General features: G+C 33.3%; 5 protein-coding genes, 1 long non-coding RNA gene and 1 pseudogene across 8 annotated transcripts; 4 read left to right on the top strand and 3 right to left on the bottom strand.

Annotated features, from left to right (window-relative positions):
• Positions 1-319: 319 nt before the first annotated feature.
• LOC110601207 lies at positions 320-13,663 on the bottom strand. Of its 3 annotated transcripts, none has more exons than XR_002485786.2 (15): positions 13,339-13,661; positions 12,215-12,620; positions 11,910-12,087; positions 11,673-11,812; positions 8,863-9,751; positions 8,570-8,670; positions 8,251-8,395; positions 8,102-8,170; positions 7,927-7,972; positions 6,526-6,995; positions 5,779-5,858; positions 3,042-3,164; positions 1,663-1,852; positions 912-994; positions 320-786 (listed from the first exon to the last, which is right to left on the bottom strand). XR_002485786.2 is itself a non-coding variant. In XM_021738261.2 (15 exons), exons 1-15 carry the CDS (start codon positions 13,436-13,438, stop codon positions 664-666), a joined length of 3,156 nt encoding a protein of 1,051 aa, XP_021593953.1. In that variant the 5' UTR covers positions 13,439-13,659; the 3' UTR covers positions 320-663. The 3 variants fall into 3 exon arrangements, 2 of the variants coding, with proteins under 2 accessions (XP_021593953.1, XP_043806915.1); XM_021738261.2 differs by having other exon boundaries at positions 3,029-3,164; positions 13,339-13,659; XM_043950980.1 differs by lacking the exons at positions 320-786; positions 912-994; positions 1,663-1,852; positions 3,042-3,164 and having other exon boundaries at positions 6,443-6,995; positions 13,339-13,663.
• Positions 13,664-23,823: 10,160 nt separating this feature from the next.
• LOC110602011 (CCG-binding protein 1) lies at positions 23,824-29,097 on the top strand. The gene is made up of 5 exons (XM_021739441.2): positions 23,824-23,990; positions 24,090-24,168; positions 27,469-27,733; positions 27,907-27,980; positions 28,517-29,097. The coding sequence occupies exons 1-5, from the start codon at positions 23,824-23,826 to the stop codon at positions 28,829-28,831; spliced, it is 900 nt and encodes a 299-aa protein (XP_021595133.1). The 3' UTR covers positions 28,832-29,097.
• Positions 29,098-29,354: 257 nt separating this feature from the next.
• On the bottom strand, positions 29,355-31,656 carry LOC110600700 (probable inactive receptor kinase At2g26730). The gene is made up of 2 exons (XM_021737535.2): positions 30,965-31,656; positions 29,355-30,379 (listed from the first exon to the last, which is right to left on the bottom strand). Exons 1-2 carry the CDS (start codon positions 31,461-31,463, stop codon positions 29,826-29,828), a joined length of 1,053 nt encoding a protein of 350 aa, XP_021593227.1. The 5' UTR covers positions 31,464-31,656; the 3' UTR covers positions 29,355-29,825.
• A 1,992-nt stretch (positions 31,657-33,648) lies between these two features.
• LOC110602751 lies at positions 33,649-40,114 on the top strand (annotated as a pseudogene).
• Positions 40,115-41,231: 1,117 nt separating this feature from the next.
• On the top strand, positions 41,232-43,069 carry LOC110601052 (40S ribosomal protein S12). Its single transcript, XM_021738046.2, has 4 exons — positions 41,232-41,386; positions 41,468-41,753; positions 42,607-42,672; positions 42,801-43,069. The coding sequence occupies exons 1-4, from the start codon at positions 41,379-41,381 to the stop codon at positions 42,858-42,860; spliced, it is 420 nt and encodes a 139-aa protein (XP_021593738.1). The 5' UTR covers positions 41,232-41,378; the 3' UTR covers positions 42,861-43,069.
• Positions 43,070-49,983: 6,914 nt separating this feature from the next.
• On the top strand, positions 49,984-52,262 carry LOC110602518 (protein DMR6-LIKE OXYGENASE 2). Its single transcript, XM_021740057.2, has 3 exons — positions 49,984-50,526; positions 50,593-50,920; positions 51,805-52,262. Exons 1-3 carry the CDS (start codon positions 50,075-50,077, stop codon positions 52,063-52,065), a joined length of 1,041 nt encoding a protein of 346 aa, XP_021595749.1. The 5' UTR covers positions 49,984-50,074; the 3' UTR covers positions 52,066-52,262.
• Positions 52,263-54,992: 2,730 nt separating this feature from the next.
• On the bottom strand, positions 54,993-55,837 carry LOC110602519. The gene is made up of 2 exons (XR_002485980.2): positions 55,381-55,837; positions 54,993-55,224 (listed from the first exon to the last, which is right to left on the bottom strand). It is a non-coding gene; the product is annotated as an uncharacterized LOC110602519 (long non-coding RNA).
• Positions 55,838-59,698: the final 3,861 nt, after the last annotated feature.

Raw genomic sequence — 59,698 nt, 5'->3', positions numbered from 1 at the left:
AACATAATTCTTTCTTTTCTTTTTCGTCTAAATTTTTTAATATTTTAAAACACTTAAAAAATTTAATTAATAAAAAATATTTTTTATCAAAGAAAAACAAAATAATTTTCATATTTTAAAAATCTTATTAAAACTACTATATAAATTTATTAATATATTTTATTTTTAAATTAAAATTAAATAAAAAAAATAAATTATTTTATTAAAAGTACTTTTCACCAAATTATTGTCATACTTTTGCATACACATCTCACTATGGCCTACGGAAGTAGAAGGTATGGAGATTGGAGAAAGGTGAGGACTGAGGAGGGGGAGAGCATGAATTAACTTAAGCTCAAATTGTAAACCACCTACTAATGAATGAACAAATGATATAACAATCTTTACAAAATCCCCAATCAAAGGGGGAATTTCTCGATAAGTAGCTATAAATGCACAAACGATTTCTTCTATACAAACCCTAAATGCCAAACTTTGTACAGTTAAGAATAAAATGAACTGGACTGCTACATCTCACAGCCCAAAAATGCCATATGTGTCACTTGTCAGCATCTTCACCAGCAAATGAAAATCCATATGGTGCGCAAAGCCATTGAAACCATTCATATTGTCCGACCATTCTTGGCTTTTGTGATAATTTCAGCTTCTGAATCCATGCGTTTGCTAGGCAGGCGGAAGACGCATCTTCTCATGAAGATCCCACACAAGATCTCGGAGCTCTGGGAAAACTGATACGAGTAACAGTTCGAGTATTGCATATGCAACTTGCTTCACACATATAGTAGACTGCAATTCCAAGGGATTGTAGCAGTATAAATATAAACCATAAACAAAGGAAAGAAGATAAACAATTTTATAATGCCACAACTCATCATGTAGAAGGAGCTAAAGGCTAGATAAAGAGCCTGAACCTGTGTGAAATAGAAAATGTCTCTTGCACAGCGTTTGTACTGCTTGTTCCCAATCAAGCTAACCAAGGCTGCCGGAGCTCCATCTGACAAAGTGGAAACCTTATTAGTTATGTCAAATACCTAAACACCCTAGACATGATGACGATGACAATGGTTCAAATTTTATAGTCATGCTTTTCATACTAAAATGAATCAAACTGTCAAGGTTTAAGGCCCATGGCATTGTAAGTGCCAATTTGCTTAGCTAGTAAAATTGACTGGATGCTTGGAATTGCGCCAGGAAACACAATCCAGCCATTGAATAAAAGATTATGAACGGAAAAAGAGAAAAGTTCTTGGCAAGTATACAACAAAGCTATTATCTGGCATGAGAATGGGTACCAATTTACCAAAACCCACTTCTGCAGTTTTTCATAAAGTTAATGCTGACTAATTTCTAGGAAGAGGGACAATGACCACATTCTCTGGCTTGCTTTTTATTATCCATTGAAGCAGAACACACTACATAATCCCAATCCACGCTGTCATATATGAAACTTTCATGGAATTAAAAATTTAAGCATTGCTAGACTATTTATTTTGAACAGGATGGGCAAAAGTGAAAGATATCACACCACATTAAGAAAATCAATGCCTCAACTAAAAGAACTCAAAGAGATGATGATGTTCATCCATCTGTCAAATGATAAGAGACTGGGTGAAAGGACATCAAATTTTATCAAATTATCAACGTTTAAGAAACTATACTCACCAAAGAGCATCTTTTTTATATCACTTGCTCTACGAGCAGCCTCAAGCTGCTCCTCAAAGGAACTTTGTTTGGAGACCTTACTGCCGCCCAATTGGCTAACCTGGAAAGGGATCGGATTGATTTGAGTATCATCAAAATTGCCTCGTGTGACCCCAATTCTTGTGAAGAATGTACCACCTGGCCAAAGAGCCTGAAAGTAACACATAATTAGAAAATTCAACAGACTATTTGATTCCCTCTCTAATTCCACTACCAGCAACATCAAATCATAATTTAGATTGTCTGAAATGGTTCACCTTAATTGCATATGATACCTAGAGGTATCAGCACACCACACAGCCCAATAAGAATAATGCATTAACATGCAATCAACTAAACAATAATAAGCATTGAGCTCAATCAACAAAACCTTCACAACAATGTTATGGGAACAACTACATCAGTAACTATGCTCCATCCAATGTTGTTTAACAGAGAGTAAACGGTCATAATTTCATAGCCAATTCTTTCCTCTTACATGTGATCCATTCAGGAAACTGAGAAGTCACTAATAGACATCTGGTGATCCCAAACTATCAACAGCTACCAGAATACATATAAGAAAATCGCCTTTGTTGCTCTTTCTGTGGCAGACTTTAAACCCATGGAAAAGGATTTGAACCTCTTAACTTATTAAACATTATGTAGAAACATCTCTTAAAAAAATGATAACAGTAAATTGATTTAAATGCTTATCCCACCTATTTCAAGCAAGATAAAAATAACATGAACCAATCAATTTCACATATCAAAATTACCCCTCATTAGCCTTGGACAAGAAAACCCTTCGGAACCACCATAAAAAACTATAATTTACAATTACTAAGGAAACTAGAAAATGGAAATTTTTGTATTGTACAAACATCCACACATGTGCCATAGACAAGAAGTATAAACTAAATGACACAAGGTAAATTGAGAATAGAAGAGAGAGCACACCCGCAGTCCTATGATTAACCTTGTTAGGCATTGAAGTATAAACTGATAGCACAAACTCAAATGTTGGTACAATATGAAGCAGAAAAACAGCATGATGTACATAGTTTATTGTTTTCTGATTGCACACAGGGTTTAGGTCTAAAGCCACCTTAGGAAAATTTATTTCATTAAGATTGCAAAATGCCAAATTCATTCTTAGGCTAGCAAAAGTTCTATAGCAAGGATTAATCTTCATTAAGGTTCAACTGAGCTCAATCCTGTCCAATTAGCATCTAGCTATAGATACTAACACCAAGTATTCCTAAAATACAGGAAGCACATAATTATTCTTATAATACACTTTCTGAAGTCATTACGCCATTACTTCAGATAATGTTTCAGTCCTTACATCTTGCACCCACCGAATCCCTTGAGCAACAATGTCCTCTCTACGAAGCCAATAAATCTGCCTCAAGAGCCAATCATCAATAGCGTCTTCCATTATCAACTGCAGTATTTGCTTTGATATCCAAAAGACCTGTCTTCTGCATCAATCAATACGAGTATAGTTACATAATAACTATGGTAATGCAAGCAGGATAAACCAAAAAGAGAAAAAGGAATCAAAAGGGTGCAGGTGGTTATACATAACATAAAGAAAAAATATATTGTCTTTTCACAAAACATAGAATATAAATATACTATATGAAAGTTTTACTTGAAGAATAGTTGTGGAGCTACAGGGAAAGACAATAAAACATGCAGACCAGCACTTGAGCCAGTATGTTTGCTCGAGAGAAAAACAAATGGTGATTTGACTACTAAGATCAAGGATGACGATAAGAAAATTATGTGGCCCTAATTTAATTCCAGTTGAAGTTGGAAGTATAAAGAGGCAGGGGTGATGTTGCTGACTGACAGAGACGACACCAGGGCGACAAAGTCTCCTATTTACTTAGGCGAGAGGTGAAAGGCGAGAGACGAGGCGATGCCTTTTTGAAAAAAGTGACAAAGCCAAATTTTTTTAATATATGTTTTAAATATACATGTATATATACACATAATTCGTCACCAAATACAGTTTATATATTTTAATCTAAATAAATATTGATTTCTTTAGTTAGATTAAAATATATCAAACATAATTGATGTATAGAAGATTAAAATTAATTTCTAAATATATATAAATAAAATTAATATATAAATAAAAATTATAATTATTATAATTTAATTATTCTTATTATAAATAATATATAATTAAATAATTAATTAATTAATATATCAATAATTATACAATAATAGAAGTAGTAATTAATTAAAGAATAATATTAACTAAGAATAAATATATAAATTTCTAAATTATATAAATTATATATGCTATATAATAGAATAATATAACAGAATAATCTATATAATAAATAATATTATTATTTGATAGAGAACATAAATGTAGAATATAATTCTAATATAGAATAATAATATAACATATAATCAAAGATAAAATAACAATAAAATATATAAACATAACTAAAGAAATTAATATTAATTTTCTAATAATAAAAATTATTTATGAATAAATAAATATTATTTATTATATATTACTAGTAACAATATTAATATTTTATTTCCATGTTACTAATAGCAAGAAATTTATTATATACTACAAATACCAAGGAAAAAGGAAAAAAGCAAAAAAGGTGAAGAAAAGTCCAAAAGATTCACATGCCTTTTCTTCTTTGAAGCAAAATGATGACTTTTAAATATTATTAAAACCACTTTCAGACCTCCTTCTTCCATGTTACTAATATCAAATGATGACTTCTAAATATTATTTCCATGTTACTAATATCAAGTTGAATAAAAAAAAAAGTTTAGGTGCCAGGCAAGCGAGTCTGAGGCGAGTGCCTCAGAGTGACGCAGGCAGGGGCCCCTCGCCTGGCGCCTTTAACAACACTGGTCGTTTCTGGATTGTTTACAAAAATATTGGAACAATAAAAGGTGTTGTCACTGAGCTACTTAGAGTTTATATGTCATTGTACAAGACTTCAAGTATTGCAACCTTAAACCCTCCCCCTCTCTCCCCACCCCCCTTTCTCCCATCCCTATATGAAAAAAGAGAAACATCCAAGGAGATGTTGAACGGATAAAGGAGGAACCCTCTTTTCTGATCTTCAAGAACATGGCAGGTACCCAATTTTAATGACAATATGAAGCTTTAAAAGATAATATTGGAGCTAAGACCTTAAGGTGTAATAAAACAATCAAAAGAACAATTTTAGTTTTGTGAGCGGAAAATAAAAGATAGACACAATATTTCTTATAAGGGATTAATGGCAAAATATCAAGAGAAGAGAAGTGGAGAGGACACTGCATGTATCAATACAGAAAATTAGGAGTCTAATCTAATCCTAAGAGATATTCTATAATGGATGTTAAAAATGGTAAAAAAAAAAAAAAAAATCAAATAGTAAATAAATGTGGAAGGACATTTGTGAAGAGTCACTCACTAGTGCACAGAGGATCCATGATAAGAGAAACGTTATTATTACAATTACAAAGATTAAAGATAGCAATACACAGAAGTTAAAATAACAAGACAAGCCACCTAATGCTGTTACTACTGCCCACAACTTTCAGAAACTTACTGAGAGCGAAAATTTTCCAATACTTCCATAGAACCAGTAAAACCTCTTCAGATTCCATATAGACATAACAAGCAAATTTCACCATTGAAATAAGTTGAATGAATAAACCAAAATCAGGTCAGGTACTAAATCAACAATTCTAATGGTATCATTGCCACATGGTATAGATCATGAAGATCTTACCCAAATTTAAGTTCATATGTCAATAATTAAGAATTTACATGCCCAATTTTCCCCCATGTAAGCAATTTGTACATTTCTTATTCTTGTTTCACACATTTATAGGACAAGAAGATACAAGGGCAAGGGCACAAAGCATACATACTCATTTATTTTTAGTCAAGGCTGAAAGGAAGAATCATGTAGTTAATTTTCATACATAGTTTGGGCCCAGGACTTCTCGATCAAGAAGTAAGCACTTTATCATTGGGTTGCTAGGGCAATCAAACACCGCATTATAAAAATAACCTAACAATAAAAGAATTCACTAAATTAATGAAATCAAAAAGCTCACCTTAGCCAACCTCTTCTGTTGAGCTGGAACACCTTATCGACAAGATTTAGAAGAGGTACACTTACTTTGGGAGGAGTCCACTGCAAGGCAAACAAAACGTGATGATCCATGAGAGAGAGAGAGAGAGAGAGAGAGAGAGAGAGAGAGCATGCTCTAAAATGACACACAAACCTAACATCATGCAATTCAATCATATAGAACAATAACAGTTGAGCCCCTTGCATGAATAAACAATTACTTCTCTACGATTTTTTTTAGACCATTGGATACAAGATAATAAAGGAAGAAAATTAAAAAACAATGAAGTGGTCAAAGAGATGCCAAGTTTGTAGTCTTCATAGCAACTCCTTCATGGGTATGAAGATTGATTTGTCGTATCTCAATGTTATTAACCAAATCATTTTCAAAATTTGTGCTGGCTAAAACATCAAGTATCCATCTGTAAAATGTAGATTCATCTGCAAGTTTAATTAAGGAATAATCTAGCTAAAATAAATCATAATTCTAAGCTGCTTGAGATAAGACATATAGACTGTTTCCTCAGAACAAATGCTCAATTTCATTATAAAAAATAAAAATAACTCTCGAGTATGCATGGACAAATTACTTTATGTTGAAGAAACTCCTACCAGTAACCAATTATATGCTAAATCAGTTCACATACATAACTAAGAATGCCCCAGGTATCTTTACTGCTGAACACTAAGCAGAAAGAGAAAGATAATAACTCCAGTAAGCAGCAAATACCTCAGGTGGCATTCCAACTGGATCCTCAATATAACTGGAAGTTGCTGCAGCAGAATTTGCTACAGCAAACCTACCCTGATTAACCCTATCAGATTTCAACTCTGGACTGAGTTTCCCTTTTGCACCCGAGGACTCCTCATCATGCTTGATCACTCGAGGTGGAAAACCCTTCGGATTTAATTCATTATCTGAATGCCAACCATTAGCTTGCTCACTGGATCCTTCCTCCTGCTTGTGGCTTTCTTGATTAGAACTTTCTTCATTATCAGAAAAGCTGTTCACAGTTTCTGATGTATCTTGCCTTGAAACAGGTTTATTGCTCTTATCTGAGTGCCATGATAGGTTCCTGCTGTAGATTGAAGAATTGGTCTCATCAAGGAGGGTTGGTGGACCAACAACTTTGCGCATTAAGCCATCTGAAACCCCTTTAAATTGGCGCACAATATCATCTACGGCATCATCCACATTGACTGTTGAGTTAACGGACAAAATTAAAGAGGGAAATTGTCCAAGTTGGAAATTTTGATAATAATAATAACAAGAATAAGCCATAGCATGAGCAACCACAGGATTATCATTCTCATAACTTGTGCTTATGTGGATTACTGGCTAACAACTAGAGCAGAACTACGCATGACTAAAGTGGCCCCAAATTCAACCCCTATTTGCAAGTACAAGGTCACCAAGATTTGCATGTACAAATAAATTCAATAGTGCGACTTTGGATATCACAATCATGTTCAAAATGGGAATCATTACACTAGCAATGGGAGATGATTGCTTAATTTGCAGCTATACTATATTTAGAGATTGTTCAACTCATGCATTTCCCCTTTGATGATAAAATAGCTTATAAAGTATAAAAGCACCCAAGAGAGAATTAAATTAATGAATAAAAGTTCACTTATTTTGCATAGTGTTTCTTCCTTTCCCCTACACTTAGTTTTTCCAGTTACCATTTCTTCTCCCAAACAACAATATCAAACTTCCAATACAACATAAAAGTAGCACAAGGAAATGCATGAAAGCATGTTTCGATGCATCTGCATGAGTGTATCAGAAAGAGAGATGGAGTCCAATCAACAAACTATGGATGACATTAAAAAATTAAGTAAGATAAACAGCTCAACCACATATAGAAATAAATATATTCCCATCTAGTCATTGTGAAACCTAATCTACAGGAGGATATAAATTTTTGGTTTGCATTTGTTATCAATACAAGGAGCATATTTATAACTTTGAAGCAACATGTTTTTTAGACATCGAGTGAGTGTTTAAGGATGTTGGATTGGATTAAACTTGGAATTTCAAGGTTAAGTTTGTCCTTGTATGGTTTTAGAAGAGCAGTCCAACAATTAACACTAAGATGACACAATAATTACAAATACATCCGCGTACCTGCTAGAGTTCTCATCACAGATGAAGATTTTCCAAAGGAGTAGTTCTTCAAAGACCAAAAGAAAAAAAAATATATAGAATCTCATAATCAAACTCAAATAAAGTAGAGAGAGATTGACAATTGTTTGAGCAAAATCTACAGTAACAGAAATCAAGATGTTAACAGAATTCACACCTTGGAGGAAACACTCAGGAAATCCCACACTTCATGCTGTTCAGCAACATTAGCTATAGATAAAAGATCCTGTGAAAATGCAGCATGGTTAGAGAAGCAGAGACATGAAGTAATCTAAAAATGAAATGAAAATAAGAATAGAACAATACTTGCAAATATTTATCAAGCTGAATGCAACGTTGATGAACAAAGGCATCCTCTGTGCTTGATGAAAATATCCTTTTGGGAGGCAAGTTTAATGTGTAATTAGGGATGTCCTTAAGATGCCGGTGCAACCTCTCAAAATTCCTGTATCTGCAGATGAAAAAGATGAAAATGAATATAAGCACAAGAAAAGCTTAATTATTAAAACACTAGAGGAACTTTCACATTAATGTAGTTAACATCCATATTTAAATGGGATGCATCAATAAAATACAAAGTATAAATTTTCATGAAGCAAACATCCAGTTTAATTGAGAACAGAACCTTCTTTTCACAAACCAAGTTCTGTTTTCTGCATCTGTCACAGCAATAGAATAAACTGCAAAAGATTTTGACCCAAGTTTCTCAAAGTATGCTCCCATAACCTGTAAAACCATAGGAGTCAAGGAATAAAGTAATTTAATTATATTCAAGCAAGTGCCTAGGTGGATTTACACAAAGCAATATTCAAGAAACCACTCCACTTTGAAGTCTATAATGCATAAGGCTTCTACACTTGATTACAATTTCATATTTTAAATCTTTTGGCCACCATAAATCAGAAAAATGATACCCACCCGGCACCTCAACTTAGGATTAGGAACATGAGGGCCTGCACTACACAGTACTACATCTGAGACCTCAACAGCATGATGTTCACTAGGCCTACCATAATCTGGGTTATAGAACTCTGAAATAATGGATCCACCGCCATCTCCTGTAAATGGCTTTTTTTCAATGGGCTGGGCTTTCAGAGAAGAAGTGCTATTGGATCTCTTAAGTCTACTTTCATTTTCATTCACCGAGGAATTACTATTGTGATCCAGTTCATCACCAGCAGGAGATATCTCAAAAGAATACTCCTCATCATGATCCTGACTAAATTGCTCATTTTTACTCTCATCACTTAATAGAGCATCATGACTTGATAGAGGTGTTAGCTTCACTATAGCTTTCTCCTCTGATCCTGCAGAAATTATGTTGCTATTTGTTAAAATTTCCTTCCCAGCATTTGCAGAAGGCTCTTTGTTATTTGCCACAGAACCCTTTGCCTTATGCTGTTGAATCCCTGCTTTGAGGTTTTTGGTCTCTTTCTTTTTATAATTTCTTCCTTTTGTCCACATGTTTTCAAGATTTTCAGGTGTAAGAACTTCAGTTCTTCTCTGGTTTGCAGCCTCTAGCATCCTTGCCCACTCTGCATGACGTGGCTGCAAAAGCTCTTGCTGGTTTGAGTCAAAGTCCAACAATTTTTCTTTATTCTCATCAATTTTAGCCAAAGTCATGTCCATCCCTTGTAAGTTCTTTTCCTTAGCAACAATATCAGTCTTCTGACTACCGATGGATGAATATTTTTCCAACGATGAATCACTGTTATGCACATCCCCAGTAGACTGATCACAACTTACCTCCATTAGGCCACCATCTTTAATAGCAAGCAAAATATGTTCAATGATCTCATTGATATACCTGGTTCAGGAGGGAAAAAAGGACATATAGTTAGATATTTAAATGAACTCAGAAACATTAACAATAATACATCGAAACACAGTTGCACATTCAGCTTTCCTTTATCTCTCACAGATACACTCAAGCCAGGATTATGTCCTCAAGATAAGGCTTAAACATTCTGATACCCAGAAATATTTTGGAAACAGATATTCAAGAAGAGTAAACAATTTGCTGCAGATTATAATTCATCTAATATTTTGGAAATGGATATGGTCAAGAATATGGAACAATTTGCAGCAGATTGTAACTCATCTAATAGATTAATATTGGCAAAGTATATCAAAAAACTTCTTTGGTTAGTTGGTCCAACCAGTGACAGCATTGGATAATGCAGCGAAGCAGGAGATAAAATTAAACTCGAGAGACTAAATATTTTCTGCAGCCTGATGACTAATGTCTAATATGGCTTTGTCTCCAATTATGGTATGCTGTGTTGTAACTTGTAAATGTGATGAATGGTAAGTCTCTCACAATATAAGGTGGCGTAAGCATTTTGGGATCACCTTTTCAGCGTATCTTTGAAAAGCATGGATATGTCTAGAATTATTAGTATTCTATTGGTTTAACATAGAGAGATTTTGAAGGCAGGCAAGAAATTTACTAAAGTTACTAGCAATTTTGCCTTTTTGTTGTATTATGGAGTTTTGCTTGGAGAGAAATGTATGGGACAGTGTGTTGCTTTTTTTCCTTCCATACGAGTTGATGCTTCCAGAGTTACTATATATTATAAGAAAAGTGTCTTTCCTAATTTTTCCTCTCTTCAGAAAAAAATGAAATAAGTTGCCCCATAATAAATACATTGACAATTTCATTTCTACAGCTGTCCACATGGTCAACCATATATCTTGCAAAAAGTGAAGGTAACTGTGTCCCAACCTTACCCCTCCCTCTCAAATTGTTTCAATAAATGTCTATACAATTGAATTTGATTATTGTCTCTCAATCACTTTTCTCTTTAGAGGAGCACAGACCAGAAGTTATTTTTCTAAGTGTTAAATTTGGACCAGGCCTAACTTACCCCAAAAGCTAGCTCATGGGGAAGAAGTGCTTATGGACCATATAAGGGGCATATTACCCCTTTCCACAACCGATGTTGGATTCAACACACACCCTCACGTCCAGAATTTAGTGATGCATGACATATTTATAGAAGGCCCAACATCGGATGAGGAGACTCTGATACCATGTTAAATTTGCGCCAAGCCTAACTCACCCCAAAAGCTAGCTCATGGGGAAGGAGTGCCTATGGCCCATATAAGGGGCACATTACCCCTTTCCACAACTGATGTGGGATTCAACACTAAGAAAGGTCCCAAGAATTTGTTATGACCTATGACTTTCAAAGGAAAGTAAGTGGCACAGATTTGAGGTCACTATAATCTCATGAAAAAGCAAACCTCAAAAGTTAACAAAAGAAATCCAGCTATCCATTTTTAATCTCGCAAGAATAAGAGATTGACAAACTACTAACTCCAAAAGTCTTATGCATTTTGATTTCTTAAATTGCAATTCTAATGAACATTTTCAGTTACCATGGTTAGATTCCTATATAAATATAGTTTATGTGGATTTATTCATTACATTACAAAATCATATCAGAAAGCATTAGACTCTCTTGTACTGTTAGGACTTGATATTTATATCTATTTGTTATTTGGTCCTAATATTCAAAAGGAAAATCATCTCATTCTTTGAAGGAGAGGGAAGCAGGATGACAAATCTGGCTAAAACAGAATATTCATATATTACAAACTGAATCTGTAAAACCAAATGCCTCTCAGATAATCCAAACCTTCTTCAAAAGAAATGTTAAAGAAGGCAAAAAAGGGAAGAGAAAAGAAAACTTGTAAATATTGTAGAAGGAAATTATAAATCTTACACAGGGCTTGCAAGACCCATGACAGGCTGCAAGATCAAGCAAGTCACAAGCTCTCGAGCAATAGTTCGAACCAGAGGGCATTGAGACTCTCGAGGTCTTAGCACTACAGCTAAAATTCCACCAACTAGGCGCTGCATAACCTTTACCAAATGAGGGGGGGGGGGAGGGAATTAGATAAACTAACAATGATAAAATCCAAAATCACAACATACATTCATCAGAACACACCACTCACACCTTGTACTCACTCTCAGGTGATATCAGTGCAGGATGAAGCTCCTTAGAAGCCATTAGATGGTGCTTCAATCTTTCATCTCTCTCATCAGTAGAAAGTGTTCCCATCACATCAACACCTATTGCTGCTTGATTTCGTCGAAAAAGGTCCAAGTGATCCCCTATTATATCAATTATATCCCTGCAACACTAGCCAGTCACTTTCAATATGATGTTTTCACTGTACCAAGTACTTTCAAACATAAAGCTTTTAAATGTATTACCCTACTATTTTCTTTTCAAGGAAGTTCTTAAAGGGAGAGATATACCTTGTTAGCAGGTCAACAAGGTTTATTTCCTTAATCCTTCCTGATATTTCACCAATAGCATCCATGATCACCGCACGCATTAACTCAGGTGCCTCCTTATCTGGCGTAATTTCTGAATACCACAAATCTACTACAAAATCCTTCAAAATTTTATCAATAAGATCTTTTATTGCAGCCTCCACAGTTGGAGAACCAATTTTTCTTTTCCACCTTTGGGGGAGATGTGCAGAAGAAAGTCGAGAATCATTTGCAGACAATTGTTTCTTCTCCAGATGAGACAAGTAAGATTGTGGACGGGTCAACCGGCAAGCCTTCCAGCTGAACTCCATCTCATTTGACAATATTCGTAATGCAGAAACCAAAAGAATCGATATAGGTAGATTCATCCACATTGAAGAACTAGTATCTATAATGAATAACAAGAAACATAGAAACATCAACAACAAACAAAATAATGGTTGGTGAAAAATGTAAAAGACGTGATGTAGGAATGCACATATGTGTCTGATAACCATTAGTCACAAGTCTCTCATTAATTAGGACTCAAACAAACAATAAAGTCCATACCATTTAACCTACTTTAAAACTAGGCTTATCTGATATTACCTTTACCTTTTAATTAAAGAAATACTGCAGCAAAATCCTCAACCTAACATTCTTTCAATTATTGGCAGTCAAAACAATGATTAAGAAAAATAATGTTAACCTCTGAAAAGAAACAAGCAAGCACAGCATAACGACCTAAGTACAGAGCTTAGAATAGGCCCACTGAAGCTAAAAATAAAATTACATGACCTAAACCATCTGATTTGAAATAAAATAAAAGTACCAGGTAGTTGAAGCAAATAACAAAAAGATAACGTTACATCATTGGAAACATAAACAGTGACAAGGCAGATAAGTTCAGACAAATGAATAGAACCAACATACAAAAAGGTAGAAAACCTTAATTCTATTGAAGTAGCACCAAAATGCAAATTAAATTTTTATAGTTTGATCCCAAAATATACCTCTACTTCGACTTAAAACAGATTCATAGCAAAAACTCCACTAATATTCAGAGCATGAATTACTGAATCAAAGAGCCACGAAAGCAAATTGAATTAAATTCCGAAAGAACTTACGAGATAAGAAGTAAGTGACAGAAAAAATACAGAGCGCCCAACAAACCGTCCGAACCTTAGCCTCCTCTATCAGATCCTGAATCCTCTCCATCGCCTTCATTTTTTGCTCCTCCCTAAACCCTAGAAATCCTACCTGAATCTCTGTTTTCTCGAGAAACAAAAACGAGGAGTTCGATGATGATTCCTTCGATCTTAATTGGAGTCAAAACATCGATTACTTTTCCAAATAGCTTAGAGAGAAACTCGGAAAGTGTCTGGAATATTTCTGCGTATTTCTTTTTCTTTTATTATTGTTATTATTATTATATTGTCTGGTTTATGAGTCCAGATAGAAAGTGCGAGGGATCGTGCGTCCAGGGCAAATAAATGCGACAAGACAACGTCGTTTCTCGGCGCGTAGCACATGTAGGGGTCGTATAAGGGTTCCGAACTCTACGGTGTCACGTGCCGATGTGTTTCTACACGACATCTTGCAATATCCTTTTTTTTAAATTAAAAAATTCAATTTAATGAATTTTATTTTAACAATTCTATTAACTGTAATAATAAAATTCATTTTCTTTAATTTAAAAAAAAATTGTTTTACCAACATAGATTAAGTATGATACAAAGAATTAAATGTTCATTAAGCAATGTCTCAAATTCGAACTTGTTCTGCTGTGCATAGCAAAAATCTCAAGAGCTTTTTCAAATTTAAATTTAATAGCGACTCAATCCGGATTAGTTTGGTAGTTAATTTTATTTCTGTTCATAAAAATCATTTTTATTGTTTAATTGACTGAATTTAATTTATAATATTTGTATTTATTCATTAAGAAAAAAAATCATATTTAAGCAATTAATTATTTTATATTTAAGTGAATATAATTAAAAATTTTAATCAGTATAATATGATTTTCAATAATTAATTTAAATAAAATTTTAATTGAAAATATAATTTTCAAAATATTTATAATCAATAAAAACTTAAATTTTTATTAATTTATATAAGTCGTAAATAGAATTATTTTATAAAATTTTTATATGATAATATAAAAATCTAGAATTTTAGTAAAACATAATTTTTTTTATTTTATTATTTCATAAATGGTGTTGCACACATTAAATTAATGATGTGGTCGAAGTGAAGATACATCGTCATGTGCTAGATTTGATGTGGTTAGAGTGAAGATACGCAGTCATGCACTATATTTGCAAGAAAGAGAAGGTGAGTTGGTGGTGGATACTCATGGCAGTCACTCCGATACTTTGGAACAATAAAGAGAAAATAACAGATTAATTTGAACTTTAATAATATAGGAGAATAGCGTCTCTTTGCCTTTATAATTTATTGCCTTTTATACCGTAAAAAAGTTGAAATAAATATGGCATTTTCTAATAATCTGGCGGTGATACGGCCGGTTGCTCGATAAGGCATATCGCCAATTAATAGATTGGTAATCTCGTGATTATAGGGATACACTAGGCTGCACTCATTAACGGTAACTTAGCGCCGAGACTTTCCCTGTTGAGGGGAGGGCGAGTCTTGATGATGATCCGGACGTTAAGATGTCTGTATCTTCCTTCCTCGGGATGGACCGTACTTCTTACTTATCAAATTCTTACCACGTGACCCAATATTATAGTGATATCTCATGACTTACCTTGAGCAGTTGTTATGTAATATCAGAAGTCCCCTGCGGGTCTTTGATTTTTCAGATTCAGAAGAGATAGCTGTTATCGAGGTTCGGGGAATGTGGCCCCTTGAGATTGGTTTTTTGTTGCTCACGTTATTTCGTCTATTCAGCCTCTCAATGAAAACTGCAACGCTTATCATGCCGCATTTAAAGTCTTCTGTTAAAAAGCCCTTCATCTTTTCCAAGTGCTATTTTTGCTTTTTTCTACAACCCTTTGTTTTCAGAGAAACTTGCTCATAACTTCTTTTCCGTTTTTTGTTTCTTACTGACTTATTCTCCTTATGCTAATTTCGTTTTCCTTTTTTTTTTTAAATATGAACAAGAACACTTCTCCTTCTCCTAGCGAGTGTTCTTCCTCTAGCTCCTTCTCTAATAGCCCCATCTGAGCACCGGCCCCTTATCGTCCGCTGAGGGAGGCTCTAGAAAATGAGGGTGGCTTAATTATTGAGACCACATCTATCTTCTTGGAGTGCAATGTAGACCGTTTATATGATACTTATCAAATTCCTCGAGAGGCTTTTCGGGTCTTGGCTCCTTCTCCACGCATTCATGTTAATGACTTGATTCCTGCTAGAGGATCCTAGTAGCTTTTCGGTTCGTATGCCTCAACAATCACATAGAACTGAGTGTAGCGTTTTTCTTCCAGTTATACTAGATGGGTACCTGTAAAAACGAAGAGTTTTGGTATTTCAGTAGTCGAAAGTACTTAACCATTTTTTACCAAATGTCATCCTCCTTAAAGCGGCAAAAAAATAAATTTTTTGTCCTCCGTCACCGAATGTTGGAGGGTTTTAGGCGTCTTCAAACAAACTGGCATTATTGGGCGGAACTGAAGAAAGATGGGTTCATCTGAGAAGAGTGGAGGATGAAGCTTTAGCTTTTCTCTTAATGATGGCTAAATTCCTAAAGAAAATAGACATCATCCAAGCGATGAGAAATGATATTTTGTTTTGGCAGAGCCATCTGTAAGCAAACCAATCTCGGGGTCCTTACTCGCTCGTCCTTCCCAATCTTGGTAAAGGCGCTTCCCTGGCTCAGGATTAGAGTACTTCTCTTTCTATATTTTTTATTTTTTTGAATTGCCTTTCTTAATTACTTTTCCTTTTTTAAATATATAATTGGGTCGAGCAAATTTGCTGAGACAGTACGTGTTGCTCACAAAGACAAGACTGTTGCTGGAGTTGCTAGTCCCCCTACTAAACGTGCTCTCCCCACAGAAGAGGTAATCATCCCTCCTCTGTAACGACCCGAAAATCGGACCGCTACCGGCGCTAGGATCCAGATCGGCTTAAGGCCGCCGGGACCCGTAGCAAGCCTGACATGCAACCTGTAAACCTGTATAATCCCATACATGATCAACAACATATATAAAAATTAAAACTTTTCTTTCCATATACATCAACCAAACTCAACCTGCATAAACATTAACATAACATTGATCCCTCTGTGGGATCTCATCAGTGCCCCCAATGGGTGACATAACATATGCTGAGTTGGTTTACATAAACATCAAGAAAGTCTCTAAGATCATGGATTAAAAGGGATACAACAATCTATGGTCAAGCACATCTCTAACATCCATAAACATCATTACATAACTATACTGTACTTTTACATTACATCATACTACGATTTGTCATGTCCACATTCTATCTATTACACAACAAACTTTACTCTAACCGACCTCCTCTTCTATCCTGTATCTGCAAGCCTGGGGGGTAAAAGGGAGAGGGGTGAGCTAAAAGCCCAGTGAGTTGAACTATAAAACATATTAACACTATGCTCCAATGAGATGCATCATAACACAGACAATTCACATAAGGGTTGGGTGAACTTGTCACCAATTAGTCCAAGCTAACTCTGTGCCAGGCCGTAGCATGGGGTCCTGGTCTTCCTGTCATAACATACATTACTTACCATTTCCCAGGGCCTCCTCTGGGCTCCTGGTCTTCGAGTCCCATAACCGTGCCAGGCCGTAGAATGGGGTCCTGGTCTTTCCTTACTCTGTGCCAGGCCGTAGAATGGGGTCCTGGTCTTCCTGTCATGGACTAATTGGGTCATCCAATATTCACCCACATCAACAACAATCGATGCAATGCGGCATATTCGTGAAAACTATTGCAATCATCCTATTGCATAATCATGATGCATGAAACATGATAAAACATTTAATTTCTCAATTTAAAAGATTAAGTTTAGTTCCACTCACTTCTGGTTGACTCTGACAACACCGAAGCAGCTGAACTCACTGCTGGGGTCCTCGGTTCCTTGGGTCCGAACCTACACAGGTGGACTCAAATGAGGGACCAAACATACCTGAACATAACTATAAACTACTTCCCAAAAACCCCCTAAAACATCATGAATCAACCAAAGAAAAACATGCAAAGGAGGCCTGGACAGGGCACTTTCGGCGGCAGGTTCGGCGGCCGAAAGTCCCTCCAGAGCCGAAATTCAGGCAGGTTCGGCGGCACCTTCGGCGGCCGAAACTCCCAGACAGAGACGAAACTCATGCATGTTCGGCGGCACTTTCAGCCGCCGAAACTGCCAGACAGAGACGAAAGTCTCCTTTCGGGGGCAAGCTTCAGCAGCCGAAAGGCTGCTTCCCCAGCCATGTTTGGCGGCCTAAAGTCCTTCGGCTGCCGAACCTGGTTTCTGCCAAAGGGCAGAAACTTGGCTCCCCTTGCACATTTCGCCTCTAAACCTTACAAACATGCATCAAACCTATTCTACAACACACAAACACAAGCATACATGTTCCTAGGGGTCTCAAACCATCATAAACCCCATCTACAACACATCAAGCATCCACATTGTTCAAGAATACACATTTATACCCATAAACATAACCATAACCTAAACATGCATTCTAACCCATAGATCTACTTAAAACTTACTTTAACATGAAATGAGCTTAAGATCGGCTCTTACCTCTTGAAGATCGAGAGAGAGACGACCTAAACTCGAAGTTGGGAGAGATTGGGTTCTTGAACCTCCAAGCTCCAAAACTTTGCTCAAAAGCTTAAATCTTCAAAACCAAGTTAAAACAAATGAAAATCTTGAAAGATTTAGAGGAAGAACATCAAAAATGGGTGAGGGACGGCGGAGAGCTCACCTTGGCCGAAAATGGGGAAAAGCTCGCCCGTTTTCGGCTAAGGGACCCTTTTATAGTGGCTGGCCAGACCACGTTCGGGGGCCGAATGTGCCTCCGCATGCATGCCATGTTCGGCGGCCGAACATGAGGTTCGGCGGCCGAACCTGGACTTCCCTCACTTATGCTTTCGGGGGCCTAAAGCACACCCGCAACGCATGCATGTTCGGCGGCCGAACTTGAGGTTCGGCGGCCGAACTTGAGTTTTCCTCAAATGCTATTTTCATGCAAAAACTCATTTTCTTTCATGCTTAAAACATAAAACACATTAAAACATTTTATGAAAACATGGTTTTACCCTTCTAGAGGCTTCCGACATCCGAGATTCCACCGGACGGTAGGAATTCCGATACCGGAGTCTAGCCGGGTATTACATCCTCCCCCGTCTTCTCCTTCAGTAGAAGAGTCGGTCCACCTACATCCTAAGTCTTCTACCCTTGGCAATTCTATCCCTGCCCCTGTAACAGCCCGGAAACCGGTACCCTCTTTGTAACGGCCCAAACTGCTCGGCACTAGGATCCAGATCGGCTTAAGGCCGCCTAGACCCGTAGTAAGCCTGCTATGAACTCTGTGTATCTGTTAAAATCCCATACATGATCCGACTGGACTATAACTGTTACAACTTGTCTGTAACACAACCAGACTTAACCTGTAAAACACTCTCTGGAGGTCCAATCATATGAACCAAAAGCTCAGACATACTAGTCTGAACTACCCCTCAGGGGCTAACCAGCGACGCTCTACCAAGTAACCTCCATGCACTATGCGCACTGCAGCATAGAACCCACTCTGTAAGGGTCAGCATATCATAAGTTAACTTGGTTACCATAGAGTCACAGGAATCAAACCTGGTCTTCTCTAGTGGTCTACTCTGTGGATCACAGGAATCAAACCTGGTCTTTCCTCTGTATCTACTATATGTCACTGGGTTTTCGAAACACAACATATAGTCAGTCTGGTCTGACTCATTTCTCATCAAGAAACTTAAAACAGGATACATGCATATACTCAAGGGATCAACATACACTACTATAGGCAAAAGCACATTCTTAGCTCATAAGCACACTGACTTATTACATCACTTGACAAATCTTTCTTTATATTTACATCATGTCCACACTATGCTATTACACATGCAATACTGCAATCGACACTCTGCTGCTTCTCACTTCCCAGCTACTTTGTACCTGCAACACTGGGGTTAGGGGAAAGGGATGAGCTTCTAAAGCCCAGTGAGTAGAAACACTGAAAAACAGTTCATTCATACGCATTTACTATGAAAATGTATCACAACTCAAGCATCTCAATATATCTTGGATTAGACATGACCCCAAAACTCCCTTGACGGGCTATTGAAGTCGCCTTGGTCCAATCCCCACTAAGGTAGACATGACCCCAAAAATACCCTCTGTCACCACTGACCTGACACAATGACAGGAGCCGAAGCTTAGGCTATTGGAGTCGCCTGGGTCCACCTAATCTCTGATCACATAATATGCAATGCAACAACTTCGTGATTCTAATGCAAATCACCCTAATATAAATCATAGCATCCATGATGCATGAACTATGCTCATACAGTCTGTATCTTTTACTAAAATTAAGTTTAGTTCTACTCACCTCTGCTCCTCTGGCAGAACTGTACTGACTCTGTAACTTCTATCTCTGATGACCTCCTCGATCTCTCGGGTCCAATCCTACACAAATGGACTCGAATGAGGTGTCAACTATACTCAGAATCACTCTTAAACAATCCCCTATAAACCCCTCTGAACCTCTGAAAACCATCACATAAAGCATGCAAAAGAAGGCTGGACAGGACACTTTCGGCGGCAGGTTCGGCGGCCGAATGTCCTGAACAGAGCCGAAACTCACATACTTTCGGCGGCCGAATCTCCTCTTTCGGCGGCCGAACCCTTTCGGGGGCATGGTTCGGGGGCCAAACCACACTCCAGAGACGAAAGTCTCCTACCTTCGGCGGCACCTTCGGCGGCCGAACCTCCCCTCCAGAGACGAAAGTCCAATCCTTCGGGGGCAGGATTAGGCAGCCGAAACCACCTCCTCAACACGTTCGGCGGCCGAATCCTCTTTCGGCGGCCGAAGCTGGGTTCTCCAGTTAGGCAGAACCTTGCTCACCTCATACTCAACTTCCCCCAAACCTCACTCAACATGCATCTCAACACACATATCAAGCATATACTCAAAGATATGCACAAAGGGGTCCAAAACTAGCCTATAACCCCAAAAACAACTCAAACAACATACAAAGGCACAAAGGGTCCCTAAACCCTCACATGCACAACTCATGCAAAAACTCATGCATAACTCCCTTCTCCCTCCATAAAACTTGCTTAAAACATCAGAAAACATAAGGATCAACACATACCTCTTGAAGAACAAAGGCTGGTGTGATCCCAAACTTGAAGATATGGAGATCCAAGCTCCAAAAGTCTCCAAGCTCCACCTCCTTGCTCCAAGCTCACCACTCTTGAATTCAAGGAGAAAACTCATGAAAACCTTAAAAGATTTGAAGAGAAACCATGAAATCAACCCAAGGAAAGCATGAACTCACCTTAGCCCAAAAAGAGAGAGAAACCTCCTCTTTTTCCAGAGCAAGGAGCCCTTTATAGGTGGTCAACCGCCCCTCCTTCGGCAGCCTAACCTGCATGCGAAACCATGCAACGTTCGGCGGCCTAACTTGGAGTTCGGAAGCCAAACCTAAGGCACTTTCGGCGGCCGAACATTACCTTCGGCGGCCGAACCTGCATTTTGCCTCCTTAGTCTTTTCTCTTCAAAACTCATAGCCTTTCTAACATAAAACCTTTAAACCACTTACAACCATCTTAAAACCTTTTGTTTTACCCTTAGGGAAGGCTCCGACAACCTCGAATTCCACCGGACGGTAAGAATTCCGATGTCTGAACGAGCCGGGTATTACAGCCCCAGCTTCTGAGCTTCCTCTTGATATCCCACCTCCTCTATGCTTGCTCCTGCGAGCGTTAGGGTTGAACCTTCCTGGCCTTCGAGTATCCAGCGACTGGCTTTGGTGCTAACCCGGGCACCCTCACTCCTTGATGATCCCATTCTAGGCATCTTGCTAATCAAAAGTGCCCTGAGGCCCGCAGACTGTCGTCTCTTGAATGAGCTCGAGACCAACAAGCTTTTTGATAACTCCATACATTCTGCACTAGAGGGTGCCTCTACTCCTATGTGGCCAAGGAGCGACACAAAGTCTTGAGGCAGGAGTTTGGCGCAAACAAAACGGACAGGAGGCTCTTGGCTGAGGAATATTCAAGGTTGAAGTTTCGGGTTAATGAAGTTGAGGGTACCATGAAGGAGACCCTCTTCAAGCCGACCTGGATGAGATCATCGCTTCCAAGTTGGGCCTTAAGAATCAGGAAAAATCTGCCGAGGATCAGGTGGCCCTATTCGGACGCCAAGTATTTTAGCTACAGGCTCAAGCTAAAGGGGCCCGAGCCGCCTCTACCAGGGTTGCTGAGCTTGAGGTGGAGCTGCAGGAGACAGTGGCCCAGGGTGGAGAGATATTTGTTAAAGGCTAGGATTCAGTAAAGAAGGAGCTAGTAAAGTTGTTTCATTTTTAGGATCTTTCCTGAATAGAAGATATATTTCCTGAAGAAGAAGATGAGGCTGAAAAGGAAGGGGGACATGCTGAGGATACTCCCATCGATCGGATCTCTACACAATATAATATTTACTGATGTAATGGAGATTCGAGAGGAATATGAAAATATCCTTCCTCCTATGTAATCTTTTTTAATGAAAGTATCATTTTACTGAGTGTCTGCATACCCGTGTTCATTTTCAGCCTTCTTTCGATACTTACACAATTTCTTTTTTGTAAAGAATCGTCAAGGGATAACACTTGTCCATAAATAGTGGTGATACATCCTTAAATAATGGGGATAACACCCAGATATGTGGCCTATTATACACTTGCCTTGAGTCTAAGATGTCCTACAGGATTTCTCATGATCTTAAAGCCAGTACTTGCCCTCAACACAGGGCGAGATTTGCCCTGTGTCCCTTTAAGATTACTTTGGATTAGTGGGACCAACACCCGAATGGTTTGATGGAACCTGCCTTGTGACCTGGTGGAACCCGCTTTGTGGCCTTATTTAATATTTTTTTGATCTCTTTCCTTTATGAGGAATGCCATCCCACCGTTCCTATTTACTGAAGAACACAATATGTGAAAATATTTCATTAACTTTATTATCGATAATATTTACAAACATACCGCGAGTAAGGAATCACTCTGTCTTCTAGTTTGACCGACTAATACGATTTTTGGGCGAGTGATCTTCGAATGGTCTTTGAAACTTAGACCTCACCCAACTTACCGTACTAGCAATTACATCTATAATCTGTTTATTTTCCTTGATCATCCCTAGGTCCTTCCGTTATTACATGTATGACTCCTATAGGTTCTCGATCAGGGGTAGTTCCAGAAGTTGTTTTCTCGAGCTCAAGTCTTATTTCATCTCTACCCTTCCTAGTGAATTTTTGAAGAGTGTTATCCCTAATCAACCTTTCGATCTCATTTTTTAGCTGCCGACATTCTTTTGTCGTATGACCGTGATCTTTGTAGAAACGATCATACTTGGTCCTGTCCCATTTCTCTGCTTTCTCGGGGTTGAGCTTAGGCGGCTACCTAATTTTTTTTATCATTTTTCTTGATCCACATCAAAATACAAGTCTGTGAGTCACTCAATGGAGTATAACTCTTATACTTACTTTGGTCCTCCCTCCTTCGAGAGATGGGATAACTCCTATTATCTCTTTCATATCCTCGGCGTTCGGGCTTTTGACTTTGCTTTTGGTTTGTTCTCTTGTCATTCTTTAATGTTTGGACTTTGTCATCCAACCTAATGTACTTTTGAGCTTTGTTTATCAACTGCTCATATGTTGTGGCTGGATTCTTAACTAAGGAATCCATGAATTTAACGTTGTGCATCCTTCTTTTCAATACCTCACACGCTATCTCATGATTTAGTTATTCCACCTATATGGTTTTAGCATTAAACCGTAAGATAAAACTTTTTAAAGACTTGCCCTCTCATTGGCGGATCTTCCGCATGTCAGAGTAAAGTTTTTTATGAGGTATATAAGTTATAAATCTCGATTTAAATAATGTAGCAAACTGTGTAAAATTTTAGATCAAACCTGAGCCCAGATATTGATACCATTTCTGAGCCAAATATGTGAGTATTGATGGAAACACTCAGCATAATACAAAGACATTGACATTCGAAAGCTGCATGGTCGTCCTGAAGATTGCCAAATGGCTTATAGGATATATTGTTATATCATACTTGTCCAAGCTAGGCAGCTTTAACCTAGTTGGTAAAGTTTTCGCTAAAATCTCTTCCTAGAGAGGTGAGGCGCCATCTAGGCTGAAATCTTCCTCCTGCTCGTTTTGGTACTTTTGCACGGCTCGTACTAGCATCCAGTCGATGCTTTTCTGAGCCTCGTCTGATTCATCTTCGAACTCGGCCTATCCTTTAGGCCGCCTTTTGACTGCTTCTATCTGAGCCCTTGGGATGTCTATAAAGACTTTCTCCCTTCTTTCAAGAGTCGTGTATGATGTCTCCTCTCGAGCCTTGTACTGTCTGATAGTAGCTTGCAACTTTGGATGCAATGGAGTATATGCTCATTATTGAAATTTTTAAGATTTGCTTCATTGACCATTGTGGGCGTGTTTTGCCCATTGTCCGGGGCAAAAGAAACAATGACACCTTCATGAGTAGTGATATTAGTAATAGCTCACAAACTTTCGGCCATACTGTAAGCGGTAGGGGAAAAAGGTATTCTTTTATGAGAAAATGATAAGAGACCAGTCGTAATCCAAATGAATAGAGGAGATTCAATGGATTTCCTGGCAACATAATCAAATAATGTTGCAGAGATCAGATTGATGACGTGGCCGGAGTAGAGCTATGCCGTGATGGACTAGACCTACAAGGAAGAGAAAGTGAGGTGGTGGTGGGTAACTATAGTAGCCACTCCGACGCTCAAATCAGACTCTGGAAGAATAGAGAGAAGATAATAGATTGCTTTGAACTTTAATAGTATCAGAGAATAGTGTATTTTTGCCTCTATAATTTCTCTCTTTTTATATTATAAAAAGATGTAGATAAATGTAGTATTTTTCGATAATCGGTGGTGATGTGATCGGCTACTCAATAAAATATATCGTCAACTAATAAGTTAGTAATCCCGTGATTATGGAGATATATTAGGCTGCGCTTATTAACGGTAACTTGGTGTCGAGACTCTCCTTATTGAGAGAAGGTCGAATTTTAATAATGATACGAACGTTAAAATATCTGTATCTTCCTTTCTTATGACAGATCGTACTTCCTACTTATCAGATTTTTGCTACGTGACTTAATTTCACTGTAACAACTTATAACCTTAAGCAGTTATTATATAACATCAATAAAATAAATAATTATTTAAATATAAAATTTCAATATAAGTAATATTTATTAAAAATAATTTAATTAAGCTAATCTTGATAAAAGGTGCGAGCAATTTGTTAGTAAAACTAATATAAAATTTCAATATAAGTAATATTTATTAAAAATAATTTAATTAAGCTAATCTTGATGAAAGGTGCGTAGCAATTTATTAGTAAAACTAAAATTTGAGTATTAGATCATTATCCAATTTAAAATAGGAATTAACTTCAAATTTTTTATATGTATCGGAAGCTTAAATTACCCAAAAAAATAAAATTACTTTTTTATTTATTTTAAGGAAATAGTTTTTTATTCTTGAATATTAATAATTTTGTCCTACCAACTTTATTCTGAGTGACTTTAAATAAATAAATACGCAACACAAGTTAATAATTCGAAAATGTTGAAATTTCTTTAATATATTTTTTGTGGCGGTTATAATACGATAATAATAAATATATACTAAAATTAGTTAATATTATTTTGTTTCATAAATAACATGTAATATTAATATGTAAAATATAACTATTTAGCTACTGAATTTTATAAATTATAATGATTTAATTAGTGAAAATTAAAGTAAATAGTTTAATATTTAAATATTGATAGTTAAACGTTAATTTAAAAAAAATTATACTGCCAATTTAATTTTTTATAAAGATTAAAATTCAGATGATACATTCAAGTCCATTTAATTATATCTTTATTATACATCACATGGATTGCTATACGTAATAAAATGAAATTTCAGAAAAAAAAAATATTTATTATATATCAATGCAACTGCTGTACTGTTTTTATTTTTAATTAATATATACGATGTACTTTGTATTTTAATTAAGAAAAGTCAATATTAATTTAAAAATATTTTAAAAAATAAAATCATATTTAATTTTTTAAAGAATTTATTTGATTTATTTTTTTCAAAATAAATTATTGTGACCGGAGTCTATAAATTGATAAGTCAAATGTTAATATTTAAATTTATCTATAATTTAATTATTTTAGACAATTTTTAATTTAAATATTTCATTTAATAAGTTTATTATTTATTTGTTTACTTACATGCGATTTAGATTTTTTTTTTTTTAAACTGAGATTGAAACTATATGGAATAAAAGTTTATTTTATATAAAGATAATTAAGTCAGAAAATATAAAGAATTTGAGAGCTAAATAATAGAAAATAGCTGGAATTAGTACATTCATTTACAGTCTGCGTTTTCCTTTGTTTTTTTTTTTTTTTTTGAACTGGACTGTCTGCGTTTTCCTAAATTTAAAAAATCAATAATGTCGTGAATATTCTCAACACCACCTAAGGTCAACATGATTGTAATGTGAGTCAGCAATAATAATAAATAAAGTACAGCACATGCATTTGTTAGTAAAGTAAGTCATATGATTTTAATGCAAAGTCCTTTTGCATTTAGAGAAAAAAAAAATAATAAAATAAGTCATATGCATGCAGGGTGGGAGCACTCGATTTAAATTAAAAAAATTAATTAAATTAAATTAATTTAAATTTTTAATTAAATTTTTTATTTATTTTAATTCGATTTATTTAATTTTTAATTTTAAAATTTTTTATTATTTCGGTTCGATTTAATTTTAATAAAAAAAATTAAAAAATTAAAGTAATTAGTGATAATAGTATATTATTTTTAATAATATTGAGAGATTAGATTATATTAAAATTAAAATATTTTAATTAAATTTTAAAATATTAAAAATAAAGTATAAATAATAAAAAAATTTATTAAAAATTTAAATTCAAATCGAATTGAATTAAACTAAATCAGATCAGTTCGATTTGATTTAATTTTTAATCAAAATTAATTTAGTTTAATTTTTATAAATAATAAAATTTTAATTTTTAATTTATTCGATTCAATTTTAAATTGAATCAACTAACCGTTAGGATGATATACACTCCATGATTTTATCACATATTGGACTTATTTTCAGTACTAGACTAAATTTCACTTGATAAAAAAAAATAGTATTATTTTTCTTTTACATAATTAATTTTCAACATAAAATATTATTTTTTTCATAATATCCTCATTCCTAATAGTGTTTCATTTTTATTTCTATGATCTTTAAAATTTTCAAAATAAAAAAATTACGATATGTATTATATTTATATTTATATTTCTTTTGCCAAAAAGATATATATATATATATATATATATATATTAACTTCAAAATGTTCTTTTATTTAGTTATCCAGATTATCACTCTCTTTGGATATTTTATAGGAAGAGAAAGGAAAATATTTTTTTTTGTGTGTGTGTTTAAAAAGAGAAAATAAGTTCATGTTATTTTCTCTTTAATTTGAAAAATAAATAAAAGAAAATAAAATTTATTTTCCTTCCTTACTCAAACAACTGAACATAAAGAATTTTTTTGCATTTTCCACCCATTGTTTTTTCTTTCTTTCCACTTTCTTCCTATTCAAACAGAGACTAACGCTTTGTTTAAATAAAATGTATGACGGGAAGGAAAACAAAATAAGAAAAATATATTTTATTTTCCCTTCTTACATTTAAATATGTGGAAAATAAAAGAAAATAAAAAAGAAAAAGATTTATTTTATTTTAAAAAAAGAATAAATAGCGAAAAATATGTGAGTCTATTGCACTTTTTATTATTAGTATCATTGGCTAAACAGTGTTTACATTTGGTTAAAATATTATTATTTAATTACTGAGAAAATAATTTATAGAAAGATAATATTTTTAATATTCGATTAACCAACAGCTATCCACTGTTACGAGAATTAACGCTACTATAACAGTTAGGAACAAGGCCTTAGAATTTAGAATTCTCGCGCGACGTTTTTGGCGTTTGGATGCGATGATAAAGTCCGTTCCTATTCTTCTCCTTTATTTGTCGAAGCTAAGGATTTCCATCGTTCAAACGCTTCCTGCTGGAGAGCTTGTTCCACCATCACTTATTCTTGTTCTTCCTCCTCGTCCTCAAGGAGCAGTGCTTATATTCCTAAACTCGAGCCATTTAGCCGAACCAGGCTCCAAAGAGCTGTCAAGGAACCGCCGTTGATTGAAAAGTCGGCGAATAAACTCGCCGGTTAGTTTATTTACTTTTATCCGGTCTTTTTCGGTCTTTTTCGATATTATTACGGGCGCGATTGTATGGAAGGTTTATTTGACGAATGATTTTCGATCTATGTGGATTTGCATTTTTTTTTCTATTGTGCTATTTATCGGTGAGATTTAAAATGTTGATGCGATTTTGTGTAGATTATTGTTCGACGCTTGAAGGAGATAATTCTTATACCTGCTGGGGAGCTTATTTTGAGCTGAGAGATTTGGAAGTAAGTTTTGATGAGCTTGACGATAACCGTTATACATGTTCTGGACTTATTAGACACTTCAATTAGTGTTATATAAATTTCAATATAAATATAAATATTTAATCTAATTATCATTAAACAACTTTCGAATGTTACAAATTTAATATTTTCATTGGATATTGAGAAGTCAATAGTATTATCTATTAATAAGATTAAAAAAAAAAATTGAGGTAGCGAGCCAATTGAACTTTTGCTGCATGATATTTTCTTTAGTTGCTAAAGGTCTTTAGCAAGCTTATTTATCTAATTAATTTTCGGACTCCGCAATGAATCACTCAGTGATATATAATGAAGTTATTAGAAGTTTATAATATGTTTGATGATGTTTTTTCTGTAGAAATTACGTAACTCGGTATAAATTTGCTAAGTCACCTTGTTGAATCTTTGCTGCTAGAATTTCTAAGTGGTGTTTGCTTGGAAAAAAAATAGAAAAATTTGTTGGTATGAAGGTCAATTATATAGAGCTAGACTTTCTAACTATTTGATATTGCTAACAGAGAGAATCACCGAAAGAGGATGTAGAGAAGTTAATTCTTCAAGCAGCCGGGGTGAAGTCCTTGATCGGATGTTTGCATGGAATTTCCTCAATGCACAAAGGAAGGAAGAATGGTTTTGGTTTCATGGCACCTATGACTGTGGAGAAAGAAAGAGACAGAACATGTCCCATACCTGATGGATTGCCAAAATCTAAGGAAGAGCTAGAAGAGAAAGAGAGAGCTAGAATGCCAGATTCGCCATATACTAGATTGCTTTGGACTAACCGAAGATTTCCTGCTTGGTATTCTCCTACTCCTGACCATGAAACATATTGATAAATATGCCGCATTTTGTTGAGAACTTTTGTCAAGTTGCCTCTATGTATAGGTGATATAAATAGAAGTGTTGCCGTGTGAGTTCTATGTATAGCTGATATAAATAAAATATAGGTATTTGTAATGGAAAGTTCTTTGTGCTGGAAGTTGTGTTTCCAACATTCAGCATCTATGACCTTTGTGAATATATTTCAACGTTTCAGTTGTTACATGATGAGTTGAACAAATGTATAATAGCTCTCTATAAATATCTTTTTTAATTTTTCTTTTCTGTAAGTTATGAATGTTAATTACTGGGTGCAAATATGTTTTATGGAGCTAGATACTATGCATGAAGCTAAATCAAACCTTGATTGTTAATGCGGGTTCACTGTTTTATAAGCTAAATATTTGAATTCGACTTCTATAACCACCAAGCATCCTGTTGTATGGTTTGAATTCTTTTGTATGTCAGGATTCAAGGGAGTCCTGTCATCTCCACTGACATATTCATCTATTGCACCCTCCTGTTCATTATCCTCCTCCACCACCTCGGGTTAATCTCCACTACCATTCCACTCATCACTGCCGCCTTTTGTATCTCTTCCTCCTGTTGCCATCCTCCCCTCACCACCATGGCTAAGACTATTTCCACCAAACATTGGGCATCTTTAACATTTATATTTCTAAAAAGTTGTATGCACAGTAAAAAAAGCTCCGATCGATGAAATTCCCAACCTGGAAATTTAATGCTGGACATTGGCCTCTATATGTTTATGGAATGAAAGTTCTTGCTTGTTATTTGACTATACACGATACAGATGGCTTCTTTCACTTTCTTTCTCATGTTATAGCATTATTACGAAGGAATTCTATTAAGTGATGTATTAATTTCAGCAGAGATTAGTTTATCTGCTTCAATTTTTACACTAACAAAAAGAACCTGAAATGCATTTTCAATTCTCTGAAACCAGTTTTTTACTGCTGCATAGTGCATTTTGATATATAGTCCCAGCTAGTCCTTCATTTGTTGAAGCATCTGTATCACTCTATCCATGGAAGGCCGATCTTTGAGATTATGTGTTATGCAACTCTGAGCAATTGCAATCATTTCTCTCATACTTTGTTTTACTTCTCCCATTTTTGGGTCACATATACCTGTTAGTCCTCCTCTTTTTCTCTTTTCTATGACATATTCTCCCAAGTTAGTAACAGTAGGTCTCTTTGCAGTAATAAGCTCCAATAGTAAAATTCCAAAGCTGTAAACATCTGACTTGGTTGTAAATCTTTTTGGATAGTTTTGATTGGATGTTAATTCAGGTGCAACTCTGCCAGGATTTCTTCTGATGATGGTTGTCGGAGGTACAAGGTAAGGTGTTTCATAGCCAGAGAGGCATGCAGAGCTGTCTGTCCGAATTAATATATTGCTTGCCTTAACCACCCCACAAACAAGGGTATCGCCTTCTTTTGTAACTTGGGTATGAAGAAAGGCTATTGCCATTGCTGCACAAAGTGCTATACGCTTTCGAACTTCCCAACTCAATGGGGTATATTGAATTCCTTCACTTCCTGAAACAAAGCAACTAATGGCAAGTCAAATTAGATGCAAGAGTCAACAATAAATTGCATAGTTTTAATTCTAGTATCAAGTGTCAATATATATAAGGGAAAATTACAAAAGAGTACTCCGTAATTTCATCAGTTTTCATTTTGGATATATGGTTCAAAATAGTAATTTATAGTATCACACTCTTAACAAATAATGTCAATTTTTAAATTCTATTAGTACGAGATACTACTTTATACAAATTGAACTATTAAAACACATATTCTAAAGTGAAAATGAGTTAAATACCTTTTTATATTTTTTTTCTTTTAATCAACAATCATATTTTGTTTATCACTTCAATCTTTTTTAACGGAGCCTAAAAATTGTTGTTATTTGCTAATGGAGGATACCACAATTTAATATTTTAATGTAAATTAAACGATAGACTTTCAAATGAAAACAAGTGCAACTGCAACATATTTTTTTTTATTCTTTTACTCTATATAAACAACATTCACTTATTCCTACCAAATCCTCATGTGAACCAGCATAATCAATATTTCAAAACTGAAACCAGAGGTTATTCCAAAGAAAGTGACACTCACCATGCAGTAGCTCCTCTAAACTTCCCAGGCACAAATACTCATACACAACAAAGGCTTCTCCACCATACCAAAAACTCACATGCATTGGCAAGAGCCACGTATTACGAATCCCTCCAAGGAAATTGATCCATATCTCAATATCCTCCGGCTTAACCAACCTTTCTCGTATCACTCGAGCTGTAACAATGAATCCGCAATTAAGAACAACCTTGAATAAAGTCCCCAAGGTACCTTCACCCAGCATAACTTTTGGAAGCTGAGCCAGCTCTGATAAATCACAGCTTTTTGGGAAGTCTTCTTGTTCAAATATCAACCTAACAGGGAGCGTCACCTTCACCTCCGGCACCGATACTGGAGTTATGTTGGTTACTCTTCCATCACTGGATTTGGTCCTCCAATTTACAACTTTGGTAAAGAGAAGTTGAATTGCTGCGTAGATGATGCAAAAAAGAGAAAATAAGGCCCGTGGAAGACAGCCTACCCTGTTCATGTCTGGCATAGGCTTGGAAGAATTTCTGTTCTATTCTTAGCAAACACAGATTGTTGACAAGGGAATTTCCATTTTTTTTTCTTTCAGATGTTCCAAGCCAACCCGTGGGTTTTTCCACCCATAATCTCGAAGATATCATCCATTAAATTAAGCACAAAGCTTGCTTATGTGTATGGGTAATTTGCATGGAGACAAGGAGTTTGGTTTTGAATGTCATCCACATGCATAAAAACAAGCAATTTGTATCAATTATTGCCGTCCATTCCTTGGTAAAGGATCAAAATCATCATTAGCTGGGAGTGAATTTCATTTTCTACCTAGTTCTTATGATATTAATATTGTTTCACCCAAAAAAAAAAAAAAAACCTTTATGAGATTTTTTTTGGCAAATGGCCTCTTAGGCCCTTGAAAAATTTGCCAGTTAAATAAAATGATCAATTGTACCCTTTAAATTAATATATAATAACAATTTAAACCCATAAATTTTTTAAAAATAACTATTTAGTCCCAAAAATGGTAACATCGTTAATTCCTCATTTTAATTGAATATTTAAACTCTTAAAAAATAGATCATTAACCACCGAAATCCTTATTAGATAAATAAATTTAATTTTTAAATTTTAATATCTAATTTGTAAATATACTTATTTATTTTTATATTTTTATTAAATAAAAATAATAATTTTATGAAATACATAAAATATTATAGAAATTCATAAATATTTAAATTTAAAATTATTACAAGGTATAAAAGAAGAATTCATTTAAAAAAAATTCAAATTAGCTTTTATGTTTCCTTTAATTAAACACCAATTTTAATATTAACATTTCACTTTAAAATTTATAAGTGTTATTAAAAAATGTAAATATTATTATAATTACAAATACTATTATATATAAAATAAATAATATAAACTATAAAAATAAATTTAAAAATTAATTTATAAGAAACTAATTAATATTTTCTTAATAAAGTTTAACTACAGAAATTATGAAAATATAAAAATTATTAAAGTCATAAAAAATTATAAGATATTTCAGTATTATTTAAATTTCATATTTATTATTATTTTTATTTTTTATTACATATATTATATTATAATAATTATATTTTCTTAAAGACAGTAGAATTTTTTAAAAGATTTTCTAATGGTAAGTTTGATTTTTAGTTTGTGAGAAAATAAAAGAAAAGATATAAATCGTTTTGATTGATGTGAAGAATTTTTTAATTTAATGTTTATTAAATTTCAATTTTTTAAAAACTTTTAAATAATATTTTATTTATTTTATGAATTTTATAAAATTATTCTATTTATTTATAATAATATAAATTAATAGAAATTATTTATATATTAAATTATTCAAATATAATATAAAAATTATTTATTTAAGGACTTAAATAACTATTATGATATTTATTAAGAATTTTATTATTTTTTTAATAAAAATTTAACAGAGTTAAATTTTAAATTTTTATCCTATTTTTAATAGTTTAAAGAGTTCAATGGACTATTTTATTTGACTAGAGTTTAAATGATTTTTTATAAAATTTTTAAAGATTTAAAAGATCATTTACTGTTTTTTTTTAAATTTAATCTATCATGTATTTAAAATATAAAAGGTAAATAGAAATTCAACCGAAAAATTATTATTTAATTAATATGATATAAAAAAATTTATTAATTTAAAAAAAATATTAAAATATTTTTAAAATTTTAAAAAATCTAATAATTAATTTCTCAATAATTTTTCAATTAATTTTAATATAAGTATTTATAAAAAAGTGTAAAATATTATTAATATGGAATAATTTTATATAAAATAAAAAATTAATTAATATATTTTTTATATTATAAATATTAAATAATAAAATATATAATGACTAAAATTAATAAAAAAATAATTAATATATTTTTTAAATCATGTTAGTGTATTTTTTAAAATTAAAAAAAAATAAATTTTTACTAAATCTTATAAAAATTTCATGCATTAGAAGCACAATTTAGACCCATTTCTTTTGTCCCATAATAAATTTAAAAAATCTGTATTTTTTTATCCTCCTCCAATACTAAATTTAAAAACAAATTTGGAAAAATAGCAAAATTCGAAATACGCTGCCGTTTTTCTTTATCGTGGTCAAATCATGATTAGATGGAACGTCACCGGTCGGTTCCAATTTATTGACTTGTCCGTCGTATCATTACTGGTAGTCTGGTAGATGATGGTGTTGAGGTCTTGGGTCTATTTCAAGCCCAGCTCTGTTATTCTTTCCAAACAAACAAAAGGGAAATCATTCAAAACTGAAAAAGCTCTGATCAATCCGCATTCCATTTCCACTTAAAGCTCAAAATCTCTAGCTACAAATACTTACAATTCATACCATATACAATGGAAGAGGACAAGAGTTCGCCGCCGGAGGAGGATATACGACCACAAGAGCAGCAAACTGAACAGAAACAAGAACCTATAGCAGAGGGGTCACCCTCACCGCCACCGCCAGAACCTAAGACCAGTAGAGGAGGATGGGGTGGGTGGGGTTTCTCTCCGGGTTTCTCTCCTTTCTCCGTTCTCTCAGAACTCCAGAAGGCTGCTGAAGAGATCTCGCGGAATGTATGTTTAACTTACTTCTCTATTTCAGTATTGGCATTGAAACTTTTTGTTTTAGTTTCTGAAATCAGGGTTTTGGATTTTTTTTTTTTTGGGGTTTATAATGGGATGACGAGGAGGTTTGTCTTGTGTGAGATCTAGTTGAGTAATATGGCGGTTTGCATTCATGCTAGATTCATTTTGATTAATGTGGTGGTTTATAATGGTATGAGATTGCTAGTTTTGTTTGCTGTGTAGTTACTAATTTGCTTGAACTTGTTTTGAGCGGTTCCATCTGGATGCAGGCTGCAGTGGTTGCAGAGAAGGCAGCAAAGAGCATTGCAGATATCCAAAATGTTGCTGAGGATTCTGAATCGTCTAAGGGGGAGGAAGAACAAGAAGAATCTGACAGTGATAAGGAAACTGAAGCTGAAGATGAGAATGACAAGCTACGCAAATCTGCTTTAGATAAATTGGAGAAAGCAAGCAAGGATTCCTTCCTAGGCCAGGCAAGTTTTACTTGTACATTAGCTGTTATGAATTGTAATGCATCGTTGAAGTTCCACTAGGTAGATATGTGGTTACTTTTATTTCTGTACTAAATGTGTACACGTAGTGTTGTGGTGACCTAGTCAATGGCTTCTAGAGTTTTAGTTTTCCTTTACTTGAGATTTGCATATGTAACTGACTAACTGAACCATGTTGAGGTTATCTATCAAATTAATTCACCTTTTGTGATTCTGCCTTCCCTTCTTAAAACTTCTATTTTTTACTGGGCTTCATTACTTGATTTTGAATTAGTATTTATTTTACATCTCTATCTCTCCTTTTGGTTGGGGGAGAATAACAAGGTACCTCAGAAGCCGGGTCTTTTTCTTAGACTTCAGAGTGTGTTTTTCAATCGTTCTATGAGATATGCCAGATTAATTGATTATTTCATGTTCTCAATGGGTGGTGTTCTGTGTATATTCTGTATTTGATATTGAAATGGAAATATTCTCATGCATTTTGGTTATGCTGTTAGCTATCTTAATTAATTCTATAAGCATTATGTTATTTCCTCTACTTTTCAATTTGTTTAGGGTTTGAAGGTTCTTGATCATTCAGTTGACAATTTTGCGTCAGGAGCATGGCAAGCATTGGGAAATGCATGGAAAGGGAGCTCCAATTTGGTTCAAAAGTAAGCGGTGTTGTAGTTGAACTTTTCCTTGTTTTAATAATTGAAAATTATTTGTTATTAATACAAAACAAATGTACAATACATAGTGCAAGCTTAATAAAGTATGTTAGTCATGCATTTTAATGCTTGTGATCTATGTAACAAAAAGAATCGACTTTCAGGAAGATGTGATTGTAGTCTTTTGATACCTTCTAAGATGAGAGTGAAGATGTTCTGCAGCATTTTGCTTCTTTCTCTGTTCTTTTTTTTTTTTTTTTGGAAGTGAGTAAACTTTCTCTAGATCTTCTGTAGCTTTGTATAAATCATTTGCTTTTAGTAAATTCTGTTGGGGTCTTTTAGTAAACCTTTATCATGCTGTATGGATTTTTTTACCTAGCTAGTCCCAACCATCTATATAGAAAGAATCCTCTAGGGATAAGGGATAACTGGGAAAATGATGTTGTGTTTGAGCTTGCAAATATATTACGGGCGCATTCTTTTTCATTCTGGTTTTCTATTTTTCGTTTTTTATTTGATAAAAAAATAAAAAATTTGTTCAGTTGTTAGTGTTGCGTTTTCTTTTTTTTACCACTTATTATAAAACATTTTTTAAATTAAAAAGTCATAAACTCAAAACTATAAATGTTGATTTTCTTGTTATACATCTTATCAAAACATTATTTTCCTTTATAATTTCTATCAGATTATTTATCACATTATTTTTTTAAAAGTACATATTCATTTAATTAATTTATAAAATATATCTCTATTTTATTATTATAAAGAAAATTTACTATTTAGTCCTTGTGGTATGGGAAAACTCATTAATTGATTCCACAATTTTGAAAAATAATCAAGAGTTTAAAAAAATTTACTAATTAGTCCTTATATTAATTTTATAAAATATTAAATATTTTACTATTTAGTCCTTGTAGTATTAAAAAATTCATTAGTTAGTCTATCAGTTTTATAAAAATGCCTACAAATTATTCTTTTTATATTGAGTGAAATTTAAATTTTTTATAAGAAATTTACTATTTAGTCCTTATGATATAAAAAAACTCATTAGTTAGTCCCTGAGTTTTGAAAATTATATTAAAACATCCTTGAGCTATTAAATAATATGCTAATTAGTCATTTCATTAGTTTAGCTATTAAACGTTGTATTATTTAGTCCCGATGATAGGAAAAATTCATTATTTGGTCTCTCAGTTTTGTAAAAAAATATACTAATTACTCCTTTCATATTGAGAGCATTTTAAACTTTTTTACAACACTTAATAGCTAAAATTGATGGAGAGATTAATTAGTATATTTTTTAAAATCTCAGAAAATTTTAATATATTTTTCAAAATCAATTAACTAATTAATGAGATTTCTTATACTACAGGAACTAAATATTAATTTTTTATTTTTACAACACTCAACCGCTAACAATAACAGCTAAAAATAACGAAGTGATTAACTAATAGATTTTTTAAAATTTCAGGAACATTTTAATATATTTTTCAAAATCGAGGGATTAACCAATAAGTATTTCTATAGGACCAAATAGTAAATCTTTTTTTATTATAATATCATGTACTTTATAAAAATAATTTATTCATTTTTATATGTAACTATTTATAAAATTATTTATATCTTTATTTTATTATTAAATATCATATTTTAAAAAAATATGTTGCTACTTATTTTCATATAAAACTTTATAAACTTATTTTTATACAAACAGTTTTTAAAAAGTAAATTATAAAAATAAAATATTTGTTTTTAGTTTTTAGAAAACAAAAAACAGAAATCCGATAACCTTACCAAACGCACCCTATATAAATGGTTAAAGGGAACTTTTTACTTTTGCAACTACTTCATTTGGAAGTCAAAGACCTGCTGGAGAAGTTTCAATATAATATGACAAAACTGCAGTGTCTACTGTGCAGTGCAAGATTCTGTTTCAAATAAGTTTTCTGATTTCTGGCTCCTATTTTCCCTTGTTCTCTTCTTCCTTTTGTTCCTTTTGTCTTTTCTTTATTTAGGCTTGAGAATTCAGCTGTGAACCTTGCTGAATCGATTCAACATGGTGGCATACCGGGAGGAGCTGGTTCTGTAGCACCATCCTTACTAGAGGTTAGCATGAAACCATGAACCTTGTCATTTTGGTCATGAATGTTATTGTTATGGCTTATTCTCACCTTCATGTTGCAGACTGGTAAATCTTTTACAGCTAAGGGAATGCAAGTGCTTGAATACGTTGGCAAGGAGACCATGGATCTGCTGATCACAGAGACTGGTATTGAAGTTTAGAAAAATTCGAAACACTCTGAACGAGAAGCTGATGAGGATCGGTTACTTGAGGAAGTAACATTTGATCGATGCTTCTACATATATGGAGGTCCAGAACAGTTGGAGGTCACTTTCTTACTATTATTATTGATGTTTGCTGGTTAAAAGATGATTAGATTTGAAATTGTTGAACTATTATGCTGTAGGAGCTTGAGGCATTGTCCAGCCATTATGCCCTCTTATTTAATCGAAGAAAAGCAAAATTACCATTAGAACAGAAGTCTGTATATGACGGAAAGCTTAAACTTGTTCAGCAAATGTTCAGTTTGAGTATCGAAATGGACAAGAATGATGCAGACTTTAATAAAGGGAGGAAAATAGAGAACGGAACTGAAGGAAGCAGCGATGAGATGAAAATTTTACATGATTCTAGCATAAAAAAAGCTGCTGATATGGCTGCAGGGTAATTCTGCTTTTCATATTTGTGTTTAGAAACTTCAAAATGTGTTTTCTCTGGCGGTTTGTTATTTGTCATTTGTCAATCAGATTTCTATTTCTCATGTCTTCAACTTACCTGACTAAGATTTGAGATCTCTGATAATATTCTAACTATTTACAGCAATTGATATATGACTTTTTCTACACTTTATCTTTTGCTGTATCTTATGATTTTCTCAAAATGTTGCTACTTGCAGGTTCACAGGTGCCTTGGCGGGACTTACTGCAAATGACATATTCCAGAAGACTGCTGGGAGACTAGAAACTCTTCACTCAGAAGGGGTTCATGTATGAAGATTCATGAGATTGCATGGAAATATCTATCTTTTATATATTGTTCTTGGTTTAGATCACTTTTACTTCCCAGAGTTGTGCAAGAATATGATAAAAATGCGTCTTTGCAGAGGCTTTCTGAAATGTCCAGTTTGGCTGTGTCTCAACTTCTGATGTATGGAAAATCCATCATATCCAATGCAAACAAAGTGCAGGAAGAAGGTGTTGATAAGGATATCATGAAAATTGACTGGCCTGAAGATTCTGTTGAAAAAGCTAAAATAATCCGAAGAGAGGCGCAATCCATGGCAGGATACGTTGAAGGAGTTTGCAACAGTTTTATCACAGGTTAGTTTTATAGTCCTTTGTAATCTTAAAGACACTGTTCATATTAGGTCAGCATTTTAGCTGGTGTGAGAATTAGATTATGGTCTTTGTTTATAGGGTTGGTAAAAAGGAATAGCATATTTTACATCATTTAAACACAGCTTGCTATATTGTGAAATTGATTGTAAATTAACTCATTAATGTTACTATTTGTTTTATTTGTTATCATTTTACTGTATGTAGCAGGATTCATGCCTCAAAAGTTCTGCAATTTGGAATGTTGAACATGTAATGCTCATTGTGTTTTGTTAGTTAAATCTTTGTTTCGGAAATCACATAATTTGCAAGTTGCAACTGCTTCTGACCGCATTCTGAAATGTGTTTGGGAACACTAAACATGGTAGACCCAACTCAAGGTCTGAAATTTATACTATGAACCATTTTCTAACTCCCAATAGGTTAGTTTTTTATACTGTGAACGACTTTGTCAGTAGCAGCCCTTGGATTAGGGTTCTACTGCAACAGGAACTAGAAGAAGAAGAGTATAGGGAGAGAGAGAGAGAAAGAGAGAAAGAATAGGGATAGAGAAGAGAGGAATAGAGAGAGAGAGATGAGAATATTGAGAGGATATCTGATTGTATTGATTCTAGAATGAATCTCTCTATACAGGTCTCTTCCTTTTTATTCCCACGGTAATTGCTTCTAACTAGCATTTATATTTCCCTCCAAAAACTAACAACTAACTTACTACTTCTTTATTCCCTCCAAAACTACTTCTTTCTCGACCTTTCCAGAATCTTCTACCATCTTCTTCCACTTCCTTCTCTTATATGTGACAGACTTTCTTTTCCTTTATGAGAGAATAATCATAAATTAGAATAAAGAAAGCTTCCTGTTGAAAGCTTGATCGTAGTTTGTACATATTGTATCAGGTGTGATGATTGATATCTAAATTTTGTTGTCGAAGCAGCTGAACTAACATCACATAAACAAGAAGATTGTAAAGGTTGCTTTGGGGTCACATCTTTTATACTTCTACATCGCTTCTTCCATCTTTTGCTCTTTCTCACTCTGTCTTTCTTTCTGTTCATATTTTACCATGAAATGTGCTGGGAAGAGGTTTATTTGTTTGCTTCATTCATGTAATTTTGTTCAGGTATCTCTGGTGTAGCCGAGGCATATGTTGCTGCTGTGGATTCCCACGATAACCTTTTGAAGACATCTACCCAAGAAAAAGCTAATACCTTTTCTGAACTTATACGTGCTGACTGGACTGCTGCAGTAAGCAAAATCCTGGATGGGCTACAATACTTGTCATATGTAGTTATTTCCACATCTATGCTATCTGCATGAGACCTATCTACAAAATACTTGTCATATGTAGTTATAACCGCATCTATGCTATCTGCATGAGACCTATCTACACAGACATACTTTACCAATCATACTTGTAAATAGCTGTTCAATTTCAGGGCGGGTATATTATTCTGTTTGAAAATGAACACATCCAAATTTAGATTAAAAGATTTCTTCTTTAGATCAAGGGTTCAATTTGAATGCTAGCTGCAAATACTAATTAGTTTACATTGAAAGAGATCACAAGATGAATAAAATTGTGGAATGAAAGAACACATTTGGATTTGAGTGGTGGCTAAATGCAATCAGGTCATGGTGGTTGGAATAGAAAGTATCAGTAATAGGACCCATGTCTTTTGCTTGATCTTTTATGGTGAATGAGAAAGTAAATACTGATGAGCAATGTAATCAGTTTGAATTTCTAACTACCTGTACTATTGAGCATCCATTATCAGTTTGATGTTTTGATGTGCATTCAACTATCTTTTGATGTGCGAGTAAAATGATGATTAGTTTTGCCACTTGATAATTAAATGAAGATCATGGAAGGAATTTCATGGAGTGAGGCACCAATCCTTGTAATAAAGATTGAGATTAGAGGATTCACCAGAAAGGAAAATGTTAGGATAATTACTTAAAAAATCAAGTACTTGTCTCAAAGTGTTCATGCTAAGGTTAGAAGGTTAGCAAATATATTTTTGTGAATATAATGAAGAAGTTCGATCCGTTGCTAATAATATAGCAAACAAGCTATGTTTTGGTACATTGTAAACAACAGTTTAATGGAACAACAATTTCATTGTTCACTAAGATCTTGTTTCGTTAAGATTGACTATTTTTCATGACTTTTACTTTTTTTCAGTTAATTTAATTTATATAAATTATTTTATATAAAAGTTATCTGCAAAATAGATTATTTAATTCCATTTACTCTTTTGCCCTACATTTTCTAGGGTGCCCATTCCTTCACAAATGAAAATATTTCATAAGTATAGTTTACTTATTAACCGGATAATATAAGCATGTAGTATACAAAGTTCATTTTAACTTTTTAACTTGTTAACTTCTGATTTCGCCTTTAAATAAAATTTTTATCAGTTGACCCTGTAACTCTTAATTAAAATCAATTAGCTCATCTAATAAATTTTAATTTATTAATATTAAAGTAGGTTCTGAGTTCGAGTTTTAATTAGAGGTAATTAAAAAAATCAATTAGCTTGCGAACTTTTTCGTTAAAAAAAAAATTACCGCAAAAAATTATAGTTTTCATCTTGAATTGGGCCACCGGCGCTTCAGCCCATGAAGTTGTAGCCCGCAACTAATGTCCGAGACGCAAAACCCTAATTTCTACTATTGTCGCCCACTTCAACTCGCACAGCTTCTTCCAAGACGGAGCAGCAATCTCCTCCTCTTTCTCTACACGAGCCAGATCATCCAGCGACAAAATGTCCGGGTAAAAAATCTTTGGCTCATTTCTGCTTTGATGATATCTTGTAGAGTCTTTTTTCTTGATTTAAATCTGTCACTTGGGCAGTGAGGAGGCTGCCGTTGCTGTTGAGTCGCCTGCACCTCTTGGTGAGGCCCTGGACTTGATGGCTGCATTGCAGCTAGTCCTCAGGAAATCTTTGGCTCACGGTGGGCTTATTAGAGGTCTTCACGAAGGTGCAAAAGTGATCGAGAAGCATACTGCCCAGCTCTGCGTATTAGCAGACGACTGTAACCAGCCGGACTATGTTAAACTTGTCAAAGGCCTTTGTGCTGATCATGGAGTTGGCCTCTTGACTATTCCTAGTGCTAAGACCCTTGGCGAGTGGGCTGGTGTGAGTATTCTTCATTTGCTAGCTTTTATAATTTCGGGTTTTTTCAAGTGAAATCTATGCTCTTCTTCTTTAGTCATATGAATTTGCATGATTTTTGTTATTGTGATCCCACTTACCATTAGCAAAGATCATAGAGGTTTGTGTTTTGTTTTCATTGTACTGAAGAAATAGTTATAAGATTCATGATTGCACGCTCATGATGGGGATGTCTGGAAATCCATTCCAGATGCAGGGCTGCCGGTGTATCCATTGCTTGGGTTTCTATGCATCTTGGATATCTCAATGAAAATGATGCTTTCTATTTCCTTATTGGCCTTATAATTTGAAATATAAGGCCAATAGTCATGTTTGTTTCCTCAACCATGAGATGGAAGTATGAAGATACTGGCACAAACTAGTTTATGCTTGTGCTTTCTTTTTATCTTGAATCAATCTCTTAATAAGATCAATTTCTCATCCATCTATAAACTTAAAATTTCAAAAAAATGTGAATTTGATGAAGACATATGCAAGAACAGAAAATATTTGTACAATCCACTATCTTCCTTGGTGTGAATCTTAATTATATATACTCTTATACACTATTGGTTAATAGGTTTAGTAGTTATGGTACTTCTCGTCTCCCTAAATATTTGGTGGAGTCAATGAACTATGATTTAACATATTTTTATTTGTTTCCTCAACCATGTACCAAGATTTTTGACTTGAATTATCTAATAGTCATGTTTGATGTTTAATATCGCTGCATAGATCACTACTTTTTCACTCTGGTCTAATTTTCACTTCCTGAATCTAGTTATGATTTGCTAACTATAACATTATCTCATGGTACTTCTTGGGTTCTTTACTGCAGTTGTGCAAAATCGATTCTGAGGGCAAGGCCAGGAAGGTGGTTGGTTGCTCTTGTGTTGTGGTTCAGGTGTGGTTTATTTCAGATATTTTATATTTGTACCCATATTTCTTTTCATAAAGTTGATCGCTCTTTTATTTTTCCACTCTCTCTCTATCTTATAAAATCATTAGTTCCACCCCTTGCTTGTTTTGCAGGATTATGGTGAGGAGAGTGAAGGTCTTAATGTTGTTCAGCAACACGTCAAGTCTCACTGAATAGAGGTGGATCATAATTTGTAGAGATCTTTTTCAATTTTTTTCATGATACCCCCATCCTTCGGGGTTTTTGATTCTTTGTTGCCGCATTTACTTTAGATCGAATCGTTTCTATTTATTGCGGTGAAACACCCTTTCTTGATATATTGACATGCGGGATATGCAAACACTTTGAGCATTCAAAGTAAAGCTGTGGTGGATTTTATGGATGATGGAATGGAAAAATAGGTAGTTAATAAGCTTAGAGGTGGTTGTCACCTTAAATCTAACATGGAACCTCCATTTAGCCTGCAGAGACCCTAGAATAGAAACTTCATTCTCTAGCTGGTCAGATTTGGCCAAACCAAGACATCCAATTTGAGATCGTAATTTCCATGGGTATTTGCACAGGAATGGCGTTTACAATGCAAGATATTTCTCTAACTGCTAGCTAACGTGGGATTACTTAGTATCACTATTAGGATTTCACTTTTCTGGGAAACAAAGTTAACCCGCCTTTCAGGAGAGCCTTAGTAAGAATCCTATATTCTGGTAAACTGAAAACAGTTTAGAAATATATGCATATGATATGTCAGAGATTCGGTGAAATTAGGAGATGATGACATTTAAGTGAGAATTTGAGGGTTTAATTTACGGAGAAATTAATGGATTTGATTGGGTAGTTAGAAGATTAGGAGTGGATCGGGATGGCCTTTTCGGTTTTTGGAGTGTTTGACATTCTTGGGAGAGGTTGAGAGCTTTTAGGGATTGAGATTCGTAAAAAAAAAAAATTGTCATCCAACATGATTGGTTCAGGGGTTTTAATACTTTGACCGTTTTAGGGCTTTCCGACGGATTGTTCTATCTAAATATACTTATGCATTTCAGCCTATTTGATCTTTAAAAATCCTATTCATCAACCTCTGATAGGTTGCTCTTGTATTCTTGAGCCTAAAGAGCATCGTCTAGTAGCAATAGGTCTCATTCTCGGAAATAAAGAAAGTCTTCTCCTTGTCTGCCTTGTGCATGGGAATTTAGTGATAGCCTGACATTGCATCTAAAGAAGATAAATATTCAAATCCGGTCGAAGCATCGTCCAATTTATTAATGTTAGGCTATGGATAATATTCTTTCAGACAAGCCTGATTTAGATCAGTGAAATCTATACACGCGGTATTTTTCATTGGATTTTTTTACAAGGATGGGTTAGCTAACCATGTAGGATTAGCCACTTCCTTTCTATCAACTTGTCTACTTCGATTCTCATAGCTTCTCTTTTTTCTGTTCCGTACATTCTCTTTTTTTGTTTTACTGGTCTTGCATCTGATTACACCTTAAGTTGGTGTGACATGACTTGAGGGTCAATTCTTGGCATCTCGGCCGGTTTTCAAGCGAAATTGTTAGCATGACCTCATATTAGGGATTTCATTGCCATCTTCTGCTCATCCGTCAGGTCTGCATTTATGTTAAAAAATTTTATCGTTTCTCCTTCATTTAAAACAAAACTCTTAGGCTCTCCTGCACGTTGGGGTTTTTTTGCTTCTTTTCCTCATCCTTGACCTCTATAATCTCTAGGTGTACCTCTTTATTTGCATCTTTGGTCATAGTCGCTAGGTATACCAATTGGGATTCTTTTTGCCTTCCTTTTATGGTGGTCACCCCAATTTCAATAGGAAATTTCATGCATAAATACTTGATACTTGTAGCTATCTCAAAGTCATACAAAACCAGTTGGTCTAAGATTGCGTCGTAGACTAGATGTAATTTAACTATGAGAAACTGAACATACTGGATCCGAATGGTCCGCGGTATAGATTTCCCTTCCTTTGGTACGGACACTCTGCCTATGCCTTTCACAGGTACTTGATCTTTGATAATATTTTCATATGTTATCTTCATGGCTTTAAAAACTTGATGCAGCAAGAGGTTCATCTTGTTCTGAACCCTGAAGTTGTGAATAATGGCCTCTACCACCAGAGTATCATGACATTTTAATCCCTGCTCAGTCGACTGCTGGAAAATTCCGCCCTGAAGTTGTGAATAATGGCTTTACCACCAGAGTATCATCGTGCGACATCTTAACCCTTGCTGGGTCGACCGCTGAAAAATTCGACCGCTGAAAAATTCACTACTCCTAGAATGTGCCCAATGACTTGCATGACTTTTATTTCTTTTAGCTTGCCACCTCGTCTTCTTTTTTTTGTTAGCTTGGAGGGGTTGCTCTATCTTTCCCCTCACTATCATGTTTATGGTCCCTCTGGATCCATCATTTACAGGTTTTGCTGCTCTTTTCTTGATGGGTTTCCTTCTCTTCTCTGGTCTGCTTTGGATGATGCCTCTTTCTTCACAAAATTCTTCAAATGGCCCCTCTTAATCAATTGTTTTGTCATTTCTCAATTAGTAACAATTATTCGTGTTGTAACCATTAGTTTTGTAGAACTAGCAATATTGGTTGGGATCTGTAATCCTGGGGTCTAACCGTAGAGATTGCGGCCATGTGATTAGGTTTTTGTCTTGTATTGCGACCAATACTTCTGCCATAGAGACATTCAAGGGAGTAATGTCTCTATGAAAAGGGGGTCTAGATTGGTGATCAGCTTCTGTACCGTCTCGGTATCTATTTAAAGCCTTGACACTTTGATCGGGCCTCTGGCCTCTGATGTACTTGCTCCTTCCTTTGATCTTTCGGTCGGCTTTTCGTTTGGTCCCTCTCTTGGGTTTCTCTAACGAATCGACTGGTCATGAGGGCGTTATTCTGCCTGATCTACTATTCCGCTCTTTGCATAAGTTCGGCTAATGTTGATGATGGTTTTCTATTTAGGGACCCAAAGAACTTTGCCTAGGTAGTCCCCTTTTGCATTGCCTCCACTATTTGAGGTTCATCTAGGTTAAGGATTTGGAGGGCTTCTGCATTGAAATGGGCATTGTACTCCCGCAGAGTCTCATCTTTCGTTTGCCTAACAGTCTCCAAATAACTGGTTTTCCTTACCATCTCCAAATAACTGGTTTATCTATGGGCTGGGACGCTGGTTATGAATCTCCCTGTAAATGAACTAGCTAGGTCATAAAAAGTCTTGATGTTTGCTGCTTCTAGGTTATTAAACTAGGTTAGGGCACCACCGGTAAGGGTGGTGGGGAATATTTTGCAAAATAAGGCATCAAAGTGAGTTTATAACTCCATGAAGGTTTTATAATTGATTATATGGTTTTTGGAATTGCTCGTGCCGTTGGCATTTAAAATTTTTTAGGAATAGTCTCTTTCCGGATACGACCTATAAACGGAGAAGTCGTGTAGGCTCTTGCTTGATTCTTTTGACTCCACCAATAATTTTTCTAGCTTCTTTGCTACTCCTTCGTTTTTTGTGCTGTTTTTATCACTAGTCATGGGAGCTTTCGAACTGGTGCCCTTTTCCTCTCCCTCGTTTTTTGTGCTGTTTTTATCACTAATCGTGGGAGCTTTCGAACTGTTGCCCTTTTTCTCACTTTCTACTTCTTTCTACTTCGTACCTCTACCTCTCCAGTCTGTCAGTATCTTCTTTTGTTTGGTTTCTCCCATGCGACTTCTAGACTTGGGCTGGAGGTTCTCTGGTAGACTTGCCTTCTCTTCTTTTATGGGTTAAGTGTATCGTGGTAGTTTGGTTATGATTTTCAAATTATGGAACAAATATTAGCCTAGATGCTTGACTAGGGATTGTGATGGGTGTTGGATTTGCGGGGCATGGACGGAGTGAAATCCCTTTGTTGCATTATTCGGTTTATCCACGTTATCATTTGTTGTAGCTGCACAGGCACTGCAAACTTGGTTGGTTAGGTGTATTTCTAGGGTGGTGTTTGCTGGAATGGGGTTGTTGGTGGAGGGTGCATTTGGTAATTATTGAGTTGAGAGAATGTAAACAATGTTATAGGAAAACCTTGAGGATTTGAGATTTTGGAAGTTGGATTTTTCGTTTTCAATGGGTGTCAGCGAATTGTTTATTTGATTTGCCATGGTGGATCTCAATGGATTTATGTTTGGAAAACTCCAGTTGATTGGATAATTTTCCTTCATTTTCCACAGACAACATCGATTTGGTGAGATTAGAAGATGATACGTAAACATGGATTTGATTTATAGAAAAATTAATGGATTTGATTGGGTAATTGAGGATTGAGAGTGGATGAAATGGCATTTTCAATTTTCGAAGTGCTTGAGATTCTTAGGAGAGATTAAAGGGTATTAATACTTTAATCGTTTTAAAGCGTTCTAACGGATTGTCTAATTGGTTAATAAATGCTAAATGCTGAGCCGTTTTATCCATACTTTATCCTTTTTATGTAACAGCCCGGCCCCGTACGACCGACCCTGTTACCGCTCACAGCCCGTTACACCTCCTGGGGGCGGCCACTGTGAGCAGCTCTTAACATCCCTTCACCCTCACGGGTTCCAGGCAGGATTTGTCCCTCGGGGGAGCCAGTACGGCCCGCCCTAGCCCGAGTGGATTTGGCCCAATTCCTTCCTCTGGGAATTAGGTCGCCTCCCCCACTGCTCGAACCCTTGACCTCCCACTTTAAGGGAATAGTCTGGTGAGAGTGAGTACCAATTCTTCTAGTTAGAAGAATTGGTACTCACTCTCACCAGACTATTCCCTTAAAGTGGGAGGTCAAGGGTTCGAGCAGTGGGGGAGGCGACCTAATTCCCAGAGGAAGGAATTGGGCCAAATCCACTCGGGCTAGGGCGGGCCGTACTGGCTCCCCCGAGGGACAAATCCTGCCTGGAACATGCTTCTCTGTTTCTCTAAACTATTCTACGATTTTGCTGCGCACTCTGATCCTTGCCCGTCTTTATTCTTCTTTACTATACTGGCTTCTTCTCTTTTGATCCCTTCTAACATGGCTAGACTATCTCTAGCTCTCTCGCTATCTGTTTCTATAGGATAAACTGATAAGCGACATCTGACTGAGGGCAGCTAAGTCTTACCCAGTAAATCTTGTCTTGTATACTCAGAGTCGCCAAACATATCACCTCAAGGATGAACGTGTCACCAATAGCCCTTTACTGTATACATATAACAATATGTCCAACTTGCCAGGGGCGATTAGGCCTCACCTGGACTTCTCTTTCCTGACTTTATCACAAGGCCAACTGTGCCAGGGGCGATTAGGCCTCACCTGGACTTCTCTATCCGAGTCAGGTCAAACTGTCTATCTCATAGTACCAGGAGCGACCTGGACTATCCAGGAGCGACCTGGTATGGCTACCTCATGCCATAACTCTATATCTGTACTCTGTGCTCTATCAAGGGCTAAGGATCATCCAACATTCATCCATACACATATCATCTTATGCAATGCATCAAATTCGTGAAACGAATGCAATACAACCTAATATAAAACATGGCATTTTATGATGCATGGAACATGCTAGAAGTATGTCATTTCTGAAGTTAAAATTATAAAGTATAGTTCCACTCACCTGTAGCCTCTGCTTGGCTAACTCTGGGCTAACTAGCTCTGGACCAACTCTAACTCTGAAGCAGCTACTACTGCTAAATACCTCGTTTTCTCGGGTCCAATCCTACAATGGAGGACTTCAATGAGGTACCAAACATACTCTAGTCAACAGATAAACATCTCTTAGACAACTTCCCAAAACATCACTCATGTTTTGTTTGTTAGTTTTATTTCACACTTAATTATAATTCTAAAAAATCTACGTGTCTTGATTTTGGAAATTTTGGGACATCAGTGTATACTTTGCATTTTCAAATATTTGGAGCATGGAAAATAAAATATTTTTAAATCAAAAATAAAATTAATTCATTTTGAGTGAATAATTTTCTTTTTTCCGAAAGATGGTAATTTTTTAGAATTTCAATTTTTAGTTAATATTATTAAACCTTCTATGCATTGATATAACACTTTTATTTTTAATGTTATTGCCAAATGATAAAACATAAGTTTTTTACTTTAGAATTGATATAACACTTTTATTTTTAATGTCATTGCCAAATGATAAAACATAAGCTTTTTACTTTAGAAATAGTTTTCGTTGAAAATGAGAGCCAATATTGGTTCCTAAGGCTGTTTGAAAGGTAAAATAAAGTTTTATTTTTTTGAAGTATGGTTTTATAGGTTATGATTTTTATGGATTTTAATTTTTCAATATTTTTTTATTATTTAAAAAAAAATCTTATTAACCTGCTAAAATTGATGAGTTAAAATTCGAACAACTCGTATTCTCCGAAAAACATTTTATTACTTTAAAAAACCTCTTTCCAAAATAAAAGGTAAGTTTCAAACGTTCGGTACTCAAGTGGGTGCGGCATACCCCATAATTAAGAATGGTAACATGATGCAATGTGCATCCGGCTGATGATTCTTGCTCTACATGCAAGACGAGCTTCCTGCCATCTTCTGTCTGATCATTTATCAGTACCACATTACAATCACATCCCACAGTCGACCTTGAATAGCTTGATCGAGTTGCAAAGATTGTCTCTTCTCGAAGAAACTCTGCTGCTGCTCTTACAGCATAAGTTAACATTATACTTGATTGTTCCCGCTGGCTCCACTCATTTGATGCCACCTGATGCATGCAAATTACAGAATCTCATCTCTTTCTTCAACGTCTCTTTTCCTTGTTATGCCTAAAATAGAACTCGGGACACAAGTTGAGTTACACAAGACAGAACCTTCCATGCTATAATCCACGTCCCCACCTAACAAATACCTACTCCTCAAAAGTCAAAATTGTTTTTCTTCCTTCCACAAGAAAAAAATGTCTATATTTTATTAAATATTATTAAAAAAATAATTTACTAATTAATTTCTATAATATTAATTAATTTATTAATTAATTTAGTAAATAATTTAATAATCAATTCTCCATTAATTTTAAATATTAAGTGCTCTACTATTTAAATTTTATAACATAAAAAAAATTTTAATTAATTTTTTAATTTTATAAATTATAAATTAATTAGTTCTTTAAAGTACTTTTAACTTTTTAATTTTTTCTTAATATTTAATGGATAAAATTAACAGAATAATTAATTAGTAAAATTTTTAAAATTTTAAAAATATTTTATTATATGTTTTAAAATTAATTAATTAATTAATAAATTGATTATATGAACTAAATAATAATTTTTCCAAGTCAAAACCTTAATCCCATTATAAATCACCATGACCTATATTTTCCTATTATTGCCAAAGTCGCACTAAATCATTTTGCTCTCTGTAATTACCCTGAAGCTATGGGTGACATTGACCCTTCTTTCGTTCAAGACCACGAACAGAGGCCAAAATTCAATAGCACAGAAATTGAAGAAATCCCAGTTATTGATCTCTCAGCTTCAAGCCCAAGTGACAGTCAAGAACTAGTTTCAAAGATAGGAGAAGCATGCAAGAATTATGGGTTTTTTCAAGTGATTAATCATGGGGTTCCACTGGAGCTGCGTCAGAAAACTGAGAAGGTAGCAAAAGAATTCTTTGATCAGTCAATGGAGGAGAAAAGAAAAGTGAAGAGAAACGAGGTGGATCCTATGGGATACTATGATAGTGAGCATACTAAAAATGTTAGGGATTGGAAGGAGGTCTTTGATTACTTGGTGTTGGACCCAACTCTGATTCCTGCCTCAGCTGATCCTGATGATAAGGAGCTAAGGACTCTGACCAATCAATGGCCAGAGTACCCTTTTGAATTCAGGTATTGTTTGCTATGAAATTCTATTCGATTCAATCCAATTGCTGAATTATTGAATGTAATGATCAGGGAACAATGCCAAGGATACACCAAGCAAGTGGAAAAACTAGCTTTCAAGTTGCTGGAACTTATCTCTATGAGCTTAGGGTTACCTGCTGATCGGTTGAATGGCTATTTCAAGGACCAAATCAGCTTTGCTAGGCTCAATCACTATCCTCCATGCCCTTCTCCCCATCTGGCTCTTGGTGTGGGTCGACACAAAGATGGTGGTGCCTTAACTGTCCTTGCTCAAGATGAAGTTGGAGGACTGGAAATTGCCCGGAGATCAGACGGGGAGTGGATTCCAGTCAAGCCAATACCAGATGCCTTCATCATCAACATTGGCAATTGTATGCAGGTATTAGCTTAACTGATATTGGTCACTACTCATGATCATATTAACTCTATTGAATAAGTGAGATGTGATAGTGCCAGTAATTTGTCTGTTTTGATCATGGTATAAAATACCTTCAAAATTGGGGGGGAGCATATTGTCTCTTAACGGGATTATAGGATGTGAAGTCAAATTAGTCGGGCCAGTTTTAAATACCAAATTGATGTCGTTTTGAACTCCTTTGCGGGTATAGATGTCAGGTTTGAATCTGCAAGATGAAAAAGAATATCAAATGATTTATTGTAAACAACCTCTCTGATGAAATGTCAGATAGTAGGCCTAAAGGTCTCCTTATATTTTTTCAGTCAGCCAAATGCTTTAGGGACTAGGATTTCTATAGAATCCATCCCAGCTGGACTAGGAGCTCTTTGATGGTGTGGACATGTGGACATGTAATTCATGTAGGATTCGATGTCCTTACTTCGCAAGTACTTGAACTGGTATAAGATTCCTTGTATTTCAGAATTATGTTCAGCTGTCCAAACCCCTTCTAAGTTGGAGTTTGGATATTGGGACTGAAACCGTTATCCTTGGATGTTCGGTTTGCATGTCTAAACCCTTAGATTGTATGGCATGTAAGTGTCAAACATTGCATTGATATCAGGATTCATCTTTTTGGGTCGCATGTAGTTCCCGTTCGGTTCTTATATTTAGACCCTTGATTCATTCTTTCGGATTTTGAGGTAGGATTCAGTTGGACCCATTACACTTTTTGGTATGGTTTGTCTCACAAATTTTAGGAAAAAAAAAAGTTAGGTTTTGCTTGGGTTGACAGATACCCTTTTGCAAGAATACTAGTCCAGTGACACTTCCATTTTCTTGTTCAATTTCAATTGTGGTGATTACAGGTTTGGAGCAACGACCTGTACTGGAGTGCAGAGCACAGGGTGGTGGTGAACTCGGAGAAGGAAAGGTTTTCTATGCCGTTTTTCTTTTTTCCTTCCCATTATGTCCAAATTAAGCCTCTGGAGGAGCTGGTGAATGAGCAAAATCCTCCCAAATACAAAGAATTCAATTGGGGAAAGTTTTTTGCTAGTAGAAATCGTAGCGATTACAAGCAACAAGAAGTTGAAAACGTCCAAATCGATCATTATAAGGCCTCAGAGTAGCTGTTTCAAGTGGCTTCTATGTATGTCAATGAGTGTATCTATTGAGCAAATAATGTGTTGTGTGCTATGGATTGTAAACGTTAATGTATGTATGGCATGCATATTCAGACTTGCTAGCTTATAACAAATTTGTTGTAATTAGTTGTTTTTTCATCCCTATCAGTCAAATAAAACATATCGTTTTTTTCTGGGAAAAACTAATCAAATAATTTTGTGAATTTTATTGTATCCTTTCCTTCTAAAATCTGTCTTTTTTGTCTGGTATTTCAGAGTAATAGGCAATATATAAATATAAACCATAGACAGTATATATATATCCTTATTAAAAGAAAAAATTATTATTTAATTCCTATAATATGGAGAAATTTATTAATTAGTCTTTCAATTTTAAAATAATATTAAATTGTTCATGACGTTTTAAAAAATTTACTAATTAATTTTTCATTAGTTTTAACCGTTAAATATTAAAAAAAATTTAAAATATCTTGATATAGAGGGACTAATTAATAAATTTTTTAAAAATTTGAGTAATCAAATAATAAATTTTTTAAGACTATAGAAATTAATTAGTAAAATATTTAACGGCAAAAATAGAATTTTTGAAATGTTAAGTTTATTTTAATATATTTTTTAAAATTGAGAATTAATTAGAGAGTTTTCATAAAAATTAAATAGTAATTTTTTCTTATTAAAAGACTCAATTTTGTGAAAATGTCTTAATTTATGGATCAGATTATATAAGTATTTCTCCTAAAATAAATTAAATATATCTTGAAATACTTAAAAATAGAATAAATCTTGAAATATCTCTTAATAATGACCCCTCTTCTGATTTGAAATAAATTTACAGTTTATGAGCAATAAAACCATTATTTAATATTGTGGTTTAAGGTGCAAAATGATTGTCAGATAAAAGATTATTTTACATGGTTGTTACAAAAACTAATTTAGAAAGAGTTGTTTATTAATTTAATTTTTTATATCTAAAAATTTTATCAAATATAATTCTAAATTATTTTTAATATTTTTTTTACTAATATAACTAAAGAAAGTGTTTGTAAATAAGAGCTGCAATATTAATATTAAAAATCGTACTATTTAGATTTTAATTTGTTGAAATATATTGATATTATTATAAGTTTAATGAAATCAATTTGATATCAAATTAAACCATTTTGAATCGTGATTATTTTGAAATCGAAATTATTTAAAATTAAAATCGATTCAAATGAAAACTAATTCCAATCAAAGACAAATCAGACCAAAAGCAGCCGGGCCTAACTTCAACTTCAAGGGAGCTTCCTTGGTTGTGCATAGGGTTTGTTGCAATGGCATGTGTGGAGCAGTAAGCCTTTCTTAATTTGTTAACCAAGTGAGCTGTCTTGTAATTGTTATTTGGGTTTATATATATTCATGTATTTGTATGTAAAAAGTATTAAGATTGTTGAATTTGGATCAGTTTAATTCAGACGTTTATACTATATATCATATTAAATTTAAATTAAATATAATTTATTAAAAAAAATAATTTATAAATAAAGCGAAAGACTTTAATATATCAAAATCTAGGTAAACGTCTAATACTCTTAGAAAAATATATTACCCATCTTTCAAACAATCCATTAAATTTATTAAAAAAAAAATAGTCCTACCAACTAATATCTTATGTTTTTTAAAAAAACTTTTATCCTGTCAGTGGGAAAATTTTAATAAAATTTGCTGTCCCTATTTGATTAGGCACGATGTAACCTCATATTAGCATATATATTTTCTAATTAAAAGGGATTATTTTAAAAAAAAAATCAAAAGTAGATTGGTATCTTTTTCTACAATTTGGAAATTAATTAATAAAACACCCTTAAAAATTCAATAATATTGGTAAAAAATTTCAGCATGCAGTTCACGTGTGTGATACACAAAATAATCAAGACTATAATTTACAAATAAATTAAAAGATAAATTATTTTATTATTCAAATAATTGTTGATACTAAAAATTTATTTATTTTACAAAAAATATTTTTAAGAAAAATATTTTTTATAATTTTTAATATTTTAAATACTCAAAAAAATTTAACCAATAAAAATATTTTTCAAATAAAAAAATATCATTTTAAAAAATAATTATCTCTTTTAAAAAAAACTTATAAATTAAAATCCTTATTAAAATTTATATATATATAAATTTGTTAATAAATTTTATTTTTAAAATTAAAATTAAATAATAAAAAATAAAATATGTTATTAAAAAATATTTTTCAAATATAAATTATTTTTTATAAATAAACGACTAATATTATACTAGATATTACAATTATTTTATCCTAAGATTCGTCGTTAACATTTCACATCACTTCCAACAAGGCTGGCAATTGTCTAATGGATTTTTAATCAATCACCATGCCGCGAGGATGATATCTTTAAGCAATTCGTGCATTTATATAAACGCAATTATTGCCTAAATTTCAGGCGTTGAGAATTTAAAATATAAATAAATGATTTTTTCAAAAAATTTTTGTATATAAATCTCAACAGCTGTTTGTAGTGTGAGTTGAAATAGATTGGATCTAAATAATTTTTTTCCTTCATTTATAATTTTACCATAAAAATATAATAACAATTGAGTTAATTCAGGTTTAAAAATAATAAAAGCAAATTTTGTTTGTTACTTTAAAATGAAAAAAAAAAATTATATATATAAAATATAATTTATTGAATTTTTTATTTTAAAATTTATGATTTAATTTATATTAAATTAATATAATTATTCGATTTGATCTATAGTGTAACCCTAAAAATGTTGGAGAAGATATTTTGATACTAAATATCTAAAAATAAAATAAAAGCACTTTTTACCAATATCAATTGAATAATCCACATCAAAAAAATATTTCTAGATAGAAATTGGAGACTTGCTCCACATCAACATCACAAATTTCAATTCTTGCCAATGGATTATTATAGTGTGGATAATGAAAATGACTCGCCATTAATAGACTCCATTAACAAACCTCAGTTTTTCTCTTTCATCAATTCTCATTTTTTAAACAAGATAGATTAGGAAACAGAAATCTGAATCAATTAACAAACAAGGGATTCTCTCATCACAAACTACAAATCACAATTTTGTATGTGCAAATTCCGTGTCTCTTCCCAAAACCTAGAAAGATGAAAAAGGAAGAAATATATCAATCTGAAACAAACGATGCTATTTTCTTGAAGAAACCTGCAGAATAGAAAATTAAGAATTTTCCCGGAAAATTATAGAAGACCAACAAGATGAGCAAAGGAGAAAAAGAGTGGTTTGGCTGCTGACCTGGGGAAGAAGAAGAGGAAGTCAACCTGGATCAGAAATTGCCATTTCTGGAAGAAATCTGCAGATATGGAGAGATATTTTCATGGAAGAAAGCCAACAAAAGGAACAGGAACAGCAAAAGTTTGGGTTGGGATGTAACGATGAGAAGAATCCTGCTCAATCACGATTCCGATTGCTTCAGCTACAATGAATACGAACTCCAACGCTAATCTTATTAATTGTATGCACATCTCCAATCTCTGAAACATCATCTCTGCAACTCAACTCAATTGTTCACCTTTTCTCTTCTCCCCAATGGATCACCTAGCTGCCAGTCTTTCTTTTGGAAGCCGAGACTCTATATATAAAGAATTCTTTTGTGGAACTGGGAAATGGAAAATTTCTGTTTTTACAGTTAAATATTCCAACTATCAATATATTTTTAAAAATAAAATTTTAAAATAAGATATATTTTGATTTTTCGAGTGAAAACGAAATAACAGAAGATAAATTTGATGCCAATTTTGGCTTTTGGAAGGATCCAAGAGGCAGATAATTCTTTCCTTTCTTGTGCTATTTTTCACTCAACGCATAATAAAATTATTATATTTATTAATTAAAATAAATTTTATATATTTAAAAATTTAAATAGATAATAAATATGTTTAAATAAATTTAAGAGATATTAAATTTTATTTTTTAATTTTTAATTTCTATTATAGGTAAGATGCAGGTAGGGGTGTAAACGAACCGAGCCGAACCGAGTTTTGAAGAGCTCAAACTTGGTTCGTTAAAATTTTTTCGAGCTCGAGCTGAATTCGAGTTTTACTCATATCGAACTTGAGTCGAGTATTAAGAAGTTCAAGCTTGGCTCGTTTAGTAAACGAGTTTAGACGAGTCGAGTTTTTATCGAGTTGAGTCGAGCTTTTATCGAGCTGAGTCTCAAATAATTCACGAGTAATTTAATTTATTTACATGTATAATGAGTTTTAGTTTAAAACTAATAAATTTAAAACTAAAATAATTTTAATTAAATAAGTATATTTACAAATTAGCATGTAAACTTATAAAGATGAGTTTTTAAATTTTAATGATCTAAATATATACAAGTTTAAGAGTGTAACTAAACTATATAAAACTGAATTTTACAAAATTCAGATATAACTCATGAAAGTATATGCAGGGTTTGAGTTTATTTCTCTTATGATAGTAATTTCAGTTTACTTAACGAGACTGTTCACGAGTCTATTTGCGAGCCTGCTCATGAACTCAGAAATGAGCCGAGCTTACAAGGCTTAACGAGCCGAATATTATGGAGCTCACGTTTGGCTCATTTACCAAACGAACCTAAAAATTAAGCTCGAGCTTAGTTTATTTAAAAATCGAATCGAATTCGATCGAGTTTTTATCGAATTAAATTAAATTTCGAATAACTTACCAATGGTATGATTTATTTACATCCTAGATGCAGTGGAGAAAGGGATAAGCCCATTGTACAAACTCCAAAACAAGGCAAGGAACAAATCATGTGATTTTATTTTGTTATTTTCAAAGAAGACAAGAAAAATTCATAAATAACACGAGTTCACAACATTTTCATTTTATTTATTTATTATTATTAAATAAAATAAAATAAAATAAAATAAAAAGCTTAACGCTCCATTTATTTTATAAAAAGCAATTTTTATTTTTCTATTTATTAATGTTACACATTTAAAAGAAATTAGATTTTTTATTTATTGATGTTTGTTTATAATAATTAAATAATTATATTTTTATAAAAATTAAATATTAAAAATTAATGATAAAAGTGTCAATTTCTCATTTAACTTTTTTAAATAAAGATTAATAATTAAATTATATATTTTTTTATGTAAATTTTTTTACTGCTAAAATATTAATTTGAAAAGTAACTTAATACATATAGAAATTGATCAAATGCAAAGGTTCCATTTATTTACATAAAATAATTTGTATTTAAGAAATATTTTGTGTAAAATATTTTTTAATAAAATAATTTATTAAATATTATTATTGGTTATATTAAAAATAAAGAATATTAATCAATTTTTTAAAAAAATAGAAAAGAGTTTTTGTTTTTAAGAGATAAAATTATTTTTAAAAATATTAATTTTTCTCTGTACAACATTTTCTATTACTTCATTTTTTATTATTTTAAATATAAAAAAATAGTAAAAAATATTTCCAATTAAATAAAACGGGTAAGCATCAATACATCAAAATTTCGATTTTTTCAAAAATTTCGATTGATTTACGTCCATAGGAAAAGTTATTGGATAATATTCAGCAAAATATCTGGCTTAAAAAAAATTGATAAAACGAGGTCGTGTCAATCCATTAATGAAGGGGCCCAACCCTACATTTTTCAAAAATATTCAGATAATTTTCATTGTTAGGCTGTATTTATTTCAAATAAAATATTTTATAAAAAATTATTTTTATCTTTTTTATATTTAAGGCATTTAAAAAACTAAATTAATATATAATTTTTTTAATTAAAAAATTAAATTAAAATGATTTAAAAAGAAAATCATTTTTAAAATTTAAATTCTTATAACATTTTTATATATAAATTTATTAAAATATTATATTTTTAAATTAAAATTAAATAATCCCATTAAAAAATATTTTTATAAAAATAAAAAAATGTAAAAAATATTTTTTAAATATAAATTATTCTTTACGAACAAATAAAAATTTAATTTGTTAATTTTGAGATTGTGTAGCTTTTATCTATTATTTTTAACTTATTGTTAAAAATATCTAAACTAAAATTTAATTATATAAAACTTCCTTTTATCTTTTTCTCTTATAGTTTATAATTGAATTAAATAATAATGATTCATTAATAAAAAAATTTTATTTTGACAAGATTTATTAATAACATTATTAATTATATATTTCATTTATTTAAAATTGCAATTGCACTACTTTAATATGTATTACTATTTTGATAGGTAACAAGCTTTTTATTAGTTGTTTATTAATTATCAATTATTTTTATAAAATTTATTAAATATTTTAATTTAATTATTTTAATATTTAATATTTATTAATGTTTAATATTTTAATAATCAATTATTTTAAATTATTTTAAATTTGGGGTGATCAAATTCTGAGGAAGAACTACATTAACAGCTTTCCTGTTAAGGATAGGAGATTTGGGATCAAATTAAAAGTTATTTTTAGATTTTTTTTTCTCCGATTATTTCATGAAAAAAATATTTTTTTAAAACTTTTTTTTGACATTTGAAGCATTTTATAAAATTATTTAATAAAAAAAAATTCTAAGTCAAACCGAAAATTAAGCAATTTTATGGAAATTACTTTTTCTCACCTGCCATTTTTCTGAATTTTAAGAATTTTACGAGCATCACATAGATTTATTGACTTTTTTTTTAATTTTAAAAGGTATGTAGGACAGAAAAACAAAACCTTTGTACAAATTCATATTCATATCATTTTTTTTCCTTTAACAATAACGATGAAATTTGAAAGTTAATGGTAAATGCAATTTGGTCCTTAAAGTTTTATTTGATTAATAAGTTTAATCATTTTTACTGTATTTTTAAAAATTTACAGTTTAGTTATTAACAATTGAAAAATTATAATTTAATTTCTACCATTATAATTAGAGATAATTTGATGTTAATTTTTATAAAAATAACTAAAATACTCTTAATTTCTATTATTTGAATTAGAAAAAGTTAAAAAGACTAAACTAAATGTTTAACTTTATTGAATATTGTAAAGTTGGGTTTATGATAAGGATCAAGCTCGATCAAGTTTATCATCTTTGTCCATATAATCGAAAGGTAATCAATTTCTTTCGATTCCGTCGACTTTCATAACAAGTATTCATTCCGTGAGTCGATGATACTATTTCATGTAGGCATCATTAATGATGAGACACTACAATGAAGGACGTGTGAGTATTAAAATTAATGATATTGCGAAGGCATGTACGATTTATAAAAATTGCACTACAATCCTCTCTGGTGACTTCGAAGTAACTAAATTTAGCATGCAATCATCATGTACGGCCTCTATATCTGTGGATCAATGCTAGGCCTTTTTATAGTGGCTGCAGTGTCGGACCAATTTTATAATATTTAATAAATTAACAGTTTAATTTCTTTAATTTTTACTATGCGGCGGTAGAAACTAAGGGTATTTTGATATTTTTATAAAAATTAATGATAAGTTAACTCGAATCCTAACGATAAAAATTAAATTATAATTTTTTAATTATTGAGAACTAAATTATAAATTTTTAAAATATATAAATTAAAATAGATATTTTATCAAAATAGAGAAG

This window comes from Manihot esculenta, chromosome 15, assembly GCF_001659605.2.
Source record: "Manihot esculenta cultivar AM560-2 chromosome 15, M.esculenta_v8, whole genome shotgun sequence".
Classification (NCBI taxonomy): Eukaryota; Viridiplantae; Streptophyta; class Magnoliopsida; order Malpighiales; family Euphorbiaceae; genus Manihot; species Manihot esculenta.
This window is presented reverse-complemented; position numbering and strand designations above follow the sequence as displayed.

Excerpts from the sequence above, each read along its gene's own strand:
- LOC110601207 (XM_021738261.2), bottom strand. The coding sequence starts at position 13,438 with ATGAAGGCGATGGAGAGGATTCAGGATCTGATAGAGGAGGCTAAGGTT. Across the intron at positions 9,752-11,672 it reads ATGGGTCTTGCAAGCCCTGT|GTATATCAATGAGATCATTG; the intron begins GTAAGATTTATA and ends CTCCTGAACCAG. Across the intron at positions 8,171-8,250 it reads AGCTTGATAAATATTTGCAA|GATCTTTTATCTATAGCTAA; the intron begins GTATTGTTCTAT and ends GCATTTTCACAG.
- LOC110602011 (XM_021739441.2), top strand. The coding sequence starts at position 23,824 with ATGGAGTATATGCTCATTATTGAAATTTTTAAGATTTGCTTCATTGAC. Across the intron at positions 27,734-27,906 it reads GTCGGCGAATAAACTCGCCG|ATTATTGTTCGACGCTTGAA; the intron begins GTTAGTTTATTT and ends GATTTTGTGTAG. Across the intron at positions 27,981-28,516 it reads TTGAGCTGAGAGATTTGGAA|AGAGAATCACCGAAAGAGGA; the intron begins GTAAGTTTTGAT and ends TATTGCTAACAG.
- LOC110600700 (XM_021737535.2), bottom strand. The coding sequence starts at position 31,463 with ATGCCAGACATGAACAGGGTAGGCTGTCTTCCACGGGCCTTATTTTCT. Across the intron at positions 30,380-30,964 it reads TTTAGAGGAGCTACTGCATG|GAAGTGAAGGAATTCAATAT; the intron begins GTGAGTGTCACT and ends GCTTTGTTTCAG.
- LOC110601052 (XM_021738046.2), top strand. Across the intron at positions 41,754-42,606 it reads CCCTTGGCGAGTGGGCTGGT|TTGTGCAAAATCGATTCTGA; the intron begins GTGAGTATTCTT and ends TCTTTACTGCAG. Across the intron at positions 42,673-42,800 it reads GCTCTTGTGTTGTGGTTCAG|GATTATGGTGAGGAGAGTGA; the intron begins GTGTGGTTTATT and ends CTTGTTTTGCAG.
- LOC110602518 (XM_021740057.2), top strand. The coding sequence starts at position 50,075 with ATGGGTGACATTGACCCTTCTTTCGTTCAAGACCACGAACAGAGGCCA. Across the intron at positions 50,527-50,592 it reads GAGTACCCTTTTGAATTCAG|GGAACAATGCCAAGGATACA; the intron begins GTATTGTTTGCT and ends TGTAATGATCAG. Across the intron at positions 50,921-51,804 it reads ACATTGGCAATTGTATGCAG|GTTTGGAGCAACGACCTGTA; the intron begins GTATTAGCTTAA and ends TGGTGATTACAG.